Source organism: Ranitomeya imitator, chromosome 8, assembly GCF_032444005.1.
Source record: "Ranitomeya imitator isolate aRanImi1 chromosome 8, aRanImi1.pri, whole genome shotgun sequence".
Taxonomy (NCBI): domain Eukaryota; kingdom Metazoa; phylum Chordata; class Amphibia; order Anura; family Dendrobatidae; genus Ranitomeya; species Ranitomeya imitator.
This window is the reverse complement of record NC_091289.1, coordinates 100,551,593-100,623,681: the sequence shown is the minus strand read 5'-3', so window position 1 is coordinate 100,623,681 and position 72,089 is coordinate 100,551,593.

Genomic DNA, 72,089 nt, shown 5'->3' with positions numbered 1-72,089 from the left:
GCACATCAAGCTAAATTACTGACACAGACGTTACTTTCTAATATTTCAACAAGTATCTGAACATAATAACAGAATAACAAAAACATAGTCAGTAATAAATCACAATTGCTAGTTGCAACGTAAGACGATATTCAAAGGAATACGGCCATGTCTAATTTGTCGTTTAGGCCAAGCGGTCCTTGTGCGTTAGTTCTAATGATCCATTTCCCTTCCTCCCTCAGGAGGAGTTTATCATGGTTGCCCCCTTGGGGTGGGAATTTCACTATCTTTAAACCGGCAAACTGCAAGAGTTCAGGGTTACTTTTATGTTTCTCTTGCATGTGCGTTATGAGTCTCATGCAACCCTTTCCTGATGTCACCGAATTATAGTGCTCACGGAAACGCACGAATAAAGGCCGTATAGTTTTTCCAATGTAATAAAAATTACATGGACAGAACATAACGTACACAACAAACTTACTTTTGCATGTTATAAAATTGGTAACCTTTTGTGTTAACCCTCCGATTTTTAAAGGGTTATCCAATTTATGTAAATGGCAAAATTTACAGTTTTTGCATCTAAAATTTCCTTTAGGGGAATCTTTCGCTAACCAATTATTTTGCGTTGGTAACAATCTGTTATGCACTAATAAGTCACCAAGATTTTTAGTACGCTTATAGGCGAATTGTGGGTCTAAAGTTGTTAATTTTGATAGATCTCTATCAGTTTGCAATATATGCCAGTTTTTTCTTACCGCAGCATAGACAGCTTTATCAATTGGACTGTGGGAAAAAGTAAAGGTGAATTTTCGATTACTGGTCTCTGTATGTATTAAAGGTTTACTTTTTGACCTTTTTAACAATTCTATTTGAGTTAGTTTTTCAGCCCGCTTCTCCGCCTGTTCTAAAGTTTTTAATGGGTACCCTCTGTTTATAAAGCGGTTTTTTAATTCTGCCACTTGTTGTTTATAAATGTTATCATTATTATTTATTTTTCTTAATCTGACCATCTGACTGTAAGGTATGCTTTTTTTCGTATGAATGGGATGGGCACTATCATAATGCAGGAGGTTATTTGTTGCAGTAGGTTTTCTAAATACTGTAGTATTTATGACTCCCTCCGTTATATCGATCTTTACATCCAGAAACTCCAATGATTTTTTGCTAAAACATGAGGTAAAACACATATTTTCATCATTATGCATATTTAAAGCAGAAACAAAATTATTAAAGTCCTGTTCCGTGCCATCCCATATAATAAAAATATCATCCGCAAAATGTAAATACGTTCGGATGAATTTTAAGTAGGGATTGTCAATAGTCGTTATATATTTCTCCTCGAATGCTGCAAGAAAAAGGTTTGCGAATACACATGCGACTGGAGTGCCCATCGCAGTGCCGGTTCTTTGCGCATACCGTCTATCAATGAATTTAAATGCATTATGCGATAATACAAAGGTAAGGCTTTCAACGATGAATGAGATAAAATTTTGATCTTTGCCAGTATTCTGCAAGATCCTCTCAACTGCACTGATGCCTCGATCTTGTGGAATCCTTGTATACAAATTTACAACATCGATAGAGGCAAGAGAGAAATTCGTCTGCCAGGCTATATCTTTCAACACCCGTAGAAAATTCCCACTGTCCTTGACAAATGAAGGTATTTTTTTCAGTAAGGGTTTTAGCAACCAGTCAAGAAATTGAGACAATGGCTCTGTGATGGAATTTATGCCCGAGATTATTGGGCGGCCGGGAGGTTTCTTTGCACACTTGTGTATTTTCGGTATGCTATTCCAGTGAGGTATGTTGGGGAATTCTGGTATAAGCTTTTCCGCCCTATTTTTCCTTAGAATTCCTCTTTCTACATATTTGCTCAACAAGGCTCTCAACCTTTCTTTATATTTATTTGTGGGATTACAGTCCAAAGGTTGATACGTTTTTATGTCATTCAATTGCGATAACGCCTCACTGATATAATAATTTTTATCTAAGATGACTAAGTTCCCACCTTTATCGGATTTTCTTATTACGATGTCATCCCAGCTTTGCATTTCGCGTAACGCTCTTAATTCACCCTCTGTTAAATTTTTGGGGGATTTCGGATAGATTAATGCTTCTACATCCTTCAACCGTATCAACCTTTGGACTGGGGATTTTCTACGGGTGTTGAAAGATATAGACTGGCAGACGAATTTCTCTCTTGCCTCTATCGATGTTGTAAATTTGTATACAAGGATTCCACAAGATCGAGGCATCAGTGCAGTTGAGAGGATCTTGCAGAATACTGGCAAAGATCAAAATTTTATTTCATTCATCATTGAAAGCCTTTCCTTTGTATTATCGCATAATGCATTTAAATTCATTGATAGATGGTATGCGCAAAGAACCGGCACTGCGATGGGCACTCCAGTCGCATGTGTATTCGCAAACCTTTTTCTTGCAGCATTCGAGGAGAAATATATAACGACTATTGACAATCCCTACTTAAAATTCATCCGAACGTATTTACGTTTTGCGGATGATATTTTTATTATATGGGATGGCACGGAACAGGACTTTAATAATTTTGTTTCTGCTTTAAATATGCATAATGATGAAAATATGTGTTTTACCTCATGTTTTAGCAAAAAATCATTGGAGTTTCTGGATGTAAAGATCGATATAACGGAGGGAGTCATAAATACTACAGTATTTAGAAAACCTACTGCAACAAATAACCTCCTGCATTATGATAGTGCCCATCCCATTCATACGAAAAAAAGCATACCTTACAGTCAGATGGTCAGATTAAGAAAAATAAATAATAATGATAAAATTTATAAACAACAAGTGGCAGAATTAACCCCTTAGCGACCGCCGATACGCCTTTTAACGGCGGCCGCTAAGGGTACTTAAACCACAGCGCCGTTAATTAACGGCGCTGTGGAAAAAGTACATAGCGCCCCCCAGAGGCCGATTTTCTCCGGGGTCTCGGCTGCCGAGGGTAGCCGAGACCCCAGAGAACATGATTCGGGGTTTTTTTAACCCTCCCCGCATTTGCGATCGCCGGTAATTAACCGTTTACCGGCGATCGCAAAAAAACAAAAAAACAAAAAAAACGCGATCTCTTTTTAATTTCTCTGTCCTCCGATGTGATCGCACATCGGAGGACAGAGAAAAGGGGTCCCAGGTGGCCCCCCAATACTCACCTAGCTCCCCCGATGCTCCTCGTGTCTCCCGGTGGGCGCCGCCATCTTCAAAATGGCGGGCGCATGCGCAGTGCGCCTGCCGGCCGGCACCGGGAGATTCTTTGGGGTCTCGGCTGCCGGGGGTAGCCGAGACCCCAAAGAGCATGATCGGGGTCGGTATTACCGACCCCTGTTTTGCGATCGCCGGTAATTAACTGTTTACCGGCGACCGCAAAAAAAAAAAAAAAAAAAAGTAAAGTGTAATTCTCTGTCCTCTGATGTGATCGCACATCAGAGGACAGAGAAATCGGGGGATTCGGGGACCCTAGCATACTCACCTAGGTCCCTGGATCCTCTTGCTGCTCCTCCTGGCCGCCGGCAGAAGAAAATGGCGGGCGCATGCCCAGTGCGCCCGCCATCTGTCTCCATCTGCCGGCCGGCAGGGGAACAGCAGTTGGGGCTAAAATTAGGGTTAGGGGTAGGGGTAGGGTTAGGGGTAGGGTTAGGGGTAGGGTTAGGGTTAGGGGTAGGGTTAGGGGTAGGGTTAGGGTTAGGGTAGGGGTAGGGTTAGGGGTAGGGTTAGGGTAAGGGGTAGGGTTAGGGTTAGGGGTAGGGTTAGGGGTAGGGCTAGGGTTAGGGCTAGGGTTGGGGCTAAATTTAGGGTTAGGGTTGGGGCTAAATTTAGGGTTAGGGTTGGGGCTAAATTTAGGGTTAGGCTTCTTTCACACTTACGTCGGTACGGAGCCATCGCAATGCGTCGGCCCGACATACCGACGCACGTTGTGAAAATTGTGCACAACGTGGGCAGCAGCTGTAGTTTTTCAAAGCATCCGCTGCCCAATCTATGTCCTGGGGAGGAGGGGGCGGAGTTACGGCCACGCATGCGCGGTCAGAAATGGCGGATGCGACGTACAAAAAAACATTTCATTGAACGTTTATTTGTGCCGACGGTCCGCCAAAACACAACTGATCCAGTGCACGACGGACGCAACGTGTGGCCATCCGTCACGATCCGTCGGCAATACAAGTCTATGGGCAAAAAACGCATCCTGCGGGCACATTTGCAGGATCCGTTTCTTGTCCAAAACAACGGATTGCGACGGAATGCCAAACGACGCAAGTGTGAAAGTAGCCTTAGGGTTAGGGTTGGGGCTAAAGTTAGGGCTAGGGTTGGGGCTAAAGTTAGGGTTAGAGCTGGGATTAGGGTTAGGGTTTGGATTAGGGTTGGTATTAGGGTTAGGGTTGGCATTAGGGTTACGCTTGGGATTAGGGTTAGGTTTGGGATTAGGGTTAAGGTTAGGGTTGTGATTAGGGGTGCATTGGGATTAGGGTTAGGTTTGAGGTTAGGGTTGAGATTAGGATTAGGGGTGTATTGGATTTAGGGTTTTGATTAGGGTTATGGTTAGGGTTGACATTAGGGTTGTTTTGGGGTAAGGGTTGTGATTATGGTTAGGGTTAGTGATTAGGATTATGGATCAGGTTGGGATTAGGGTTAGGGGTGTGTTGGGGTTAGGGTTGGAGCTAGAATTGGGGGGTTTCCACTGTTTAGGTACATCAGGGGGTCTCCAAACACGACAGCCAATTTTGCGCTCAAAAAGTCAAATGGTGCTCCCTCCCTTCTGAGCTCCGCCGTGCGCCCAAACAGTGGGTTACCCCCATGTATGGGGCATCAGCGTACTCGGAATAAATTGGACAACAACTTCTGGGGTCCAATTTCTCTTGTTACCCTTGTGAAAATAAAAACTTGGGGGCTACAATATCTTTTTTGTGGAAAAAAAAATATTTTTTATTTTCACGACTCTGCATTCTAAACTTCTGTGAAGCACTTGGGCATTCAAAGTTCTCACCACACATCTAGATAAGTTCCTTGGGGGGTCTAGTTTCCAAAATGGGGTCACTTGTGGGGGGTTACTACAGTTTAGGTACATCAGGGGCTCTGCAATCGCAACATAATGCCCACAGACCATTCTATCAAAGTCTGCATTCCAAAAAGGCGCTCCTTCCCTTCCGAGCTCTGCCGTGCGCCCAAACAGTGGTTTACCCCCACATATGGCACATCAGCGTACTCGGGATAAATTGGACAATAACTATTGCAGTCGAATTTCTCCTGTTACCCTTGTGAAAATAAAAACTTGGGGGCTACAATATCTTTTTTGTGGAAAAAAAAATATTTTTTATTATCACGACTCTGCGTTCTAAACTTCTGTGAAGCACTTGGGCATTCAAAGTTCTCACCACACATCTAGATAAGTTCCTTGGGGGGTCTAGTTTCCAAAATGGGGTCACTTGTGGAGGGTTTCTACTGGTTAGGTACATCAGGGGCTCTGCAAACGCAACATAATACCCGCAGACCATTCTATCAAAGTCTGCATTCCAAAACGGCGCTCCTTCCTTCCGAGCTCTGCCGTGCGCCCAAACAGTGGTTTACCCCCACATATGGGGTACCAGCATACTCAGGACAAATTGGACAACAACTTTTGGGGTCCAATTTCTCTTGTTACCCTTGTGAAAATAAAAACTTGGGGGCTAAAAAATCTTTTTTGTGGAAAAAAAAATATTTTTTATTTTCACGGCTCTGCATTATAAACTTCTGTGAAGCACTTGGGCATTCAAGGTTCTCGCCACACATCTAGATAAGTTCCATGGGGGGTCTAGTTTCCAAAATGGGGTCACTTGTGGGGGATTTCTACTGTTTAGGCACATCAGGGGCTCTCCAAACGCGACATGGCGTCCGATCTCAATTCCAGCCAATTCTACATTGAAAAAGTAAAACGGCGCTCCTTCACTTCCAAGCTCTGCGGTGCGCCCAAACAGTGGTTTACCCTCACATATGGGGTATCGACGTATTCAGGAGAAATCGCACAACAACTTTTGTGGTCTAATTTCTCCTGTTACCCTTGTGAAAATAAGAATTTGTGGGCGAAAAGATCATTTTTGTGTAAACAAAAGCGATTTTTTATTTTCACGGCTCTACGTTATAAACTTCTGTGAAGCATTTGGGGGTTCAAAGTGCTCACCACACATCTAGATAAGTTCCTTAAGGGGTCTAGTTTCCAAAATGGTGTCACTTGTGGGGAGTTTCCACTGTTTAGGCACATCAGGGGCTCTCTAAATGTGACATGGCGTCCGATCTCAATTCCAGCCAATTCTGCATTGAAAAAGTCAAACGGCGCTCCTTCACTTCCAAGCTCTGCGGTGCGCCCAAAAAGTGGTTTACCCCCACATATGGGGTATTGGCGTATTCAGGAGAAATTGCATAACAAAATTTATGGTTACATTTCTGTTTTTACACTTGTGAAAATAAAAAAAATGGTTCTGAATTAAGATGTTTGCAAAAAAAAGTTAAATGTTCATTTTTTCCTTCCACATTGTTTCAGTTCCTGTGAAGCACGTAAAGGGTTATTAAACTTCTTGAATGTGGTTTTGAGAACCTTGAGGGGTGTAGTTTTTACAATGGTGTCACACTTCGTTATTTTCTATCATATAGACCCCTCAAAATGACTTCAAATGTGATGTGGTCCCTAAAAAAAAATGGTGTTGTAAAAATGAGAAATTGCTGGTCAACTTTTAATCCTTATAACTCCCTAACAAAAAAAAATTTTGTTTCCAAAATTGTGCTGATGTAAAGTAGACATATGGGAAATGTTATTTATTAACTATTTTTCGTGACATATCTCTCTGATTTAAGGGCATAAAAATACAAATTTTGAAAATTGCAAAATTTTAAAAATTTTCGCCATATTTCCGTTTTTTTCATAAATAATCGCAAGTAATATCGAAGAAATGTTACCACTAACATGAAGTACAATATGTCACGAAAAACCAATCTCAGAATCAGCGGGATCCGTTGAAGCGTTCCAGAGTTATAACCTCATAAAGTGACAGTGGTCAGAATTGCAAAAATTGGCCTGGTCATTAAGTACCAAATTGGCTCTGTCACTAAGGGGTTAAAAAACCGCTTTATAAACAGAGGGTACCCATTAAAAACTTTAGAACAGGCGGAGAAGCGGGCTGAAAAACTAACTCAAATAGAATTGTTAAAAAGGTCAAAAAGTAAACCTTTAATACATACAGAGACCAGTAATCGAAAATTCACCTTTACTTTTTCCAACAGTCCAATTGATAAAGCTGTCTATGCTGCGGTAAGAAAAAACTGGCATATATTGCAAACTGATAGAGATCTATCAAAATTAACAACTTTAGACCCACAATTCGCCTATAAGCGTACTAAAAATCTTGGTGATTTATTAGTGCATAACAGATTGTTACCAACGCAAAATAATTGGTTAGCGAAAGATTCCCCTAAAGGAAATTTTAGATGCAAAAACTGTAAATTTTGCCATTTACATAAATTGGATAACCCTTTAAAAATCAAAGGGTTAACACAAAAGGTTACCGATTTTATAACATGCAAAAGTAAGTTTGTTGTGTACGTTATGTTCTGTCCATGTAATTTTTATTACATTGGAAAAACTATACGGCCTTTATTCGTGCGTTTCCGTGAGCACTATAATTCGGTGACATCAGGAAAGGGTTGCATGAGACTCATAACGCACATGCAAGAGAAACATAAAAGTAACCCTGAACTCTTGCAGTTTGCCGGTTTAAAGATAGTGAAATTCCCACCCCAAGGGGGCAACCATGATAAACTCCTCCTGAGGGAGGAAGGGAAATGGATCATTAGAACTAACGCACAAGGACCGCTTGGCCTTAACGACAAATTAGACATGGCCGTATTCCTTTGAATATCGTCTTACGTTGCAACTAGCAATTGTGATTTATTACTGACTATGTTTTTGTTATTCTGTTATTATGTTCAGATACTTATTGAAATATAAGAAAGTAACGTCTGTGTCAGTAATTTAGCTTGATGTGCATACACCCTTTAAAAGGAAATGACATCATTTTAACCCTATGGACCCGTCGAAGTGCAGATCGCACGAAACGGCCGTCGTCCCCCTTCACTCCCCGCACCCTCGTAACTACCTGCAATGTATCTGTATTACCCGTACTATGGACTGAGGATACATTAAAGACACAATTTTGAGCAAACTGGTGAGTGCCGCTACTTTTTCATCTTTTGTATGTGAAGATCGTTATTACCTCTTAAGCTGAGCACCGTTACCCAGTGGCTCTCTGAACACCGCAAGTGGTATTAATCCATGTAATGAGTATAAGGAGCATAGAGCTGTAATAGATATCCTAGTGCCATTCCACTCTCCAAGCAAATTTGAACATCAGCAGATGACCGCATTGTGACTGAAAATACATCTATATAAAAACACTGATACTACTATATGAGGACCATATATTGGTAGATACCAGTTCTACAGACCATATAAGAGATCACAGCACAGTTATAGATAATAACTTACAGATGACGTTCTTTCTGATGGAATCGTTCACTTTTCTCATCTGTTCCATCTGGCCCAGCCCAACAAGACAACTTCTCCACCAGGACTCGTCTGCAGAAATTATGATGACACATCAGACTTCTCACATTTCCAGCCCCGTCCCCATCTATCCCCAACCTGCACAAACTCCTCATTCTGCTGATACCCAATACTGAGCCACTGCTGCCGTATGTGTCCCTATTACTGCCCCTGATACCCCAATACTGAGCCACTGTTGCCGTATGTGCCCCTATTATTACACCTGATACCCCAATACTGAGCCGCTGCTGCCGTATGTGTCCCTATTACTGCACCTGATACCCCAATGCTGAGCTGCTGCCGTGTGTTCCTATTACTGCACCTGATACCCCAATACTGAGCCGCTGCTGCCGTATGTGTCCCTATTACTGCCCCTGGTACCCCAATACTGAGCCGCTGCTGCCGTATGTGTCCCTATTACTGCCCCTGATACCCCAATACTGAGCCACTGTTGCCGTATGTGCCCCTATTACTACACCTGATACCCCAATACTGAGCCGCTGCTGCCGTATGTGTCCCTATTACTGCACCTGATACCCCAATACTGAGCTGCTGCTGCCGTATGTGTCCTTATTACTGCACCTGATACCCCAATACTGAGCCGCTGCTGCCGTATGTGTCCCTATTACTGCACCTGATACCCCAATACTGAGCCGCTGCTGCCCTATGTGCCCCTATTACTGCACCTGATACCCCAATACTGAGCCGCTGCTGCCGTATGTGTCCATATTAATGCCCCTGATACCCCAATACTGAGCCGCTGTTGCCGTATGTGTCCTTATTACTGCACCTGATACCCAAATACTGAGCCGCTGCTGCCGTATGTGTCCCTATTACTGCACCTGATACCCCAATACTGAGCCGCTGTTGCTGTATGTGTCCCTATTACTGCACCTGATACCCCAATACTGAGCCGCTGCTGCCGTATGTGTCCTTATTACTGCACCTGATACCCCAATACTGAGCTGCTGCTGCCATATGTGTCCCTATTACTGCACCTGATACCCCAATACTGAGCCGCTGTTGCCGTATGTGCCCCTATTACTACACCTGATACCCCAATACTGAGCCACAGCAGCCGTATGTGTCCCTATTACTGCCCCTGATACCCCAATACTGAGCCGCTGCTGCCGTATGTTTCCCCATTACTGCCCCTGATACCCCAATACTGAGCCGCTGCTGCCATATGTGTCCCTATTACTGCACCTGATACCCCAATACTGAGCCGCTGCTGCCGTATGTGTCCCCATTACTGCCCCTGATACCCCAATACTGAGCCGCTGCTGACGTATGTGACCCTATTACTGCACCTAATACCCCAATACTGAGCCGCTGCTGCCGTATCTGTCCCTATTACTGCACCTGATACCCCAGTATTGAGCCTCTGCTGCCGTATGTGTCCTTATTACTGCCCCTGATACTCCAATACTGAGCCGCTGCTGCCGTATGTGTCCCTATTACTGCACCTGATACCCAAATACTGAGCCGCTGTTGCCGTATGTGACCCTATTACTGCCCCTGATACCCCAATACTGAGCCGCTGCTGCCGTATGTGTCCCTATTACTGCACCTGATACCCAAATACTGAGCCGCTGTTGCCGTATGTGTCCTACAGCACCTGCTGTGTGGTACAATAATGGTGCCGCCCCACATAGCAATGCCACCACTGTGCCCCTTACATAGTAATAATGACTCTTTTGTGCTCTCTAGATAATAAAATTCACCCCTAGAAAACATTAATGCCCTGTGCTAGTGCCCTCCACATTTTGTCCCTAAAAAGTAAAAATACCACACATGAAGTTTTGATGGTCTCAGTACTGAGTGCCCATATAACAATAATGTTTAAGTTCCCACTTAACATTTAATAATGTCCCCTAAGTAGCCTCCATGTACAGCTTGACTATACACAGTATGGTGGGCCCACAGCTTTCCTATGCACAGTATAATGCCCCCACAGCTCCCCTATACACAATATTTTGAACCCACAGCCCCCCATACACAGTATGATGGGCCCACAGCTCCCGTACATACATTATGATGTCCATTAGAGTTCCCCTATACATAGAATGATGTCCTCAATGATCCCCCAAAACACAATATAATAGTTACCGTAATAGTGTTCTGACACTGTGTCTCCTGCACTGAGAGTCACACTGCCAGGAGGAAATTAGCTTTATTTCTCACTGCAGCCTCGGGGGTAACGCTGGCACGGTTTCAGTCACCGCTCTGAGTATAGAGCAGCAGCTGTAACTGCGCCTCTTAGGGTATGTGCACACATTGCGGATTCTCCACAGATTTACTGCGGATTTTGTTGGTTTTGTGTGGATTTCACCTGCGTTTTTACACCTGCGGATTCCTATTACAGAATAGGTGTAAAATGCTGCAGAGTCCTCACAAAGAATTGACATGCTGAGGAAAATAAACGGCAGCATTTCCACGTGGAATTTTCCGCAGCATGTGCACTGCGGATTTTGTTTTCCATAGGTTTACATGGTACTGTACAACACATGGAAATCTGCTGCAGATCCACAGCAAAATCCACAATGTGTGCACATACCCTTGATGCGCCATTCCAGCAGTCAAATAAAAAAAATGCTGGAGTGATGCTTAAGGGAATGTGCACACAACAGGATTTCTTGCAGAAATTTTCCTGACAAAAAACGGACATTTCTGCCAGAAATCCGCATTTTTTTCACGTTTTTTGACGCGTTTTTTGTGCGTTTTTTCCCAAATGCATAGAATTGCGGGAAAAACGCAGAAAATCCGCAAAAATAATGAACATGCTCATTTTTTTTACTGCGATGCGTTTTTTTCTCTGAAAAAACGCATCCATGTGCACAAAACATACAGAATGCATGTTAAATGATAGAATGCATAATGTATGCGTTTTTAATGAGTTTTTATAGCGTTTTAGTGCGAAAAAACCTGAACGTGTGCACATAGCCTAAATGTGATGTAGCTTATGGCTTACCCAGCTGGTTAGTATAATATGCCCCCTACCTCCCCATCCCAGAGAACAACTATTACATGTGATAGAGTGCGTATAGTCTGGTAACCATCTAATAATCAGCCCCCCAGTGCCTGTCGCCCCTCACCCCCATCCTCTAACATTTACCCCCCAGGGACTATGACATGCCTATCAATCTTATCCCCACTTACCAATGAAGATTGCAGCAGGACCAGGAAGTAGCTGAATAAAATGCAGGCGGGCACTAGGACCCAGCGTGCTGCCCTGAGCTAGTCTCAGCGTGCACAGGGAGGGAAGAAACCTGCAGCCTGGGAGAAGCTCCTGAGGTCAGCACAATCCAGTGCAGGAGGGAGACTTGTAACTGGTCACTGTCCGACCAGCATGCAGAATCTCCGTCAGGCAGGGGAGCAGGCATTTTGCTGCTCTCCTCCTGTGCTGTATTGTGCCTCAGCACAGAAGTGGCAGTGCCGGCTCACAGTGGGCCCCTTCATGTGACAGGGCCCGGGGCGATGGCCCCCTCTGCCCCCCCAGTAGCTACGCTACTGTCTACGAGAATCACATTTACGTATTTTCCAAACGAATGGCTGACGATGTCCATGGCATCTGGGTGTGTGAAAAATGGTCGACTTGCAAGTGACGTGTTTGGACCAATGAAGCATCTGGTGAAGTGGTGAAAGTAACCAATCCCCACAACCATGCAGCACAAGCACCAAGACATGAAGCAATCCAACTTGTCAATGAAGCGGTCACCAGGGCAAGGACAACACAGGAGACACCACAACAGATTCTCACAGAAGACATTCCAGGAGCCCATTCTAATGCTGTAGCACTTCTCCCAAAGAAAGCATCACTGAAGAGAACAATACAATTATCAAGGCAACTTGGCAATATTCTAAGGTTGCCCCAAACCCTTGATGTTATTCCCCAGGAGTTCCTGGGGATCAATATTGATGGCATCCAGCAGCAGTTCCTTCTGCATGACTCTGGTAAGCATTTAACATTTCCATTATGCAGAATTATTGCAAAGTTTATGTTGCACAAATGTGAAAAATTATATATTACAAAAAGCTGATATAGAATACTATGTGATTTTTTTGCCTTAAAGGGAAACTTTGAGGATAGTATAATGTAGGATGAGACCTACTAATTGTCACTATGCCTCACTTGTTTAGTTGCAGTTTAATTCTCTGCTCAGCTTCAAAGTAGAAGTCCTGCCTTTAAAGGGACTCTGTCACCTGAATTTGGCGGGCTCTGTTAGCGGTCCGATGGGCGGTGTTTTCTGTCATGCACCCCTTCCTTTCCCATTGGCCGCAATATTGTCTTGAATTTGACTAGGTTTCCTCTGTAATACATGTGTGCGCAATGCAATCTCGCCTTGCGCACGCGCAGTATACTTTGCTCAACTGCGGGCAAAGCCAAAAAGCATTAGTGTGCATGCGCCGGCGCACTGTGTCCTGGAAGTCTTTCACTGTTTTCTGGGACATAGTGCGCCGGCGCATGCGCACTAATGCTTTTCGGCTTTGCCCGCAGTTGGGCAAAGCATACTGCGCGTGCGCAAGGCAAGATTGCATTGCGCATGTGTGTATTATGGAGGAAACCTAATCAAATTCAAGACAATATTCCTTTTCAAGATTCCTAGCTAGGGATTCCCTTGGTCAAGAAGACTCTCCACACAGGTTGGGACCTCAGCAAAAGAGAGAGAAGTAATTTTTATTTTCTGATGAGCAAACTCCGAACATTGCCTGTTTGGGATTGGTGTGGTTGAACAAACCCTGAACTTTCCAGATCGGGTTTGCTCATCACTAGATACAGTATGATATGTAATGGATGACAAAAAGAAGCCATTAAATGTAACACCACTAGTACATGACAGGAAAATGATGGTCACTTGTCTTAGATCAGGGGTGTCAAACTCATATTCACCAAGGGCCACACCAATTTAATTTTGCTGAAAGACCGAATGCACACAACCGAGTTCCGTCACTGTCACATCTTCCCTGGATCTCACTGAAATCATGGAGAGCTATGGCTGCAGCTTCCAGTCACTTGTCATTGTCGTTGGTGCTGAAAGTTGCTGATAAACAGCTGGTTCAATGCAGAATACAACTGGACCCTATTCATGGCCTAATCTGAGGAATGGGTATCTATAGAAAATCGGATCCTGAAGTGAGAATACCACTTTTATCTGCTGGTCCATTCTTTTGTATACTGGCAGAGTGTTCTGTGAGGGCTAATCCCAAAACCCCCATCTGAAGACCTGATAAAGAGGTTCTGTAGTAGCTGCTTAACCACCACTTTAGTTCAGCAAAGCCAATATCTCAGTTCTGCAGAGATGGTTGGTGTGATTAACCCTGTAGTCAGTCAACAATCCCCCTGCTTCCATACATAGGGGTATTCTCATGCCGAAGAGCAAAATCAAAATAACGCAGCATGCTTCAGCAATCATGTTGCAGTAAGCATGCTGCCGATCTTTGCCTAATCTTCTCCTGGCTGTGTGGGCTGGCTATAGCCATGCTGGATCCAGAGGCCACCATGAGTCTTGGAGGGGATATCTGAGACATGGCTGGATGAAAGCCATGACTGGGCTGTTAACTTGCAGGGCTATAGTCTGTTCAGAAATGACTGAACAGATAAACAACGGGGAGGGGTGTGTCTATATTTAAAATCATCCTTAAAACCCAAAAAGTCCCTGTGGGTGGAGGTAAGGGGAGGGGGGGAAATAATAAATTACTGATAGGGGTTTGTTATGTCTCCAAAAATAATGGAAGCAATGGATAATATCCTCGTAAAGCAAATAGATGAAGCTGCGACTCAAGGAGAAGTCATTATTATGGGGGACTTCAACTACCCTGAAATATATTGGGGAACAGAAACCTGCAGTTCCAGCAAAGGTAATCGGTTTCTGACAACTATGAGAGACAATTACCTTTCACAACTGGTTCAGGACCCAAAAAGAGGGGGGCACTGCTAGACCTAATATTAACCAACAGGCCAGACCGCATATCAAATATAAGGGTTGGGGGTCACTTGGGGAATAGTGATCACAAAATAATAAGTTTTCATGTATCCTTTAATAAGATGTGTAGTAGAGGGGTTATAAGGACACTAAACTTCAGGAGGGCAAATTTCCAACGGATGAGAGATGATCTTGGTGCAATTAACTGGGATGATATCCTGAGACATAAAAATACACAAAGAAAATGGGACACATTTATTAGCATCCTGGATAGGACCTGTGCACAGTATATACCGTATGGGAATAAACATACTAGAAATAGGAGGAAACCAATATGGCTAAATAGAGCTGAAAGGGGCACAATAAGTGACAAAAAGAAAGCCTTTAGAGAATTAAAGGAAGTAGGTAGTGATGAGGCATTAAATAAATACAGAAAATTAAATAAATTCTGTAAAAAGCAAATTAAGGCAACAAAAATTGAGACAGAGAGACTCATTGCCAGAGAGAGTAAAAATAATCCCAAAATACTATTTAACTACGTAAATAGTAAGAAACTAAAAAATGATAGTGTTGGCCCCCTTAAAAATAGTCTGGGTGAAATGGTGGATGAGGATGAGGAAAAAGCCAATATGCTAAATGACTTATTTTCATCAGTATTTGCACAAGAAAATCCCATGGCAGACAATATGATCAAAGATAACAAAAAATCCCCATTAAATGTCACCTGCTTAACCCAGCAGGAAGTACGTCAGCGTCTAAAAATCACTAAAATTGACAAATCTCCGGGCCCGGATGGGATACACCCCCGACTACTGCAGGAATTAAGTACAGTCATTGATAGAAAATTATTTTTAATCTTTAAAGACTCCATAATAACAGGATCTGTACCACAGGACTGGCGAATAGCAAATGTGGTGCCAATATTCTAAAAGGGAACAAAAACTGAACTCGGAAATTATAGGCCAGTAAGCTTAACCTCTACTGTGGGTAAAATCCTGGAGGGTATCCTAAGGAATGCTATGCTGGAGTATCTGAAGAGGAATAACCTCATGACCCAATATCAACATGGGTTTACTAGGGACCGTTCTTGTCAGACTAAGGCTACTTTCACACTAGCGTCGGTACGGGCCCGTCGCAGTGCGTTGGGCCGACGTACCAACGCATGCTGTGAAGTAAAATCACAACGGGGGCAGCGGATGCAGTTTTACAACGCATCTGCTGCCCCATTGTAAGGTCCGAGGAGGATGGAGTGGAGTTCCGGCTGCGCATGCGCGGTCGGAAAAAGCGGACCCGTTGCAAGCAACGTTTTTTTGTCCCGACGGACTGCAAAAACACGTTACATCCATCGCACGATGGATGCAACGTGTGGCAATCCGACGCAATGCGTCGCTAATAGTGTTGAGCATTCCGATACCGCAAGTATCGGGTATCGGCCGATACTTGCGGTATCGGAATTCCGATACCGAGATCCGATACTTTTGTGGTATCGGTATCGGATACATAGAGATGTGTAAAATAAAGAATTAAAATAAAAAATATTGAAATTCTACTCTGTAAGCCCCAACAAGGTCATTAATAAATATGTTAAAAAGAAGAGGGCCCAATACTTACCCCTGTGGTACCCCACTGCTAACCGCGACCCAGTCCGAGTGTGCTCCATTAATAACCACACTTTGTTTCCTATCCCTGTGCCAGCTACCACGCGGCCACGCGGCCACGCCCAATCACAAGCCGCTACGTCTTTGAAAGTCATTAACGCGCTCATTTTTAAAAATGAGCGCGTTAATAGCTTGCGGTGACGTCGCGGCTTGTGATTGGTCGCGGCCACGCCCAATCACAAGCCGCTACGTCTTTGAAAGCCATTAACGCGCTCATTTTTAAAAATGAGCGCGTTAATAGCTTGCGGTGACGTCGCGGCTTGTGATTGGTCGCGTGGCCGCGACCAATCACAAGCCGCTACGTCTTTGAAAGTCATTAACGCGCTCATTTTTCAAAAATGAGCGCGCTAATAGCTTGCGGTGACGTCGCGGCTTGTGATTGGTCGCGTGGCGGTCACATGGGCGGCCCGCGACCAATCAGAAGCCGGGACGTGATTCTCAGGTCCTAAAAGCGCTGATTTTGAACAAAGAAGCCTGCCGGTTACCCGCGCTGAGTTCAGGGGCCGCCGGAGAGGTAAATATATCAATATTTTTTATTTTAATTCTTTATTTTACACATCCCTATGGATCCCAGGGCCTGAAGGAGAGTTTCCTCTCCTTCAGACCCTGGGAACCATGAGAATACCTTCCGATACTTGATGTCCCATTGACTTGTATTGGTATCGGATATCGGTATCGGCGATATCCGATATTTTTCGGGTATCGGCCGATACTATCCGATACCGATACTTTCAAGTATCGGACGGTATCGCTCAACACTAGTCGCTAATAAAAGTCTATGGAGAAAAAATGCATCCTGCAGGCAACTTTGCAGGATGCATTTTTTCTTCAAAACGACACATTGTGACGTACGCCTAACAACGCTAGTGTGAAAGTAGCCTAATCTGATCCATTTCTATGAAGAGGTAAGTTCCAGACTGGACCAAGGGAACCCAGTGGACGTAGTGTATATGGACTTTTCAAAAGCTTTTGATATGGTACCACACCAAAGATTTATACGTAAAATGAGAATAATGGGGATTGGGGAAAATATGTGTAAGTGGGTTAAGAGCTGGCACAGGGATAGGAAACAAAGTGTGGTTATTAATGGAGCACACTCGGACTGGGTCGCGGTTAGCAGTGGGGTACCACAGGGGTAAGTATTGGGCCCTCTTCTTTTTAACATATTTATTAATGACCTTGTTGGGGCTTACAGAGTAGAATTTCAATATTTGCAGATGACACTAAACCCTGCAGGGTAATCAATACAGAGGAGGACAATGTTATATTACAGGAGGATTTATGTAAACTAGAAGCTTTGGCTGATAAATGGCAAATGAGCTTTAATGGGGAAAAATGTAAGGTCATGCATTTGGGTAGAAGTAATAAGATGTATAACTATGTGCCTATTTCTAAAACTCTGGGCAAAACCGTCAATGAAAAAGACCTGGGTGTATGGGTGGATGACAAACTCACATTTAGTGGCCAGTGTCAGGCAGCTGCTACAAAGGCAAATAAAATAATGGGATGCATTAAAAGAGGCATTGATGCTCATGAGGAGAACATAATTTTACCTCTATACAAGTCACTAGTTCGACCACACTTAAATACTGTGTACAGTTCTGGTTTCCGGTGTATAAGAAAGAGATAGCTGAACTAGAGCGGGTGCAGAGCAGAGCGACCAAGGTTATTAGAGGGCTGGGGGGTCTGCAATACCAAGATAGGCTATTACACTTGGGGCTATTTAGTTTGGAAAAACGAAGGCTAGGGGGTGATCTTATTTTAATGTTTAACCCTGCTGTTTTGTTCGCATTTACTATACACTTGTAGTGTTCCGGGTCACTATGACCCGGCTTATTAAACCTTGATTTTAGACACTCTAACTCTAGACTGTTTGTGAACATGTTTGGTAGTAAAAAAAAAAAAGAAAAATGAACTGGAAATCTTTTGTTTTTGTTTTTATTCTGAAAAAACAGATCAATGAGCAAAACGAAAATAGAAAACTACACATATTTTGTAATAAAAAAACCTTTGTAAGTAAACAATAATAATAAAGTCTGAGAAAAAAAACAGCTTCAAAAACAATAAGAGCTTCTATACTACATCAAAGCATACCAGTGCTCAATTTCCAGCAATCTATCATGCTACGTGTAGAGCAGTGTATCACACAGTAATAACACTAATTACATGTACTAAAATAAAATAAAAGTATTCCTTTACAATATACAATCTATCAATAGAATTGATTAGTAAAATCATAACAAGCAACATACCTGTAGAAAACAAAGATACTGCCTGGAACAGAGATATCCTGGAACAGAGGTATGTACACAGCTGCTCTCCAAAGAAACTGAAAGGTAACATGTCTGGGCTAGCATATGTGTACTGATAAGAGCAGAGAAGATAAGAGCCCTTCTGAAAACAAGCAGATAAGCCAGGAAGACAGACTAGCTTTACAAAAAAAAGTCTTAGACAGCGCGTTCTGAGCAGTCCGTTCTGCGCATAATATACACGTATAGTGCACACCTAGTGATCTCTCCGGATGCACTCTACATTTTAGAATAGACTGCGCACCAAAAATAATCAATATAAAGCCATTTTTATGGTGCGCAGATCTCAATGCATACCCCCGGTAGAGCGCGTGTACGACCCCATTGAAATAATTTAGGAAATAAATCAATTGATATACAATAGTAGATGCAATAAATAGACCCAACTGAGGTTATAACTCCTTTATTTCACTGAAAATATGGCCTCACAGCTGTAAAAAACGATGTCGGGTCACTATGACCCGAACACAACAAGTGTAACTTTTTGCGTGTAGCAAAAAGTAAACGAAAAAAAAAAAAAATACTCATAGGTAGGTCCCCCAAAATGAGGAAAAGTCAATGAGTCTCAAGTTTTAGAGACTTACAGAAAAAAATCTACAGGGCCGCAAAAAGTCTGTTCGGGTCACTATGACCCGAACAGAACATCAGGGATAAATATATAAGGGGACAGTACAAAGACCTTTCTGATGATCTTTTTAATCATAGACCTGAGACAGGGACAAGGGGGCATCCTCTACATCTGGAGGAAAGAAGGTTTAAACATAATAACAGATGCAGATTCTTTACTGTAAGAGCAGTGAGACTATGGAACTCTCTGCCGTATGATGTTGTAATGAGTGATTCATTGCTTAAATTTAAGAGGGGACTGGATGCCTTTCTTGAAAAGTATAATGTTACAGGTTATATACACCAGATTCCTTGATAGGGCGTTGATCCAGGGAACTATTCTGATTGCTGTATGTGGAGTCGGGAAGGAATTTTTTTCCCCAATGTGGAGCTTACTCTTTGCCACATGTTTTTTTTTTGCCTTCCTCTGGATCAACATGTTAGGGCATGTTAGGTTAGGCTATGGGTTGAACTAGATGGACTTAAAGTCTTCCTTCAACCTTAATAACTATGTAACTATGTTACTATGTTACCAACTGATGATATGGAAAGGGGCCTCTTGTGTCGAGACATTGAGGGCACCCCTACCTGACATGATTATGGGATGCCTATGGGTTCTAATTGCAGCAGGGATCTAACAGATCCACAAAAGCTGACATCACCAGGTCCCTATAAAGTCATGTGTTGTTAAAGGGACAGAGCTTACAAAATAAAGGAGGCCCAGGAAGCCTTCAGAATTAAACTTGAAAAGAAACTGTCCCACAATAATACCAGAGAGGTTTGGGCAGGAATGAAATTACTGACTGGGCTTAAGCTGAGGCCTGAAAATGATCCAGGAACAATGGACAAGGCTAATGAGATGAATGAGTATTTCAATAGATTTAGCAGTACATGTGTAATGCAAACTGATAGTGGATGGGAACCGGGTGCAAATTCTGCAACATCGATATTGGAGGATGAGCAGACCTATTTTAGAGTATCCGAAAATGATGTGAGGAGGCAGTTTAAGTCACTTAACATTGGTAAAACTGCAGGACCTGATGGACTCAGCTCACGTGTCCTTAAAGTTTGTGCAGACCAGCTGTGTACTGTCTTTACGCGCCTATTTAATGGAAGTCTACAAACCCAGAGGGTACCAGTGTTATGGAAAACTTCCTGTCTGGTGCCGGTACCCAAGACGACTTCTCCTGCAACCCTAAATGACTATCGTCCTGTGGCCTTAACATCTCACGCTATGAAGGCCTTGGAAAGATTAGTGCTTGCTCACTTAAGACCAAGGGTCAATGCTTTTATCGATCCCCTTCAGTTTGCCTACCGACATAGATTGGGGGTGGATGATGCTATCCTTTCTATGTTACATAGGGTACATTCATTTCTGGAGACTGACGGAACCAGGGTGCGAGCGATGTTCTTCGATTTCTCGAGTGCATTTAACTCCCTGCAGCCACTTTTACTACACAAAAAGATGACTGATATGAAGGTTGAGGAGGGGATGAGAAATTGGATAACTGACTACCTATCAGATCGGCCACAGTTTGTACAGATGGGAGCAGTGGTGTCAAGCAGATTATTGAGCAGTGTAGGTGCCCCCCAGGGAACGGTGCTTGCGCCATTTCTATTCACACTGTATACTTCAGACTTTCAGTATAAATCTGAACTTTGCCACCTTCAAAAATTTTCGGATGATTCTGTGGTTGTGGGATGCATCAGGGGGATGAGGAATATAGAAGGGTGGTATCGAATTTCGTGGATTGGTGCAATGGTAACTATCTGCAACTAAATGTTAAGAAAACGAAGGAGTTGGTGGCCAACTATAGCAGGATTAAGATGGAATGCTTACCGATCACTATTGCTGGTCAGGAGGTAGAGCAGGTGGAGAGTTACAAATATTTGGGGGTCCATTTGGATAGCAAACTGGACTGGAGATGCCACTCAGAGTTTGTCTACAAGAAGGGGATGAGCAGGTTGTATTTCCTAAGGAAACTGAGGTCTTTTAATGTGTGTAGCAAAATGTTAGAAATGTTCTACCAATCTGTGGTGGCAAGTGCCATCTTTTTTGCAATCACGTGCTGGGGTAGTAGTGTGCGGGCCTCTGATGCTAATAAGCTGAATAAGATTATTAAGAAGGCAAGTTCTGCTGTGGGCTGCAAGCTGGACTCTTTTGGGGAGGTAGTGGAGAAGAACTCTGAAAAAGTGTATGACAATTATGAATAATAATGCACATCCACTATATGAGCTATTCATGAGACAGAAGAGCACCTTAAGTAACCGGCTTATACTCCTGAGGTGTAAGAAGGAAAAATATAGGAAATCGTTTGTGCCAACTGCCATGGGAATGTACAACAATAACATTAGGGTTAAACCACCAAGGTGAATGTCTACTTATTTCTCTACATTTCAGTTCACTCGCTGTGTATGTCCTATTCTAATGTATAATGTTCTTCTGTCAACAAACTGTCATGTCAACTATGTAATTCCTTTATGATTTTTATGTTTTAAGTCGTGCTGCTGTGATACCATAATTTCCCACGGGATCAATAAAGTGTATCGTATCGTATCGTATCGTACTTCCTAACAGTACTTCCTTAAACTCCACCTTTTTTTATCAAGATGTATAAAAAACAAATATAAAAAATCCTGGCCAGTAGTGCTTATATGTATATGGAGTGCCCCTTAGGGCTGTGGGATACGTGGTACCAGGCCAGACACAGTTTTTAAACGGGAAGGTGACGACAGCAGTGACCCGGTCCGTGGCCCCCCGGACGTCCAATAATAAAGCGTTTTTGTGGTAAGTGGAAAATGGGAAATGGGAATAAAGTTTATGGGGAAAAGGGGAAATATTCGTGACGCCACCCGTGGTGTTCGGCAACGAGATGGTGGCCGATCCTGCAGTTCAGATCCTCTGGGGCAGATGGTGATGCAGCAGAGTTGGTGCAGCTCTCCACGGGTAGAGCTAACCCCAGGGCAGATGTAGTGTTGAGACATAAGATGGTGGTGGTGGCTATACCGGGCAGGTGTGATTGGAATAACGCAAAAGACACATCAAGGTGCAGTTTCCAGATTTTTACTTACAGTTCTTTATGGCACCCAGCTGGGTGCTGTGTCCTCCGGGTCCATGATTCAGCAAACTCCCAGGTAGTTTGGGATGCACCCTTCCAGGACTCCTTTCATATGCTGTCCTCTAGACATCTTTCTACGCTGGCTTTCTTCTTCTCCTGCCCGAACCTCGTCGGGTGACGTTCTCTCAGTCGCCTGGATTCTCTATGGCTGCAGTTTTTGGCAAAGTATGGGTGATTGTGGCTGTGCTTCTTGCAAAAGCCACAGCCTCCGGTTTCTTAGCTAGACTTCTAGTTTCTTACTAAGTTGGGTCCGGTCCCCTTACTGCAACTTGGTCCCTCCACATCTGGATGTGGGCCCCACGGGTGACTTCTGCACTTCCCATGCCCCTAGGACCCCTCTTGTCTTTCTGGAGCTTCTTTCAGTCTCTATTTCACACTTCTTCTGTCTGTCCGTCAGGAGCTGCAGACCTGCACGTCTGCTCATCTCCCCTTCCTCCCTCCTACTCTTTACTTTCCTCTCCTAATTAGCTCCTCCCCTACTCTTCATACCTCACCCACTCCCACCACCCATTCCTATCCAGTTTGGGATGAGGCCTTCCTCCCTAAGGGTATGCCAAGGTGCCCCGACTAAACTGGTGTGTGTTGGATGTGAGTGTTAGAGTTCTGGGTAATGCTCCCTCCTTACCTGAGAGTGGCATTGGAGCACCCGCTAGGACCGTGGGGTACTCGGTACCGGGTCGCTCCTTAAAGGGCTGTGTCACAGTGGCAGTGACCCGGTCCGTGGCCCTGGGCGTCCAATAAAAAGGGGGAGAAGATATAATAAAAAATAAAGTCTAAAGCATAGTGTTCGTGACGCCACCTGTGGTACTCGGCCAACGATGGCCGATGCTGCTTAAAGGGGTCCTCTGGGGATGATGGTATTGCAGCGAGATGGTATAGTTCCCCACAGGTAGAACTTTAGTCCCCAGGGCTCCCGATGTAGTTGGTACAGATGAAAGATGGTGAAGTGCAGGAAAGAATTTAAGGACACAAGGTTCCAGTCTCTTTACCTTTTACTGGTGCAGTTCAGGTACTCAGATTACAGATGGTCTTTGGAATCCGGGCAACCCGGAAGCGATTCGGAATAGCCAGATGGGGTTGAAAGCCTTCCTTAATGCACTGTGTTTTAACTTCCTTGCTGCCTGAGACTTCACACAAGGTCCTCTCTTTCTCTCTCTGTCCCTTTTAGGTGGACGCTACCCGCATGGCAGGCATCTCAAGCCTTTTTACGGGTGTTTCATTTTGTGATGACTCCGGGCTCTATCTGCTGCTGTGCCTTTGGGTGTAATGGTGGCCAGGAGACGTGCAATCTCCTGCCTGCCAGTTTCTGCTGTGGGGCATACAGTTACCTCCACAACCTTGGAATTCCGGCCTCAGGTTTCTTGCGCTTGAACCTGGAGGGAGCCCAGTCTCAGCTCCAGTCCAGTTTCTCTCTCCTCCTTTGCTCCTTCTCCCTTCACAGTCTCCTACAGACTGCTCTATCAGGAGCTGCAGAACCAAACATCTGCTCAGCTCCAGCTTTCCTCTTGACTGACTAGCTAACTCCTCCTCCAGCCAGAATATATCTAGGGAAGCTACCCTGAAACTGGGTTCAAAGCTCCCCCTTCTGACCTGGAGTCAGAGCAGTGTTGTATGTACATGTTACCTGTTAAAGGGATCCTCCTCACTTCCAGGCATGGCATTACCCTCCCCATGAGGAAGGCAATACCACTGTAACAACCGACTTCCTGGGGTGTTACAGGATACCACCCCTCTGGGTGAGGTGCATTATCTCTGTGGCGACTGGACCCCAAGAGCGCAGCATACATAGTATCAAAATACTTATTTAATTAAATTAATTGTATGATGCGTTTCAGGGAGAAATCCTCCTCCTCAGATAAAATAGATAGAATATCTTATTTACATTTAAAGGGAGTCTGTCACTCCCACAATGGAATTTATACTGACTAATTATTTACATCAGGAATCTAGTCCCCATTTAAATAATATAAGGCAAATATAGCTTAACTTTATAGTTAATTAAAAATCGATTTTTATTTGATGTAGAAATGAGGACGCTTCAGTGCACCCGTGGAGTGGCATATTACTTGGTGCACCACCACGCACTTCTTTTTACATGATAAAGCCAGTACCTCACATTGATTGACTTGTGCTCCATCTCCTGTCTGCTGCTCACTAAGAGTGTAAGTGGGGACAACCTCTTTAAGTGCTTCACCCCAGAGCCTGTTTTCACCTTCATGACCGGGCCAAATTTTGCAATTCTGACCATTGTCAATTTATGTGGTAATAACTCTTCAACGGATCCTAGTGATTCTAAGAATGCTTTTTCCTGACATATTGTACTTCATGAAAGCGGTAAGATGTCATCGATATGACTTACGTTTATTTGTGAAAAAATGAGAAATTTGGTGAAAATTTGGAAAATGTTGCAATTTTCAAAATTTTAATTTTTATGGCCTTAACCCTTTCGTGCCCGGGCCTGTTTTTGCCTTCATGACCAGGCCAATTTTTACAATTCTCACCACTGTCACTTTATAAGTGGAATGCTTCAAGGGATCCCAGTGATTCTGAGACTGTTTTCTTGTGACATATTGTACTTCATGTTAGTGGTAAAATTTTTTCGATATGACTTGCATTTATTTGTGAAAAAAAAACATAAATTTGGTGAAAATCTTGAAAATTCACAATTTTCAAACTTTTAATTTTTATGCCCTTAAATAAGATAGTCATATTGCATAAAATAGTTAATAAATAACATTTCCCACATGTATACTTTACATCAGCACAATTTTGGAATCAACAATTTTTTTTTGTTAGGACGTTATAAGGGTTAACCCCTTCACGACATGCGCCGTACTAGTACAGCGCATGTCGTGTCTCCCCCTTTGATGTGAGCTCCGGCGCTGGGCCCACATCAAAGTCGCGACATGTCAGCTGTTTTGTACACCTGAGCAAATGTGGGGAATACTACTGTTTGGGCGCACCGCAGGGCTCAGAAGGGAAGGAGTGCCAATTAACTTTTGGAATGTAAAATTGGCTGGAATCGATAGCGGACACCATGTTGTGTATGGAGAGGCCGTGACGTGCCTAAACAGTGGAAACCCCCAACAAGTGACTCCATTTTGGAAACTAGACCACTCAAGGAATTTATCTAGAGGTCTGCTGAGCACCTTGAACCTCTAGGGGTTTCACAGAAATTCGTAATATTGAGCCATCAAAATAAAAAAAAAACATTTTTACCACAAAAATGCTATTTAGCCCCCAATTTTTTATTTTCACAAGGGTAGCAAGAAAAAATGGAACCCAAAGTTTGTTGTGCAATTTCTCCTGAGTATGCCCATACCCAGTATGTGGCAGAAAATTACTGTCTGAGAGCAAAGGAGGGCATGAAAGGGAAGGAGCGCCATATTACGGTGCAGGTTTTGATGCATTGGTTTTAGATGGGTTAGATCACATTGGCAGAGCCCCTGAGGTGCCAGAACAGCAGAAACCCCCGTTAGTGACCCCATTTTACAAACTACACCTCTCAATGAGATCATCTAGGGGTGCAGTGATCATATTGACACCAGAAATGTGTCACAGAATTTGATATCATTGGGCAGTGAAGAAAAAATAATTACATTTTTACCACAAAAAAATTGTTTTAGCTCCAGATTTTACATTTTAACACTGGTAAAAATGGTACCAAAATGTGTTACACAATTTCTTCTGAACTTGGCAATATCCAATATGTGGCTGTACAGTACGGCTTAGCCTAGCAGCAAGACTCTAGAGGGACAGAGCGCTATTTGACTCTTGGAGAACAAATTATTATAGGATAGTTTCCAGACTCTATATAAAGAGCCCCTAAATGCCAGAAAAGCAGAATCCCCCCTCAAGTGACCCCAGTTTCATATATACCCCTTTAGGATTTTATCTACAAGGGTAGTGATTATTTTGATTCCATGGGTTTTTTCCAGAAACAGGCAGCATTGGATGTTCCTGAGTGAAAAATGCAAACTGCCGTTGTAGTGACCAGTACGTTGCAGTCACCAGTATGTTATGCCCAGCTCATGCTTCTGGATACATGCACCAATAAATTAGGTGGGCTCCCATCATTACAGAAATGCCAAACATGTGAATGATATATGTGGTTTAGTTACACTGTGGGGCTCAAAAGGGAGGGGGGCATTTGAATTTGGGAGCATAGAATTTCTTTTAGGTGGGTGATTAGCCATAACGCTTCTCCAAAGCCTTTGTGATATGGAAGCCCCCTATATTTCCATTAACAGAGAACAGACCTGAGTGAGGACTTGCTTTTTATGAGAATTGAGTGGAAGCTTTTATTGGGAACATTTTACATAACGTTTGGGATCATAGTTATCCAGCGCTCTATGCTATGCACTTACTTTGGGGTTTCTATTTAAATCTCTGAGTGATGTGACAGATGAAACCCCTGATTCATTCACTATAATGAGGCAGCAGAGTTACGCTGGACTCCATCTGGCCTCTGTTCAGCGGTGTCCTTCTTTTCAGAGGTGCACAAAACAGGTTGACTGTGCTTTTATGTATGGCTAAAAAGGACACCACCGAATCACAGGTCTTATGGCATCCACAGTGTCTCCATCTGCCTCATTATAGGGAATCTTTAGCAAAAGGTTCCGTCTGAATCACCTTTTTCAGAGAATTACACAGAAACCCCGGTGTAAGTGCTCAGCGCAGTGAGCAGGATAAATGTGCGACGAACCTTATTGCGATCTTTGGGAGGTAGAATGAAAAAATCAACAGCAGGTGAAAAATTGGTTTTATTTATCTTTTATGCTGTTTGTCATGTGGTATAAGTGATTAGGCGACTTTATTCTTTATTTGGTGCAATTACAGCGATAACAGATGTATATCAGGTTTTTATGTTTGCCAGCTGTCACACACTAAGGCCAGTTTCACACATCCTGATATTTCTGGTACCGGAAAAACCGGTATCAGAGATTTCAGTGTCCGTGTGTCCGTGTGTGTACTTTGTGCGGCACACATGTGGCAACCGTGTGCCACATCAGTACCCCACGGACGGCCACCAGGGAAGCAGCGCTACAGTAAATGCTGTTCCCCTGCGTGTGGTGCTTAAGGCGGCTGTCATCCCTTCTCCCCTGATCGGCTGGCAAGAAGCGCGAGCAGGGGAGAATGAATGAATGATACACAGCGGGCACAGGCTCAGTAACTAGGGTTGACGTCACTGAGTCTGTGCTGGCTCGCCAGCATGAACTCGTGTGACCTCAGGACCGTGGGAGAATGCAAGTGACGACGTCACTGTGACAGAGCTTGAACTGCCGTGACCTCATCACTTGCATTCTCCCACAGTCCTGAGGTCACAGGAGTTCATGCCAGCGAGCGAGCACAGACTCAGTGACGTCACCGCTAGTTACCGAGCCTGCGCCCGCTGCGTATCATTCATTCCCCAGTAGTTTACAGCCGGGCCAGTCATATTAGCACCACTCCTGGTTGTAAATGAATCTAAGCGATTAGGGCGCACAGCCGTATAGACCAAATAAAGCAGGGGTCCCCAACTCCAGTCCTCAAGGCCCACCAACATGTCATGTTTTCAGGATTTCCTTTGTCTTGCCCAGGTAATAATTGCATCACCTGTGCAATGCAAAGGAAATCCTGAAAACATGACCTGTTGGTGGGCCTTGAGGACTGGAGTTGGGGACCCCTGAAATAAAGAATACTGAGGGTGCAAAACAACAGTAATAAAAACTGAACAAGTAAACCAAGAAGAAAAAGTATTACTGCACAGGAGCTGCACACCATCAAATAAGTAAATAACAAAAGATAAACATAGACTGATTTTATTCACGGATCAGGACATACAACATAAATAATAAAAACATAATTAAAAACATGAAAACAACATCATGAACACACAGGAAATGCATATAGTGACTCAGTATAATCAGCTAACCCAACAAGGACCGTTGGCTCATGGGGTGTTGCGCAAAAATCTATAGTGCCAGAAGGACAGTGCTGGAATAAAGCTCGTATGGCCGAAACCACAGACCAAAACGAGCAAAAAATAATAAATAATAAATAACAAACGCACAACAACGTCCAGAACAAAAGGCAGCAACCAGTCAAAAAAGGACATATACAGGGCAGCCTATACAAAATGGTACAACTGAGACACAACGTGTAAGCAGGAGAAACCTCCCAAATGTATACCACCTGGTGACGTGATGCCCCACGCGTATCGCCCGGCGAACCGGGCTTCGTCAGGGGATGCATGTTGGCCCGTGCACCAGCCTTAAATAGTGTCTGCTAGATAGCAGATAAAGTTCCGGTGTGCACCGGCCAGCGCCGTAAAACCGGAAATGAGCGCTAACCATAATTAGGTGCTGACACCTAAGAGCCCAGCGCTGACATGGGCAGAAGGCTCAGGGGGGCGGGAGACACCAGCGGACACAAACCAAAGTGGGAGGTCCGCGAAGTCCCGACAATACAGCACGATCATGCCGAGGGCCCAGCGCTGACATGCGCAGAAGGACCGGGACAGAAGAGACACCAGCGGACACAGACCAAAATGGGAGGTCCATGGAGTCCCGACAATGCAGCGCGATCATGCGCAGAGAGGAAGAGCAAAAGTGGACACAGCGCAAGCGCCGGTGAAAGCCAATGGAGAAAATGCAGACATGCGCAGATAAGGGGACAGAAAACATAGACAGCCCTGACACTAGAATAGGAGGCCCGTAGTGTCCTGATGGAACAACACATGCGTGCACAAAGAGGAAAGGCAGAAATAGATAATATATACATTGCATGTGCGCCCGCAGGGGCCATTAATAACAGGGCCAGGAAACATACACCGATACCGGTCCACTAGAGACCGAGAACAGGAATAACTACCCCTAAATACAATAAGATTAAGAAATAAAACACCGTAAATAGGAAACGGTGAAGATACATAAAGGGGAAAATACACCTGTAAGAGGACAAAGGTCACTCACACACATAACCCAGCTACAACGGACCAGGCATCCCCCGGGGGCAGTCAAGCATGCACACAAACTTACTACCTCACAGATCAAGATAGAATGGAAGTATTGAGGCGGTCACCATAGTACCCAAATGAAACTTTATTCGACAAGAATAACAGTGTAATAATGTAACACATACAGAGTTCTATAAAATATATATGATATGAACACAGCAATACACATAATATATCCAGCATGTTACACATCTATTGTAAAAAGAACATATAACAGGGCAAAATGGGACCAGTAAGGTCAAGTGTGCGCAGTGCTGAAAAACAGCACCCCCCATGAGCCCAAAAATACCAAGAGATGTTATTAAACTTGGCATCTGACCCACAAAGATGGAAAAGGAGGTCCATTATGGCCTCATACGCGTAATGCTAGATAATAGCACCCCCATGAGTCGAGGTCCAAACCAAGTCTAATTCCAGACCAATATGGTCAAGAGTGCGCAGTGCTGAAAAACGACACCCCCCACGAGCCCAAAAATATATAGAGATGTTATAAATTTGACATCTGAACCACAAAATGGAGGGGGAGGTCCATTATGGCCTCATACGCGCAGTGCTGGATAATAGCACCCCCATGAGTAAAGATCCAAACAAAGTCTAATTAGACTGGGCAGTGGTACCCCATAAAGCAATATAACCTAGATGTACAGAGGCACGTTTTATTGCAAAGGATGAATATATAAAAATCGGGACCCAAAATGAACTCAAGTAACCATAATGGATAGCGTCCATAGGAACAGTCGAGCCTGAGACACAGATCCCGCTGAGGAACACACACTAGGATCTGCAGAGTCCATGGTCCACGTAGGGAAGCGAAGGTAAATATACCGCATTTATGATATGAGATGGACAGAGGCAGTTTCCAAAATGGGCAAACACCTCCAAACCCAGGCTCATCCACAGTAGACCAACACATGAGGGAACGTTCATCCAAGGAATCCAGTAAATAGAAGCTCTTCATTAAGACCTACGGGAGTAATGGAACCAAGATTAAAAATCCACCTCGCCTCCATGCGCAGAAGTGGCTGTCCATATGCACCGCCCCTGTTGGTTGTACGCACTCTGTCCAGTCCAATAATTTTAGTGCCCAGGGTCCGGCCATCATGATGTGCCAAAAAATGAGATGCTACCGGAGTAAGTACTTTACCTTTCAAGGAGTCACTGCGTGCCAGATTAATGGTAGAGAAGTTGCTCTGTGCTACAAAGGGGTATAACTTTTTCCCCGGTCCATGAATTGGATAAGTTTACAGTGGTAAAGGATCTGTATTTATTCTGCAGACGTCTTCTTTTACAGGTGTTACACAGTAGACCACACATGACAGAGGGATTGGATCAGACGGACCAACAGGTCTTTCGTGACCTTCTACTACTCTTGCAGGAAAATAGCCTTGATGATGGTAAGGATTCTCGCCTTTTTAAAAACAAATCCAAAGTAGCTCCACCTTTTTCTTTAGTCCCTGCCATTCAAGTGTTTTTGAGCTCACCAAACGTGATATTGTAGCCCTACGACCCGGCAGATCCGTGCCGGGTAACCTTAGTGGTGACGAGAGGCGGGCCCTTAGAGATCTTAGGTCCAATACTAACTTCCTTATTAAAGAGGCTGATAAGGGGGGTAATGTGGTCCTGTGGCCACACTCCCTCTATCTAGAAGAGGCCCACCGACAACTTAGCAACAGTCGATTTTATAGGAAGTTGCCATCGGACCCTACGGCTGTGTTTGCAGGGAAGTTTAGACAGCTTTTGGAGAAGGCAAGGGATCTGGGCATCATTAGTCATCATGAGTTTGAGTTTATGTGGGTAGCGGTCCCTATTACAGCAACATTTTACATGCTACCTAAGATTCACAAAGATTCACAGAGACCTCCGGGCCGCCCTATCGTAGCTGGGATAGGGAGTCTCTGTGAAAAAGCTTGCATGTATGTGGACCATTTCTTGCAGCCCCTAACTAGAAATTTACCATCTTTTGTTTTGGATACATCACACTTTATCCGTATCTGTCGTGAAGTGTCTTTACCCTCTAACTTTTTATTGGTTACTTGCGACGTTGAGTCGCTCTATTCCAATATTAGTCATGAGGACGGAATCACTGCCACTTTGTATTTTTTGGACCAGTTGGGGCATTCAGATCGAATGCATGATTCTCTAATAGTTGACCTGCTTGAATTTATCATGAAGCACAATTTCTTCCTGTTTGATAGGTCCTACTATCTACAAGTTTCTGGAGTGGCCATGGGGGCGCGCTGTGCCCCGGCCATTGCCAATCTCTTTTTGGGTTGGTGGGAGGCCACCATGGTGTACCCCCTAGAGGAGTTTAAGCGGCATGTCTGCCATTGGAGTCGATATATCGACGATATTTTTTCATTTGGACGGGCAGCATTGATGAGTGTCACAATTTCGTCACTCTTCTTAATAGGAATCCTCATAATATTGTGCTTACGTATTCCTTCTCCTCTACCACAGTGACTTTTTTGGACCTACAAGTGATGGCCAGGGATGGCTCTCTTTTCACCAAACTATTCCGGAAACCGACTGCCACCAACAGTCTTCTTGACTTTAGAAGCTTCCATCCTATACATACCCGGAATGGTGTTCCTGTTGGGCAGTTCCTGAGAACACGGAGAAATTGTACCTCGGATGAGGACTTCCACCAAGAAGCTCTCAACTTGACCAGTTGGTTCCGTCAAAGACATTACCCACGGAGAAGCATCTCTGCAGCCTTTCAGCGGGCCAATGGGCACACTCAAGAGTCGCTGTTGGTGCCTCAGAACAAGGTATGGGACAATAGGCTCAGATTTGTCACCAGTTATAATAATAATTGGTCACAGATCAGAACTATTCTGCAGAGGCATTGGGATATCCTTACCACTGACCTGTCCACATCAAGAGTGGTGGGGGACCGACCACAACTTGCAGCCAGAAGAGCCCCTAATTTTAGAGATCTCCTGACAAATAGTCATTATAAAAGGCAAACCATTAGGCTTAATCGAGGCATTGATCTTCGTGGGTCATTTGCATGTGGAAATTGTAATATTTGTCCACATATGTGCCCCACTAGAAGTTATTTTGTGAACCCTATCAATCAGAGCAGACATACAGTGGGGCAAAAAAGTATTTAGTCAGTCAGCAATAGTGCAAGTTCCACCACTTAAAAAGATGAGAGGCGTCTGTAATTTACATCATAGGTAGACCTCAACTATGGGAGACAAACTGAGAAAAAAAAATCCAGAAAATCACATTGTCTGTTTTTTTTTAACATTTTTGCATATTATGGTGGAAAATAAGTATTTGGTCAGAAACAAAATTTCATCTCAATACTTTGTAATATATCCTTTGTTGGCAATGACAGAGGTCAAACGTTTTCTGTAAGTCTTCACAAGGTTGCCACACACTGTTGTTGGTATGTTGGCCCATTCCTCCATGCAGATCTCCTCTAGAGCAGTGATGTTTTTGGCTTTTCGCTTGGCAACACGGACTTTCAACTCCCTCCAAAGGTTTTCTATAGGGTTGAGATCTGGAGACTGGCTAGGCCACTCCAGGACCTTGAAATGCTTCTTACGAAGCCACTCCTTTGTTGCCCTGGCGGTGTGCTTTGGATCATTGTCATGTTGAAAGACCCAGCCACGTTTCATCTTCAATGCCCTTGCTGATGGAAGGAGGTTTGCACTCAAAATCTCACGATACATGGCCCCATTCATTCTTTCATGTACCCGGATCAGTCGTCCTGGCCCCTTTGCAGAGAAATGGCCCCAAAGCATGATGTTTCCACCACCATGCTTTACAGTAGGTATGGTGTTTGATGGATGCAACTCAGTATTCTTTTTCCTCCAAACACGACAAGTTGTGTTTCTACCAAACAGTTCCAGTTTGGTTTCATCAGACCATAGGACATTCTCCTAAAACTCCTCTGGATCAACCAAATGCTCTCTAGCAAACTTCAGATGGGCCCTGGACATGTACTGGCTTAAGCAGTGGGACACGTCTGGCACTGCAGGATCTGAGTCCATGGTGGCGTAGTGTGTTACTTATGGTAGGCCTTGTTACATTGGTCCCAGCTCTCTGCAGTTCATTCACTAGGTCCCCCCGCGTGGTTCTGGGATTTTTGCTCACCGTTCTTGTGATCATTCTGACCCCACGGGGTGGGATTTTGCGTGGAGCCCCAGATCGAGGGAGATTATCAGTGGTCTTGTATGTCTTCCATTTTCTAATTATTGCTCCCACTGTTGATTTTTTCACTCCAAGCTGGTTGGCTATTGCAGATTCAGTCTTCCCAGCCTGGTGCAGGGCTACAATTTTGTTTCTGGTGTCCTTTGACAGCTCTTTGGTCTTCACCATAGTGGAGTTTGGAGTCAGACGGTTTGACGGTGTGCACAGGTGTCTTTTTATACTGATAACAAGTTTAAACAGGTGCCATTACTACAGGTAATGAGTGGAGGAAAGAGGAGACTCTTAAAGAAGAAGTTACAGGTCTGTGAGAGCCTGAAATCTTGATTGTTTGTTTCTGACCAAATACTTATTTTCCACCATAATATGCAAATAAAATGTTAAAAAAACAGACAATGTGATTTTCTGGATTTTTTTTTCTCAGTTTGTCTCCCATAGTTGAGGTCTACCTATGATGTAAATTACAGACGCCTCTCATCTTTTTAAGTGGTGGAACTTGCACTATTGCTGACTGACTAAATACTTTTTTGCCCCACTGTAGGTTGTGCGCCTATATTAATTGCAAGACGACTTTTGTTATCTACGCTCTCATTTGCCCTTGTCGTAAGGTTTATGTTGGCCAGACCTCTCAGGAGTTACGGCGTAGAGTGCAAAAACACTTCTCTACCATTAATCTCCTTGAAAGGTAAAGTACTTACTCCGGTAGCATCTCATTTTTTGGCACATCATGATGGCCGGACCCTGGGCACTAAAATTATTGGACTGGACAGAGTGCGTACAACCAACAGGGGCGGTGCATATGGACAGCTACTTCTGCGCATGGAGGCGAGGTGGATTTTTAATCTTGGTTCCATTACTCCCGTAGGTCTTAATGAAGAGCTTCTATTTACTGGATTCCTTGGATGAACGTTCCCTCATGTGTTGGTCTACTGTGGATGAGCCTGGGTTTGGAGGTGTTTGCCCATTTTGGAAACTGCCTCTGTCCATCTCATATCATAAATGCGGTATATTTACCTTCGCTTCCCTACGTGGACCATGGACTCTGCAGATCCTAGTGTGTGTTCCTCAGCGGGATCTGTGTCTCAGGCTCGACTGTTCCTATGGACGCTATCCATTATGGTTACTTGAGTTCATTTTGGGTCCCGATTTTTATATATTCATCCTTTGCAATAAAACGTGCCTCTGTACATCTAGGTTTTATTGCTTTATGGGGTACCACTGCCCAGTCTAATTAGACTTTGTTTGGATCTGTACTCATGGGGGTGCTATTATCCAGCACTGCGCGTATGAGGCCATAATGGACCTCCCCCTCCATTTTGTGGTTCAGATGTCAAGTTTATAACATCTCTATATATTTTTGGGCTCGTGGGGGGTGTCGTTTTTCAGCACTGCGCACTCTTGACCATATTGGTCTGGAATTAGACTTGGTTTGGACCTCGACTCATGGGGGTGCTATTATCTAGCATTACGCGTATGAGGCCATAATGGACCTCCTTTTCCATCTTTGTGGGTCAGATGCCAAGTTTAATAACATCTCTTGGTATTTTTGGGCTCATGGGGGGTGCTGTTTTTCAGCACTGCGCACACTTGACCTTACTGGTCCCATTTTGCCCTGTTATATGTTCTTTTTACAATAGATGTGTAACATGCTGGATATATTATGTGTATTGCTGTGTTCATATCATATATATTTTATGGAACTCTGTATGTGTTACATTATTACACTGTTATTCTTGTTGAATAAAGTTTCATTTGGGTACTATGGTGACCGCCTCAATACTTCCATTCTATCTTGATCTGTGAGGTAGTAAGTTTGTGTGCGTGCTTGACTGCCCCCGGGGGATGCCTGGTCCGTTGTAGCTGGGTTATGTGTGTAAGTGACCTTTGTCCTCTTACAGGTGTATTTTCCCCTTTATGTATCTTCACCGTTTCCTATTTACGGTGTTTTATTTCTTAATCTTATTGTATTTAGGGGTAGTTATTCCTGTTCTCGGTCTCTAGTGGACCGGTATCGGTGTATGTTTCCTGGCCCTGTTATTAATGGCCCCTGCGGTCGCACATGCAATGTATATATTATCTATTTCTGCCTTTCCTCTTTGCGCACGCATGTGTTGTTCCATCAGGACACTACGGGCCTCCTATTCTAGTGTCAGGGCTGTCTATGTTTTCTGTCCCCTTATCTGCGCATGTCTGCATTTTCTCCATTGGCTTTCACCGGCGCTTGCGCTGTGTCCACTTTTGCTCTTCCTCTCTGCGCATGATCGCGCTGCATTGTCGGGACTCCATGGACCTCCCATTTTGGTCTGTGTCCGCTGGTGTCTCTTCTCTCCCGGTCCTTCTGCGCATGTCAGCGCTGGGCCCTCGGCATGATCGTGCTGTATTGTCGGGACTTCGCGGACCTCACACTTTGGTTTGTGTCCGCTGGTGTCTCCCGCCCCCCCGAGCCTTCTGCGCATGTCAGCGCTGGGCTCTTAGGTGTCAGCACCTAATTATGGTTAGCGCTCATTTCCGGTTTTACGGCGCTGGCCGGTGCACACCGGAACTTTATCTGCTATCTAGCAGACACTATTTAAGGCTGGTGCACGGGCCAACATGCATCCCCTGACGAAGCCCGGTTCGCCGGGCGATACGCGTGGGGCATCACGTCACCAGGTGGTATACATTTGGGAGGTTTCTCCTGCTTACACGTTGTGTCTCAGTTGTACCATTTTGTATAGGCTGCCCTGTATATGTCCTTTTTTGGCTGGTTGCTGCCTTTTGTTCTGGACGTTGTTGTGCGTTTGTTATTTATTATTTATTATTTTTTGCTCGTTTTGGTCTGTGGTTTCGGCCATACGAGCTTTATTCCAGCACTGTCCTTCTGGCACTATAGATTTTTGCGCAACACCCCATGAGCCAACGGTCCTTGTTGGGTTAGCTGATTATACTGAGTCACTATATGCATTTCCTGTGTGTTCATGATGTTGTTTTCATGTTTTTAATTATGTTTTTATTATTTATGTTGTATGTCCTGATCCGTGAATAAAATCAGTCTATGTTTATCTTTTGTTATTTACTTATTTGATGGTGTGCAGCTCCTGTGCAGTAATACTTTTTCTTCTTGGTTTACCACTCCTGGTTGTAAACTCTATTTACCCCAGATGTGGATTACAGCGTGGGACTGACTGAACGCCGGACAGGTATGGGTATATTGTTGGTTTGTTATTTTTATTTTTTTACAGGAGATCAAGGGCGTCGCTTGGATTACCAGTAAAATAAGGGTATGTGCACACATTGCGGATTCCATTGCGGATTTTTCTGCGCGGATTCTGCAGAAATGACCTGCGTTTTACCTGTGGATTCCCTGCGGGTTTTCTGCTGATTTTGTGCAGATTTTTTGCGGATTTCACCTGTGTTTTTACACCTGTGGATTCCAATAATAGAATAGGTGTAAAACACTGCGGATTCCCCTCAAAGAACTGACATGCTGCGGAAAATAATCCACTGCGTTTCTGCGCAGAATTTTCCACAGCACGTTTACAGCGGATTTGGTTTTCCTTAGGTTAACATGGTACTGTACACTGCATGGAAAACTGCTGCGGATCCGCAGGCCCAAATCCTCTGCGGATCCACAGCCAAATCCCCAATGTGTGCACTTACTCTAAAGATGGTAAAACTGTGTGGTGTCTGATTTCATTAAAATACTTTACTCTGCATGTGTGTGTTCATTTAACCCTTTACTAACTTTAGGATTAGTACTGGATAGGTGTCTTATTGACACCTCTCCATTACTAAGCCAGGCTTAATGTCACCTTACAATAGGAAGGTGACATTAACCTCTCATTATCCCACTTGCTACCACTACAGGGCAAGTGGGAAGAACTGGGCAAAGCTCCAGATTTGGAGCACCTAATAGATGCACCTTTTCTGGTCATCTGCGGGCTGCTGTTTTTAGGCTGTGTAGGCCCATATCCATGGCCACTTACTAGCCTGAGAATAGCAGCCCGCACCTGTAAGTTTTGCCAGGTTGGTTTAACAACATAGGGGGGGACCCCACGTCGAGTTTTCCACTCATTCATTCTCCCCTGCTTGCCGGCAGAGCAGGGGACAATGGATGAAATCAGCGTTCAGCACCACACGCAGGGGAACAGTGCTTACAGTAGCGCTATTTTACCAGCGGCCGTCCGTGCACACGGAGGACAATGTGCACTGTTCTCCTTGTCAAAACAAACAGAAAAAGGAGCCACTAGAACATATTCGCACACCACCAATAATGCATATAAAAAAGGAACAACTTTATTGGAAGTACAATTAAAAACAGTTAAAATCGATACAAACAACAACTGCCTCCTCCCACACATAAGGCCTGTACAATGCTGCATATACTGCAGATATGGCACCAGAGTAATAGAAAATGCTATACAAAATATACATATACTGGGACACACTGCACAAAATCAAAGCCTATTGCTAGACAAGGGTACATCCACAAATAAGGAACATCAAGATTTAGTAGAAATAAATAAATGGTCCTTTATATCCCTATTTGATGCAAAATATAAGCCCAAAAGTAGGCGCACCATTAACCCCTTTACCCCCAAGGGTGGTTTGCACGTTATGGACCGTGCCAATTTTTACAATTCTGACCACTGTCCCTTTATGAGGTTATAACTCTGGAACGCTTCAACGGATCCTGGTGATTCTGACATTGTTTTCTCGTGACATATTGTACTTCATGATAGTGGTAAAATTTCTTTGATATTACCTGCGTTTATTTGTGAAAAAAATGGAAATATGGCGAAAATTTTTAAAATTTCGCAATTTTCCAACTTTGAATTTTTATGCAATTAAATCACAGAGATATGTCACACAAAATACTTAATAAGTAACATTTCCCACATGTCTACTTTACATCAGCACAATTTTGGAACCAAAATTTTTTTCTGTTAGGGAGTTATAAGGGTTAAAAGTTGACCAGCAATTTCTCATTTTTACAACAAAATTTAGAAAACCATTTTTTTAGGGACCACCTCACATTTGAAGTCATTTTGAGGGGTCTATATGGCAGAAAATACCCAAAAGTGACACCATTCTAAAAACTGCACCCCTCAAGGTGCGCAAAACCATATTCAAGAAGTTGATTAACCCTTCAGGTGTTTCACAGCAGCAGAAGCAACATGGAAGGAAAAAATTAACATTTTACTTTTTAGTCACAAAAATGATCTTTCAGCAATAATTCTTTTAATTTCCCAAGGGTAAAAAGATGAAATGGACCTCAAAAGTTGTTGTCCAATTTGTCCTGAGTACGCTGATACCCCACATGTGAGGGGGAACCACTTTTTGGGCGCACAGCAGGGCTCAGAAGGAAAGGAGCGCCGTTTGACATTTTCAATCTAAAATCGGCTGGAATTGAGATCGGACGCCATGTCGCGTTTGGCGAGCCCCTGATGTGCCTAAACAGTGGAAAACCACCACAAGTGACCCCATTTTGGAAACTAGACCCCCTAAGGAACTTATCTAGATGTGTCGTGAGCACTTTTATCCCCCAAGTATTCACGAAAGTTTATAATGCCCGGGCGTGAAAATAAAAAATCCAATTTTTTCCACAAACATGATCGTTCAGTCCCCAATTTTTTATTTTCTCAAGGGTAAAAGGAGAAATTGGACCCCAAAAGTTGTTGTCCACTTTGTCCTGAGTACGCTGATACCCCATATGTAGGGGGGAACCACTGTTTGGGCGCATGGCAGGGCTCAGAAGGAAAGGAGCGCCGTTTGACATTTTCAAGCTAAAATTGGCTGGAATTGAGATCGGACGCCATGTCGCGTTTCGCAAGCCCCTGATGTGCTTAAACAGTGGAAAACCCCCACAAGTGACCACATTTTGGAAACTAGACCCCCTAAGGAACTTATCTAGATGTGTCGTGAGCACTTTTATCCCCCAAGTGCTTCACGAAAGTTTATAATGGCCGGGCGTGAAAATAAAAAATCCTATTTTTTCCACAAACATGATCGTTTAGTCCCCAATTTTTTTATTTTCTCAAGGGTAAAAGGAGAAATTGGACCTCAAAAGTTGTTGTCCAATTTGTCATGAGTACGCTGATACCCCATATGTGGGGGGGAACCACTGCTTGGGCACATGGCAGGGCTCAGAAGGAAAGGAGCGCCGTTTGACATTTTCAAGCTAAAATTGGCTGGAATTGAGATCGGACGCCATGTCGCATTTGGCAAGCCCCTGATGTGCCTAAACAGTGGAAAACCCCGACAAGTGACCCCATTTTGGAAACTAGACCCCCTAAGGAACTTATCTAGATGTGTCCTGAGCACTTTTATCCCCCAAGTGCTTCACGAAAGTTTATAACGCCTGGGCGTGAAAATAAAAAATCCTATTTTTTCCACAAACATAATCGTTTAGTCCCCAATTTTTTATTTTCTCAAGGGTAAGAGGAGAAATTGGACCGCAAAAGTTGTTGTCCAATTTGTCCTGAGTACGCTGATACCCCATATGTAGGGGGGAACCACTGTTTGGGCGCATGGCAGGGCTCAGAAGGAAAGGAGCGCCGTTTGACATTTTCAAGCTAAAATTGGCTGGAATTGAGATCGGACGCCATGTCGCGTTTGGCAAGCCCCTGATGTGCCTAAACAGTGGAAACCCCCCACAAGTGACCTCATTTTGGAAACTAGACCCCCTAAGGAACTTATCTAGGTGTGTCGTGAGCACTTTTATCCCCCAAGTGCTTCACGCAAGTTTATAATGTCCGGGCGTGAAAATAAAAAATCCTATTTTTTCCACAAACATGAGCGTTTAGTTCCCAATTTTTTTATTTTCTCAAGGGTAAAAGGAGAAATTGGACCCCAAAAGTTGTTGTCCAATTTGTCCTGAGTACGCTGATACCCCATATGTGGGGGGGAACCACTGCTTGGGCACATGGCAGGGCTCAGAAGGAAAGGAGCGCCGTTTGACATTTTCAAGCTAAAATTGGCTGGAATTGAGATCGGACGCCATGTTGCGTTTGGCAAGCCCTTGATGTGCCTAAACAGTGGAAAAACCCCACAAGTGACCCCATTTTGGAAACTAGACCCCCTAAGGAACTTATCTAGATGTGTCGTGAGCACTTTTGTCCCCCAAGTGCTTCACGAAAGTTTATAATGCCCGGGTGTGAAAAAAAAACCCTATTTTTTCCCACAAAAATGATCATTTAGTCCCCAATTTTTAATTTTCCCAAGTGTAACAGGAGAAATAGGACCCCAAAAGTTGTTGTCCAATTTGTCCTGAGTACGCTGATACCCCACATGTGGGAGAAAACTACTGTTTGGGTACACTTCGGGGCTCGGAAGGGAAGTAGTGACGTTTTGAAAAGCAGACTTTGATGGAATGGTCTGCAGGCGTCATGTTCCGTTTGCAGAGCCCCTGATGTGCCTGAACAGTAGAAATCCCCCACAAGTGACCCCATTTTGGAAACTAGACCTAATTTGGAACTTATCTAGGTGTGTGGTGACAATTTTGAACCCCCAAGTGTTTCACTTAAATTTATAACGCCCGGGCGTGAAAATAAAATATCCTATTTTTTCCTACAAAAATGATCATTTAGTCCCCAATTTTTAATTTTCCCAAGTGTAACAGGAGAAATTGGACCCCAAAAGTTGTTGTCCAATTTGTCCTGAATACGGTGATACCCCACATGTGGGAAAAAAAACTGTTTGGGCACACGTCGGGGCTCGGAAGGGATGTGGTGACGTTTTGGAAAGCAGACTTTGATGGAATGGTCTGCAGGCGTCATGTTCCGTTTGCAGAGCCCCTGATGTGCCCAAACAGTAAAAAAAAACACACAAGTGACATTTTGTAAACTAGACCCCCAATGAACTTACATAGATGTGCCCCCTTTTTGGAACTAATCTACTGTTTCCTGTAAAGTAAATTAGTAGTGCATGGAGGTGTGGTACACTCTGAAGCAATCCTTCATACACAGGCCAGGTTTTTCGGGGCAGGTGTCGCATTGATAAATGGTGTCCTTGCGTATTCCCCTTTTGTAACACATTCGGCACCTTTTTTGCGACTTACCTCTTTTTGCAGTTTGCGGGACCTCCCCCGGGAAATGCTGACCTGGTACGATACGAGCACCTTCAGTTCCGGAAGTACTGGGGCCAGCTCCTTCCCTCGTGCCAAATAACAGGGCCTTAACCACTACCTCCTGGAACTGAAGGTACGACGTATCGCTGTGGCGTGCACATCGTGACAGCAGGAAAGCGTTGAGCATTGCCATTTGTACGATGTGCACGGACAGCTTTTTGTACCACACCTTGGCCTTCCTCAAAGCACTGTATGGTTGGAGGAGTTGATCGGAGAGATCAACGCCCCCCATGTTTTTGTTGTACCCCAGTACATAGTCCGGTTTGCAGACCTGTGTAGAGGTACCCCGTACAGTGCTGAGGGCACTGCCATCACCGTGTATGGTGGTCAAGAGAAGGACATCCCTCTTGTCCTTGTACTTGACCACCAGCAGGTGGTCGCTACATTGGGCTCTGCTCTCACCTTTTCTGAGCATCTGCCCAAGTAGCGTCTTTGGGAGGCCTCTCTGATTTTTGCGGACAGTACCGCAGGCTGCGGTACCTCGCGCAGAGAGGGATTTGTAGAGTGGGATGCTGGAATAAAAGTTATCAGTGTAGAGGTGATAACCTTTATCCAACAGTGGGTGCACCAAATCCCACACTATTTTCCCACTCACTCCCAGGACAGGGGGACACTCAGGCGGTTCAATCCTGCTGTCCTTTCCCTCGTAGACTCTAAAGCTGTAGGTGTACCCTGAGGTACTCTCACACAGCTTGTAGAGTTTGATTCCGTACCTGGCCCTCTTGCTGGGCAGGTATTGACGGAATCCGAGCCGCCCCTTAAAATGAACCAAGGACTCATCCACGCAGATGTCCCTTTTGGGCACGTACACTTCACCGAACTTTTTGTTGAAGTGTTCGATGACAGACCGAACTTTGAACAGACGGTCAAAATTGGGGTCATCTCGTGCGGGACACTGTGCATTATCGGAGTAATGCAGGTACTTGTGGATGGCCTCAAAACGCGTTCGGACCATGACCATTCGGAACACTGGAGTGTTGAATAAAATATCAACACTCCAATATTGCCGAACTTCTGGCTTCTTCAGGAGCCCCATATGAAGCATCAGGCCCCAAAACTGCATCATCTCAACTGCGTCTACAGGAGACCAGTTGGAATATGATGAACCGGTGTTTTGCTCCAAAAATTGACGAGCGTACAAATTAGTTTGCTCCACCATGAGGTTAACAAAATCCTCAGAGAAAAAGACTTTGAAAAAGTCTGTTTCTGTGAGGCCGGTGGTGTCAAACCTGATTCCTGATTCTGCCACAAAATCAGGAATCAGTGGCTCGTAATTTTCGGGTGGCGAGGTCCATACGGAGTCCGAAGAGGGGCGCGCTGGTTTCATCTTCAGGAGTGGGCCCTGCCTCATCTTCATCTTCATGAATGATGGGCACTACTTCTGTCCTGCGGCGTCTGCGTGGCGGTTCCGCAGGGCCGGAGGAGGAAGATGAGGAGGGGGAAGAGGATGAGGAAGAGGATGAGGAAGAATCAGAAAAATAAAGAAAAGTGGGATCCTCTCCCTCACTATCAGTGTCGGAGGCAAGAAAAGCATATGCCTCCTCCGCTGAATAGCGCTGTTGGGATGAACGGGACGAACGGGACATTTTTTTGCCAGTATGGTGCTTTTGTGTACTTTATTGGGAACTATGTGTACGTGTGGGGGGATAGTGTTTGGTGCAAACTATTCTAAAAAGAAAAAGCTAAAGGAAAAAAAAGCAAAGGGGGGAAAAAAATACCTGTGAAAGGAAAAGTCTAAAACAGCAGGCCCTAGCTCTGATAAGTGAACCGCGTCACTTATCAAATTTCGGCGCCTGCTGGGTGTACGAACGGGGATGTGGAAAAAACGCCAGGCACGAGAGCTCTGATAAGTGACACGGTTCACTTATCAGAGATCGGCGGCTGCTGGGTGTGCGAACGGGGATGTGAAAAGGGAAGGCACATATTAGATGCGGCGGCAGGGGGAGCGCAAGGGGATGGGGGGAAAAAAAAAAGGAAAGACACGGATTAGACGCAGCGGCTGGGGGAGCGCACGGGGATGGGGAAAAAAAAAAAAGAAAAGGGAAGGCACAAATTAAACGTGGCGGCTGGGGGAGCGCAAGGGGATGGGGGGAAAAAAAAAAAAAGGAAAGACACGGATTAGACGCAGCGGCTGGGGGAGCGCACGGGGATGGGGAAAAAAAAAAGAAAAGAAAAGGGAAGGCACAAATTAAATGCGGCGGCTGGGGGAGCGCAAGGGGATGGGGAGAAAAAAAAAAAAAGGAAAGACACGGATTAGACGCAGCAGCTGGGGGAGCGCACGGGGATGGGGAAAAAAAAAAGAAAGAAAAGGAAGGCACAGATTACACGCGGCGGCTGGGGGAGCGCAAGGGGATGGGGGAAAAAAAGAAAAGGCACGGATTAGACGCAGCAGCTGGGGGAGCGCACGGAGATGGGAAAAAAAGAAAAGAAAAGGGAAGGCACAAATTAAACGCGGCGGCTGGGGGAGCGCAAGGGGATGGGGGAAAAAAAGAAAAGGCACGGATTAGACGCAGCAGCTGGGGGAGCGCACGGAGATGGGAAAAAAAAAATGAAAAGGGAAGGCACGGATTAGACGCAGCGGCTGGGGGAGCGCACGGGGATGGGGAAAAAAAAAAGAAAGAAAAGGAAGGCACAGATTACACGCGGCGGCTGGGGGAGCGCAAGGGGATGGGGGAAAAAAAGAAAAGGCACGGATTAGACGCAGCAGCTGGGGGAGCGCACGGAGATGGGAAAAAAAGAAAAGAAAAGGGAAGGCACAAATTAAACGCGGCGGCTGGGGGAGCGCAAGGGGATGGGGGAAAAAAAGAAAAGGCACGGATTAGACGCAGCAGCTGGGGGAGCGCACGGAGATGGGAAAAAAAAAATGAAAAGGGAAGGCACGGATTAGACGCAGCGGCTGGGGGAGCGCACGGGGATGGGGAAAAAAAAAAGAAAGAAAAGGAAGGCACAGATTACACGCGGCGGCTGGGGGAGCGCAAGGGGATGGGGGAAAAAAAGAAAAGGCACGGATTAGACGCAGCAGCTGGGGGAGCGCACGGAGATGGGAAAAAAAGAAAAGAAAAGGGAAGGCACAAATTAAACGCGGCGGCTGGGGGAGCGCAAGGGGATGGGGGAAAAAAAGAAAAGGCACGGATTAGACGCAGCAGCTGGGGGAGCGCACGGAGATGGGAAAAAAAAAATGAAAAGGGAAGGCACGGATTAGACGCAGCGGCTGGGGGAGCGCACGGGGATGGGGAAAAAAAAAATGAAAAGGGAAGGCACAGAATTCACACGGCGGCTGGGGGAGCGCAAGGGGATGGGGGAAAAAAAGAAAAGGCACGGATTAGACGCGGCGGCTGGGGGAGCGCACGGGGATGGGGAAAAAAAGTGAGCACGAGTGTTGATAGGTGAACTGCGTCACCAATCAACGCTCGGCGGCTGCTAAATTTGGGCACGGATACGGCGCAAGGAGGGGGATGGGAGAAGGGGGGATGGGAGAAGGGGGGATGGGAGAAGGGGGGATGAATAGAGATCGGGCCGGGATCGGGGTATCAACACTTACGGTTTGTAGTCTCTCTTCTTTCTTCTTTCTTTTTTCTTTAGCTAGAATTGTGGTGTCACAGGCTACTGTGGCACCACAAGTCTCAGCACAGGAGGGGATCTCGCAGCGTGACCGCTCTTAAGGAATCCTCACCAGCAGGTGACAGGCAGGTGACCGGCAGGTCACCAGCAGGTCACCATCAGGGCACAGCGCGGTCACACCGCTGCTGTGCCCTGTGATTGGCGCGATCGACGATCACATCGATCGCGCCAATCAGACTAGAGGGATGCCGATACAGAGGCAGGGAACACGGGGCTGCAGAGCGAGCAGGTAGGCAGGAAACAGCGGCGGTAACAGCGGCGGTAACACCACCGCTGTGTCCTGCGATTGGCGCGATCGATGTGATCGTCGATCGCGCCAATCAGCGTTGAATGCTCCGGAGCCATGACAGGGGATCCGGAGCCATGGCCCGGGGCTGCAGAGCGCGCAGGGACAGGCAGGGCACAGAGCGGTAACACCGCCGCTGTGCCCTGCGATTGGCGCGATCGATCGATCTCGATCGCGCCAATCCTGGGGGGAATTGGGCCTATGCCTGGCATTGCCAGGCACTGGCCTAGGATCGAGTACATCGGTACTCGATCCTAGGCTGGGACCTCACTGTTTCAGCCAAATTGATTGGCTGAAACAATGAGAAAGGCTGCGATTGGCTGCTCAGAATTGAGCAGCCAATCACAGCGATCGGGAGGCCGGGGGGGCGGCGACAGGCCCTAGGATGCCGACACCATCTTCCTGCAGGTAAGATGGCGTCGGAATTTTAATGCGATCACTGCGACTTAAGTCGCAGTGTCGCATTAAAGGGCATGACGTACTATTCCGTCCTTGGGAAGTAAAGCCCACCCCACATGGACGGAATAGTACGTCTGATGGCAGAAAGGGGTTAAAGGGACACTGTCACCTGGATTTGGAGGGAACAATCTTCAGCCATGGAGGCGGGGTTTTGGGGTTTTTGATTCACCCTTTCCTTACCTGCTGGCTGCATGCTGGCTGCAATATTGGATTGAAGTTCATTCTCTGTCCTCCGTAGTACATGCCTGCACAAGGTAATCTTGCCTTGCGCAGACGTGTACTATGGAGGACAGAGAATGAACTTCAATCCAATATTGCAGCCAGCATGCAGCCAGCAGGTAAGGAAAGGGTGAATTAAAAACCCCAAAACCCCGCCTCCATGGCTGAAGATTGTTCCCTCCAAATCCAGGTGACAGTGTCCCTTTAAAGATCAAAACATGATGAAAATGATGCAGCCCATGCCACCTCCTAATAGAGGCAAAGACCAGAGTACTTCCATGAGGAAAAATACCCCAGACAGGGCAGTGTGCAGCCCAATCACCCAATAGTCACCTGAAGTAGGGAGGGTGAAAACGGCAGCCAAAAAATGTCACAGGCCCGGGAGGCAGATGAGCCCTGTTCTCCTTGTGCACGTGTGTGGCATATTTTGCGGCCCGTGTGTCTGGGTAAAAACGGACATGTCTGCATGTTTTGCACACGGACACACGGTCCGTGAAAATACGCTGACATGTGCATAGACCCATTCATTTGAATGGGTCTATGTGTGTCAGTGTCTCGGGTGCGTGAGAAAACTTTCACCACACGTACAAGAGACAGTGATGTGTGAAACCGGCCTAAAAGACGCTTTTGATTGCAAAAACAAGTTTTTTGCATCATCATATTTTGAGAGCTATATTTTTTTCATATTTCGGCAGACAAAGTCATATGTGGGCTTGTTTTTTGCCACCATTTTCAGGCATATGACATTTTTTGATCGCTTTCTATTCTGAATTTTGGGAGACAGAATGATCAAACACCAGGAATTCAGGAATTGGTTTTGTTTTTTTAATGACGTTCTGTGTATAGTAAAATTAATAATTCTTAAAATTAAAATTAATAATTTATTCTCTGCGTCAGTACGATTACAGCGATACCACATTTATATGTTTTTTTTTACGTTTTGCCGCTTTTTCACAATAAAAACTATTTTATAGGAAAAATAATTGTTTTTGCATCGCTTTATTCTGAAAAGGGATAACTTTTTTATTTTTCTACTGTTGGACCTGTATGGAGGCTTGTTTTTTGCGGGACAATATGATGTTTTCAGCGGTACCATTTTTATTTTGATATGACATTTTGATCTTGCTTTATTCTACTTTTTGTTTGGCGGCATGATGAAAAAGTAAAGGTTTGTTCTCCATTTTTGTTTTGCTTTTTTTACTGTGTGCACTGAAGGAGTGAACAAGTGTATAGGTTGGTTCGTTCTGGATGCGGCAATACCAAATATGTGTATTTTTTTGTTTCTATATATATGTATATATGTATTTATTGGTTTAATATTTTTTCTTTATTTATTTTGTATTTTTTTAATAGTTTTAAAACATTTTTTGTTACTTTTTTTAAAACTTTTTTACTTAGTTCCTGTATGGGACATCAATTTTTATTTGTCTGATCACAGGTCTCTTACAATGCAATACACATGTATTGCATTGCAAGAGACCTGTGAGTTTTACACAGGCAGATCGCTTGTTAGACTCAGCTGCAGGCTGAGCCTAACAAGCCACCATAGCTGGAGGTCATCACGTGACCTTCTGCTGCAGGGGCAATGCGGATCAGATCTCATCGGGAAGGGTGTCGGAGAGGTGAGTATAGCAGGGGTCTCCCTCTACTATCTTCTAAATGCCGCAATTGCGGCATCTAGAAGATAGCATAGGGTTAACATCATTGGGACCTGATCTAATCAGGTCCTGATTATGTCACCTGTCAAAGCAATGGCTCTGCACAGGAATAGCAGTGCTTGCTGGAGCCTGGGGGCCCTGAGCACTGCGAGACCACCCACCGTTCATAAACTTCGGCACTGCACAAGTCCCTGCAAGCACTGACATTTATGTACAGTGGGCAGTCATGAAGCGGTTAAATCAGAGAGTTATATGACACAAAATAGCTAAAAAATAACATTTCCAACGTGTCTACTTTTCATCAGCACAATTGACACATTATTTTTTTTTGTTAGGCAGTTATAAGAGTTAGGCCGGGGTCACACACAATGTATAAAAATCTGTCCGATTTTGTCTGCTGAGAATCGCACAAATGTTCTCCGTATGGTGATCCATATCTCATCCGTGTGCAATGCCAGGATGCGTTTTTTTCTCAAAAAAGTATCCGTGTGTCATCCGTGTGGTGAGATTTTCTCACATACTTGCAAAATGAGCAAATAATGTCTGAGGCTTTCCTGTCACCTGCCCAATGCACACTGATGGTCCGTGTGCTGTGCAATTTTTTCTCACACCCATAGACTTGCATGGGTGTTTCTCAGCTGAGATATGGGGACAATCGCAGCATGCTGCGATTCACTCGCAAGTGTAATACGGACGAGAAAAAAACGGATGATGTGAGCTGCCCCATAGATTAACATTGGTCCGAGAGCTATGCGATTTTTTATCGCTTAAGACTCATCCGTATTGCGCTGTAGTGTGACCCCGGCCTTAAAAGTTGAGCAGCAATTTCTAATTTTTCCAACAAAATGTACAAAACCATTTATTTATGGATCACATCACATTTGAAGTGACTTTGAGGGGCCTATATGACAGAAAATACTCAAACACGACACGAGTCTAAAAACTGCACCCCTCAAGGTGCTCAAAACCACATTCAAGGCGTTTATTAACCCTTCAGTTGCTTCATAGGTTTTTTTTTGGAATGTGGAAGGAAAAAATGAACTTAACTTTTTGTCACGGGATCCAAGAAGTAACGTTTCTCCTTGTGGAGAATAACATGTTAAGCATGACTTAAAGCTGCAATGCTCCTCTGGTAAATATGCAAATTGTCTCTTCAGAGAAGAAGAGAAAGAGAACAATTTGCATATTTACCAGAGGAGCATGAGAGGGGAGTATTGGCTTGCACTCTATCTTAATACGTGGTGCCAGTGTAATGGATCCTGTGGACCCCAAGCATAAAAATCAAATATTCACTGCACACTCTGTCTGGTATGTAATGCCACAAAATGTTAATCCAAAAAGTGATAACAGCAAAAAGTACATGTGGCACAGAGAATTTTGGGAGCAACAGAAAAGTGACGTTTTGGCCTACCAATGGCCTTAATCAGTACGTTGCTGTGAAGAGAAACATAAATCAGTTTTGTATTCACATAAATAAGCAGATAACCAAGTTCAAAATAAAAATAATGCCCCCCAAAAATTATATCTACAATGCATAACATAGATAAAAACATGTGGCTAATAGGCACATTTAGTAGCAGTAAAGTGCATGCTTTACAAGGATATAAGAACATCACAAAGTCACCGAGTATCAACATCAAAATAGAAATAAAAGAGAAAGTGTAACACCCAAATAAACAAGTTGTTACAGTGGCATTGCCTTCCTTTTGGGGAGGGTGATACCATGCCTGGAAGCAAGGAGGATCCCTTTAACAGGTGGTACTTACATGCAACATAATCTGATTCCAGTGTCAAAGTGAACATAAGGCAATGATCACAATAAAGTATAAAAATATAATTTTATTACAAAAAATATAACAAAAAAATAAAGTACAAAAAAGAAAACAACCAGTAATACTACAGCATATAAAGGATATAACGAATGAGGAGACCAGATCCATATAATAAAAAATATATATACTAGAAAAATAATATATAACCCTCCAAGGTGCAAAAGATGGATGACAAAAGAAATGGACAATCCATCTCAATAAAGTGCATATGCTTTCATGATAAATAGTCTAATCAAGACAAAAAGTGCATAAAACCTCTGGAGCAATACTAGTACCAGTGTGAAGATGATCTGTGACCCTCAAGGACTCCGACTCCAACGTACGTTTCGCCTAAGTGGCTTTTTCAAGGAGTCTTTGAAAAAGCCACTTAGGCGAAACGTACGTTGGAGTCGGATAAAGCATATGCACTGGTTGTTTTCTTTTTTGTACTTTATTTTTTTGTTTGTTATATTTTTTGTAATAAAATTATATTTTTATACTTTATTGTGATCATTGCCTTATGTTCACTTTGACATTGGTTTTATATTTGATGGTGGACATTAAAACACTAGAACTACTGATGGAGTCATTTTGACTCCTTTCGTTTTTTATTTCTCTTCTGTGACTACATTTTTCAGACTTCCGGCTTGAAACTCGGTGACTTTTCCTCAAATATGATGTGAAAAAAGATTTTGTGAGAATAAATAATTTTGGTAAAAAATGTGCGCGTTTTTTTCAAAATTGACCAAGAACTACTGAAGGGAGTCATTTTGACTCCCTACTATATTTTGAGGTCCTTTTGTCACTAAATGTTGCTATAAAGTTTTGTGCATAATTTTTTCACTCTGTCTTATTTACCCTGATGTTCATATAGATGTAGTTCAATTTACATGTCAACTTTTCACATTTTCCTTGTGTTTTACCTGCTTGTATTATTGTGTAATGCTGAACAAAATAGCTTGTTTACTCTAGGCTCTTATCTTATGCTAATGAAGGGTGGTGTTTTTCTAAGGTCCTAGCAGGAGACAGTATTCTGGATAGTAACTTTACTTTCAGTTCAGCTGAAGAGACAAAGAGAACAGACGCAGACATACGAGCTCTGAAGACTCATACAGGTATGAATTGTTATGAAATAGTTTAGCTGTCTGTCAACTGATTCAGCCCACTTACTTTTGAAGGTGGCAGAACAGTTATTATTTCTTTTAGTTTTCATTTCATTTCTATTTTTCAGCAGGGAACTATATAGAATTATGGAATTTGTGAGGAATATGGAGAGAAGACGTTTGATAAAGCCTCAGGATATTCTGGCTACTTTGCAATCCATACCGGAGGATGAATCGGAATCCGAATTGCAGGAACATGTATTTGATTCTGACAGTGATGAAGATTTCATTCCTCACAACATATCAAGTGAATCTGAAGACTCAGAAGGAACAAATCCAGAAGGTAAGTAGTTATGTGTATTTATTTGTTCTTCCACACACTGAGTTAGGGCCTGTGCACACTAGCAGAATTCTGGCTGAACAGCCATCTGGATATTCTTGCCGCAATACAGGCCGTACCTGCCCGCTCATGCCTGAAGCTCCGCTCCGAACCCCGGGCTGGAGCCGCTGTCAGGGACAGAGCAGCGCTTGCTTACGCGCGAGCACGGCTCCGTCCCAGACAGCGGCTCCAGCCCGGGGTTCGGAGCGGAGCTTCAGGTATGAAACTCCGCTCTGTACCTGAGCGGGCAGGTACGGGCCGGATTGTGGTGAGAATATCCGGTCGGATATTCCGCCGCTAATCCAGCCAGTGTGCACGGACCCTTACAAAACAAAAATTCTAAATATTCATCAACTTTTTTCCAGATATTCCAAGCACATCAACTGGGGATCGGGCTCATGCAGTTATGTTGCCTCGTGACCATCCTCCTGGTCGTGGACAGAAAAAATCAGCAAAACGTCCCAGAAATGAAAGAACAACAGATAACGATGGCGGCGAAGGTAATGCAACAACAAACACCAGAGAAGGCGAATCTGAAGGAATACTAGTTTCAGCGGATGGTATTCAATGGAAACCTGTTGAAATTGGACAACACTTGCCTGGTAGGCGTGACAGCCAAAATATTCTTCGAGAAGCACCTGGCCCTACAGGATACGCCAGAAGAAATATCATTATCGATAGTCCTTTGAGCGCATGGTGTTTATTTTTTGATTCATGTACAGTGGGGCAAAAAAGTATTTAGTCAGTCAGCAATAGTGCAAGTTCCACCACTTAAAAAGATGAGAGGCGTCTGTAATTTACATCATAGGTAGACCTCAACTATGGGAGACAAACTGAGAAAAAAAAATCCAGAAAATCACATTGTCTGTTTTTTTAACATTTTATTTGCATATTATGGTGGAAAATAAGTATTTGGTCAGAAACAAACAATCAAGATTTCTGGCTCTCACAGACCTGTAACTTCTTCTTTAAGAGTCTCCTCTTTCCTCCACTCATTACCTGTAGTAATGGCACCTGTTTAAACTTGTTATCAGTATAAAAAGACACCTGTGCACACCGTCAAACCGTCTGACTCCAAACTCCACTATGGTGAAGACCAAAGAGCTGTCAAAGGACACCAGAAACAAAATTGTAGCCCTGCACCAGGCTGGGAAGACTGAATCTGCAATAGCCAACCAGCTTGGAGTGAAAAAATCAACAGTGGGAGCAATAATTAGAAAATGGAAGACATACAAGACCACTGATAATCTCCCTCGATCTGGGGCTCCACGCAAAATCCCACCCCGTGGGGTCAGAATGATCACAAGAACGGTGAGCAAAAATCCCAGAACCACGCGGGGGGACCTAGTGAATGAACTGCAGAGAGCTGGGACCAATGTAACAAGGCCTACCATAAGTAACACACTACGCCACCATGGACTCAGATCCTGCAGTGCCAGACGTGTCCCACTGCTTAAGCCAGTACATGTCCAGGGCCCGTCTGAAGTTTGCTAGAGAGCATTTGGTTGATCCAGAGGAGTTTTAGGAGAATGTCCTATGGTCTGATGAAACCAAACTGGAACTGTTTGGTAGAAACACAACTTGTCGTGTTTGGAGGAAAAAGAATACTGAGTTGCATCCATCAAACACCATACCTACTGTAAAGCATGGTGGTGGAAACATCATGCTTTGGGGCCATTTCTCTGCAAAGGGGCCAGGACGACTGATCCGGGTACATGAAAGAATGAATGGGGCCATGTATCGTGAGATTTTGAGTGCAAACCTCCTTCCATCAGCAAGGGCATTGAAGATGAAACGTGGCTGGGTCTTTCAACATGACAATGATCCAAAGCACACCGCCAGGGCAACGAAGGAGTGGCTTCGTAAGAAGCATTTCAAGGTCCTGGAGTGGCCTAGCCAGTCTCCAGATCTCAACCCTATAGAAAACCTTTGGAGGGAGTTGAAAGTCCGTGTTGCCAAGCGAAAAGCCAAAAACATCACTGCTCTAGAGGAGATCTGCATGGAGGAATGGGCCAACATACCAACAACAGTGTGTGGCAACCTTGTGAAGACTTACAGAAAAGGTTTGACCTCTGTCATTGCCAACAAAGGATATATTACAAAGTATTGAGATTAAATTTTGTTTCTGACCAAATACTTATTTTCCACCATAATATGCAAAAATGTTAAAAAAAAAACAGACAATGTGATTTTCTGGATTTTTTTTTCTCAGTTTGTCTCCCATAGTTGAGGTCTACCTATGATGTAAATTACAGACGCCTCTCATCTTTTTAAGTGGTGGAACTTGCACTATTGCTGACTGACTAAATACTTTTTTGCCCCACTGTATATTGACACATATAAAGAACTGTACGCTTGCAGAAGCATGCAGGAACAATAATTTACAGTTTACTCTATCTGATGAGGAGCTAGATGCATTCATTGCGATATTCTATGCTCGTGGAATATCTGGCACGAACCGTCACTCGATTAGCAGTATTTGGTGTAATGACTGGGGAATACCGTTTTGCAAAGCGACAATGTCTAGGGACCGCTTTGTTGAAATTATGAGGTTTCTCAGATTTGATGAGAAATCTACTCGATCGGAGAGACTGCAAACGGACAAGTTTGCTCTATTTTCTACTGTGTGGGACAGGTTTATTGAAAATTGTATTGCGTGTTACAAACCTGGCCCATACATAACGGTGGATGAGCAACTTTTCCCAAGCAAAACTAGGTGTCCATTCACGCAGTACATGCCTTCCAAACCAGATAAATATGGCCACAAATATTGGCTAGCTGTTGATAAGGAGAGCAAATATCTGGCAAGTGGCTTCCCTTATCTAGGCAAAGATGACACACGCCGTGCTGAGGACCGTTTAGCTGACCATGTGGTAATGAAGTTATTGGACCCGTTTTTGAAAAAAGGTCGCAATGTTACAACCGATAATTATTTTACTTCATTAAAATTAGCTAAACAGCTAAAAAGCAAAGGAACAACCATCGTGGGAACACTGAATAAGATAAGGCGAGAAGTGCCTAAAGAAATAAAATCCATGAAAGAGGAATTGTACAACACTAAAGTGTTTAGAAATGAAGACAATTTTACACTTACAGTATATCAAGGAAAGCCGAACAAAAATGTTGTCATTTTGAGTTCCGTCCATCCAGATGTTGTTGTTGCGTCTGATTCCGCTAAAAAAACTCCAGAAACGGTAAAGTTTTACAATGAAACAAAATATGGAGTAGATGTAGTGGATCAGATGGCACGAAAATATACCACACGAACATCCACGAGGAGATGGCCTGTTCATGCATTTGAAAATGCCTTAGACTTTGCGGGTATAAATGCATGTATAATATTCAAGGAGATTACCCACCAAAAAATGTCACGCAAGGCATTTTTGCAAACGCTTGTGAGAGAGATGAGTGGTCCTTATGTCACAGATAGGGAAAAGGGTTCCACGTCCCAAGTTTCTACATGTTCAGAAGTGATGGTTCAAACAAAATTTTGCCAGATCAAAGAAAAGTGCAAGAAAAATAGATCTGTCGGCAATTGTAAGACTTGTGGTAAGTCTTTGTGTGGGCAATGTACTGCCATAAATCAAAGGCAATGCCTAAAATGCGAAACACCAAATGTTTAGAAGGTGAATTCTGCGCCATATTTTCATTTTTATGCTCCTCCACCTACATTTTCTCTGCTTTTTGTTCTTCAGTTGTTTATATGTGTGCACTTGAATAAGAAAAAATGTTTGAAAAACGTCTATTATAATTATTGTTATTTTCTGTAGAAAAATAAGAAAAGCAGAAAAAAAACAATCAAAAGCATTACTGTTGGATCTCACAATAATAATACATTACAAAAAATATAATTATTAATAAATAACCACAAATGAAACTCTAAAAGTAAATGAAAACAAGCAAGGAGTCAAAATGACTCCTTTCAGTAGTTCTAGGCGGGGTCACGAGTCCAGTAGTCCTAGTGTTAATTCACTTGGGTGAATTTTGTTGTTTATTATAATCTGATTCCAGGCCAGAAGGAGGAGCTCTAGACCCGGTTTCAGGGGAGCTTCCCCAGATATATATTCTGGCTTGGAGATGTAATTAGTTGTGTTTTGGAGGGAGTTTGTAGCAGACAATCAGAGAGGACAGTCTGGGAGAGGAGAGTGAGCAGGAAAGCCAGAGCCGTGCAGCTATGTGTGCTGCAGCTCCAAGCCAGAGAAGAGAAGCAGACAGCGTTGCATTTGTAGAATGTGCCAAAGGGAAGAAGCTCAGGAGTATTAAGGAGCTGGAAGGGAGCTGTGACTGAGCTCCTTCTATGTTGGAGCGTAGGAACCAGGCACCGGGAGCCCGAGGCTGTGTGTTATGTTTGCTAATGACAGGTGTTATGAAGGCAATCCAGAAACACAGTGTGCTTAGCGATCAGAGCGCATACAGTGATCTGACAAATACCCAAAAATACAAGAACGAGCTCTGAGACGTGGAAACTCTGTAGACTGCACACCTGATCCTATCCTAAACACAACTAAAAGCGGCTGTGGATTGCGCCTAACAACTACCTAGGCAACTCGGCACAGCCTAAGAAACTAGCTAGCCTGAAGATAGAAAAATAGGCCTGACTTGCCCCAGAGAAATTCCCCAAAGAAAAAGGCAGCCCCCCACATATAATGACTGTGAGTAAGATGAAAAGACAAAACGTAGGGATGAAATAGATTCAGCAAAGTGGGGCCCGATATTCTAGGACAGAGCGAGGACAGTAAAGCGAACTTTGCAGTCTACAAAAAACCCTAAAGCAAAACCACGCAAAGGGGGCAAAAAAAACCACCGTGCCGAACTAACGGCACGGCGGTACACCCTTTGCGTCTCAGAGCTTCCAGCAAAACAAAAGACAAGCTGGACAGAAAAAAAGCAACAAAAAAGCAAAAAGCACTTAGCTATACAGAGCAGCAGGTCACAGGAACAATCAGGAGAAGCTCAGATCCAACACTGAAACATTGACAAGGAGCAAGGATAGCAGCATCAGGCGGAGTTAAGTAATGAAGCAGTTAACGAGCTCACCAGAACACCTGAGGGAGGAAGCTCAGAAGCTGCAGTACCACTTGTGACCACAGGAGTGAATTCAGCCACAGAATTCACAACAGTACCCCCCCCTTGAGGAGGGGTCACCGAACCCTCACCAGAGCCCCCAGGCCCACCAGGATGAGCCGCATGAAAGGCACGAACAAGATCGGAAGCATGAACATCAGAGGCAAAAACCCAGGAATTATCTTCCTGAGCATAAACCTTCCATTTAACCAGATACTGGAGTTTCCGTCTAGAAACACGAGAATCCAAAATCTTCTCCACAATATACTCCAATTCCCCCTCCACCAAAACCGGGGCAGGAGGCTCAACAGATGGAACCATAGGTGCCACGTATCTCCGCAACAACGACCTATGGAATACATTATGTATGGAAAAGGAGTCTGGGAGGGTCAAACGAAAAGACACAGGATTGAGAACCTCAGAAATCCTATACGGACCAATAAAACGAGGTTTAAATTTAGGAGAGGAAACCTTCATAGGAATATGACGAGAAGATAACCAAACCAGATCCCCAACACGAAGTCGGGGACCCACACGGCGTCTGCGATTAGCGAAAAGTTGAGCTTTCTCCTGGGACAAGATCAAATTGTCCACTACCTGAGTCCAGATCTGCTGCAACCTATCCACCACAGAATCCACACCAGGACAGTCCGAAGACTCAACCTGTCCTGAAGAGAAACGAGGATGGAACCCAGAATTGCAAAAAAATGGAGAAACCAAGGTAGCCGAGCTGGCCCGATTATTAAGGGCGAACTCAGCCAACGGCAAAAAGGACACCCAATCATCCTGGTCTGCAGAAACAAAACATCTCAGATATGTTTCCAAGGTCTGATTGGTTCGTTCGGTCTGGCCATTAGTCTGAGGATGGAAAGCCGAGGAAAAGGATAGGTCAATGCCCATCCTACCACAAAAGGCTCGCCAAAACCTTGAAACAAACTGGGAACCTCTGTCAGAAACAATATTCTCAGGAATGCCATGCAACCGAACCACATGCTGAAAGAACAAAGGTACCAAATCAGAGGAGGAAGGCAATTTAGCCAAGGGCACCAGATGGACCATTTTAGAAAAGCGATCACAGACCACCCAAATGACTGACATCTTTTGAGAAACGGGAAGTTCAGAAATGAAATCCATCGAAATATGTGTCCAAGGCCTCTTTGGGACCGGCAAGGGCAAAAGCAACCCACTGGCACGAGAACAGCAGGGCTTAGCCCTAGCACAAATCCCACAGGACTGCACAAAAGTACGTACATCCCGTGACAGAGATGGCCACCAGAAGGATCTAGCCACTAACTCTCTGGTACCAAAGATTCCAGGATGACCAGCCAACACCGAACAATGAAGTTCAGAGATAAGTTTATTAGTCCACCTATCAGGGACGAACAGTTTCTCTGCTGGACAACGATCAGGTTTATTCGCCTGAAATTTTTGCAGCACCCGCCGCAAATCAGGGGAGATGGCAGACACAATGACTCCTTCCTTGAGGATACCCGCTGGCTCAGATAAACCCGGAGAGTCGGGCACAAAACTCCTAGACAGAGCATCCGCCTTCACATTTTTAGAGCCCGGAAGGTACGAAATCACAAAGTCGAAGCGGGCAAAAAATAACGACCAACGGGCCTGTCTAGGATTCAAGCGCTTGGCAGACTCGAGATAAGTCAAGTTCTTATGATCAGTCAATACCACCACGCGATGCTTAGCTCCTTCAAGCCAATGACGCCACTCCTCGAATGCCCACTTCATGGCCAGCAACTCTCGATTGCCCACATCATAATTACGCTCAGCGGGCGAAAACTTCCTGGAAAAGAAAGCACATGGTTTCATCACTGAGCAATCAGAACCTCTCTGTGACAAAACCGCCCCTGCTCCAATCTCAGAAGCATCAACCTCGACCTGGAACGGAAGAGAAACATCTGGCTGACACAACACAGGGGCAGAACAAAAACGACGCTTCAACTCCTGAAAAGCTTCCACAGCAGCAGAAGACCAATTAACCAAATCAGCACCCTTCTTGCTCAAATCGGTCAATGGTTTGGCAATGCTAGAAAAATTACAGATGAAGCGACGATAAAAATTAGCAAAGCCCAGGAACTTTTGCAGACTTTTCAGAGATGTCGGCTGAATCCAATCCTGGATGGCTTGGACCTTAACTGGATCCATCTCGATAGTAGAAGGGGTAAAGATGAACCCCAAAAATGAAACTTTCTGCACACCGAAGAGACACTTTGATCCCTTCACAAACAAAGAGTTAGCACGCAGGACCTGAAAAACCATTCTGACCTGCTTCACATGAGACTCCCAATCATCTGAGAAGATCAAAATGTCATCCAAGTAAACAATCAGGAATTTATCCAGATACTCACGGAAGATGTCATGCATAAAAGACTGAAACACAGATGGAGCATTGGCAAGTCCGAACGGCATCACTAGATACTCAAAATGACCCTCGGGCGTATTGAATGCAGTTTTCCATTCATCTCCTTGCCTGATTCTCACCAGATTATACGCACCACGAAGATCTATCTTAGTGAACCAACTAGCCCCCTTAATCCGAGCAAACAAGTCAGATAACAATGGCAAGGGATACTGAAATTTAACAGTGATCTTATTAAGAAGGCGGTAATCAATACACGGTCTCAGCGAACCATCCTTCTTGGCTACAAAGAAGAACCCTGCTCCCAGTGGTGATGACGATGGGCGAATATGTCCCTTCTCCAGGGATTCCTTCACATAACTGCGCATAGCGGCGTGTTCGGGCACGGATAAATTAAATAATCGACCTTTAGGGAATTTACTACCAGGAATCAAATTGATAGCACAATCACAATCCCTATGCGGAGGTAGAGCATCGGACTTGGGCTCTTCAAATACATCCTGATAATCAGACAAGAACTCTGGGACCTCAGAAGGGGTGGATGACGAAATCGACAAAAATGGAACATCACCATGTACCCCCTGACAACCCCAGCTGGATACCGACATGGAATTCCAATCCAATACTGGATTATGGGTTTGTAGCCATGGCAACCCCAACACGACCACATCATGCAGATTATGCAACACCAGAAAGCGAATAACTTCCTGATGTGCAGGAGCCATGCACATGGTCAGCTGGGCCCAGTATTGAGGTTTATTCTTGGCCAAAGGTGTAGCATCAATTCCTCTCAATGGAATAGGACACCGCAAAGGCTCCAAGAAAAACCCACAACGTTTAGCATAATCCAAATCCATCAGATTCAGGGCAGCGCCCGAATCCACAAACGCCATGACAGAAAACGACGACAAAGAGCATATCAAGGTAATGGACAGAAGGAATTTGGACTGTACAGTACCAATGACGGCAGACCTAGCGGACCGCTTAGTGCGCTTAGGACAATCAGAAATAGCATGAGTGGAATCACCACAGAAGAAACACAGACCATTCAGACGTCTGTATTCCTGCCGTTCAACTCTAGTCATAGTCCTATCGCACTGCATAGGCTCAGGTTTAACCTCAGGCAGTACCGCCAAATGGTGCACAGATTTACGCTCGCGCAAGCGTCGACCGATCTGAATGGCCAAAGACAAAGACTCATTCAAACCAGCAGGCATAGGAAATCCCACCATGACATCCTTAAGAGCCTCAGAGAGACCCTTTCTGAACAAAGCTGCCAGCGCAGATTCATTCCACTGAGTGAGTACTGACCATTTCCTAAATTTCTGACAATATACTTCTATATCATCCTGACCCTGGCACAAAGCCAGCAAATTTTTCTCAGCCTGATCCACTGAATTAGGCTCATCGTACAGCAATCCGAGCGCCAGGAAAAACGCATCGACACTACTCAATGCAGGGTCTCCTGGCGCAAGAGAAAATGCTCAGTCTTGAGGGTCGCCGCGCAAAAAAGAAATAATAATCAAAACCTGTTGAATAGGATTACCAGAAGAATGAGGTTTCAAGGCCAGAAATAGCTTACAATTATTTTTGAAACTTAGAAACTTAGTTCTATCTCCAAAAAACAAATCAGGAATAGGAATTCTTGGTTCTAACATAGATTTCTGATCAATAATATCTTGAATTTTTTGTACATTTATAACGAGATTATCTATTGAAGAGCACAGACCCTGAATATCCATGTCCACACCTGTGTCCAGAATCACCCAAATGTCTAGGGGGAAAAAAAAAAGTGAACACAGAGCAGAAAAAAAAAAATGATGTCAGAACTTTTTCTTTCCCTCTATTGAGAATCATTAGTGAGGCTCCTTGTACTGTTATGTTTGCTAATGACAGGTGTTATGAAGGCAATCCAGAAACACAGTGTGCTTAGCGATCAGAGCGCACACAGTGATCTGACAAATACCCAAAAATACAAGAACGAGCTCTGAGACGTGGAAACTCTGTAGACTGCACACCTGATCCTATCCTAAACACAACTAAAAGCGGCTGTGGATTGCGCCTAACAACTACCTAGGCAACTCGGCACAGCCTAAGAAACTAGCTAGCCTGAAGATAGAAAAATAGGCCTGACTTGCCCCAGAGAAATTCCCCAAAGAAAAAGGCAGCCCCCCACATATAATGACTGTGAGTAAGATGAAAAGACAAAACGTAGGGATGAAATAGATTCAGCAAAGTGGGGCCCGATATTCTAGGACAGAGCGAGGACAGTAAAGCGAACTTTGCAGTCTACAAAAAACCCTAAAGCAAAACCACGCAAAGGGGGCAAAAAAAACCACCGTGCCGAACTAACGGCACGGCGGTACACCCTTTGCGTCTCAGAGCTTCCAGCAAAACAAAAGACAAGCTGGACAGAAAAAAAGCAACAAAAAAGCAAAAAGCACTTAGCTATACAGAGCAGCAGGTCACAGGAACAATCAGGAGAAGCTCAGATCCAACACTGAAACATTGACAAGGAGCAAGGATAGCAGCATCAGGCGGAGTTAAGTAATGAAGCAGTTAACGAGCTCACCAGAACACCTGAGGGAGGAAGCTCAGAAGCTGCAGTACCACTTGTGACCACAGGAGTGAATTCAGCCACAGAATTCACAACAGCTGTGTGGAACTTTATGTCCCACAGCAGAAACAGAGGGCAGAAGATTTTAGGTGATCTGTTTGCACCCACACCCGAAGGTACAGCAACATACAGAGCCCGGAGTCATCTGAGAGACTCCTGTAAAAAGGCTTGCGTTGCCTACCATAGGGTACTGTCTTAGGACAGGAAAAGAGAGTACCTTGTGTGAGGCCTAAGACAGTAAGGGACTCGCCTTACAGAGCAAGAAGGAAGGCTTACAACCTCAACTGGAAGGGGGATCCATAATTGCTTCCAGGCCAACTGGACCTCACCTACACCTGTTACCGATACCCAGGACTATGGCCGTGAATCACCAGTAAACAGGTAAAGAGACTGCAACTTAGTGTCCTCTGGTTATTTCTGGCACCACACCATCTTTGCCAAATACACCGGGAGCCCTAGAGACCCAGCTTCTCCTGTGGGAAGCCATACCATCCCTGCTGCCACATCACCCCAGTGGACCCCTTTAAGCAGCGTCGGTCATCCATGACTGAATACCACAGGTGGCATCACGAACATTCTTATTTCTAATCACCCCTTTAAAGACCTTTCCCATTTAACTTGGACACCCAGGGCCATGGACCGGGTTGCTGCCACCGTGACCTCCCCTTTAATGACAACCGGACCCGGTACCAAGTAACCCCTAGGCCCTGATGGGCGCTCCAACTGCCTTTACTGTAAAGTGGTTTGACTTAATGGAACACCCAATAAATATGTGTGTAGAGAAGCCCCAAAATAATAGAAGGACCAAGCTGCAAAAAAAGAATGTGGAAAGATCGGAGTTATGTATCTGTATAGTGTTCTGTGGCGCCAGACGCTGAATAAAAAATCCTGCCCACCTCCACTACCCCGACATAACAGCATCAGAGGGGCTGAGCAAGGGAGCGCTGTCAATCCATCATTGAGGTACCGAAGGGCATTCTATTAGCCTCTGTATTTATCGCCGTTAACCCCTTCATTTTCCGCCCTTAACCCGGTCTCATATCTACTCCCAGAGCACACTACAGCATATGGTTTCCTGAGGACCACAAGTATCTATACATCAGCCTGCAGCCTTCCTGAGGCACACTATACAGATACATAAATCCCATCTTTCCACATTCTATTTTTGCAGCCTGGTTATTCTATTATTTTGGGGCTTCTCTACAAACACATTTATTGTGTGTTCCATTAAGTCAAACCACTTTACAGCAAGGGATTTCTCTTTTATTTCTATTTTGATGTTGATACTCGGTGACTTTGTGATGTACTTATATCCTTGTAAAGCATGCACTTTACTGCTACTAAATGTGCCTATTAGCCACATGTTTTTATCTATGTTATGTATTGTATATATGATATTTTTGGGGCATTATTTTTATTTTGAACTTTGTAATCTGTTTACTTATGTGAATATGAGTCGCCCGTCAGGGAAATGGGGCACTCGGTACTGGGTCCGGTCGCAATTAAAGGGGTAGTCACGGTGGCAGCGACCCGATCCGTGGCCCTGGGCGCCCAAGTGAAAGGGACGGTCTTTAAAGGGATTGTGGTAATAAGGAAAGTTTGTGACGCCACCCGTGGTTTTCGGTCAGAGGTGACAGACGCTGCTTAAAGGGGTCCTCTTGGGGCGATGGCACTGCAGCAAAAATGGTGTCACTTCCCACATGTGAAGAGGTGTCCCCAGGGCTCCCGGTGTATTTGGCAGGGATGGTGAATGCCGCAAATAATTGGAGGACACAGGGTTGTAGTCTTTACCTGGTTTACTGGTGTTAAGCAACCTCAGTCTAGGGCACCGGCAACAGGTGTAGATGTAGTCCAGGCAGCCCGAAGACAGGTGGAAATCCCCTTCACAGGTCAGTTAGGGAGCCATCCACTATGCGCTGGTCTGTAGTCCCTTGCTACCTGTAGTTGTCTAATAAAGTTCTCTTTCTTCCCCTGTCCAGGGACAGTACCTGCACAGTAGGCAACTTGAGCCGTTTCTTTGGGGTCTCTTTCCACAGTCACTCCATGTGCTTTACAGAAGTTTATAGCATTGACCCATGAAAATTAACCCCTTAATCCCATATGACGTACTATCCCGTCCAGGTGCCCTGGGACTTAATTCCCTGTGACGGGATAGTACGTCATATGCGATCGGCCGCGCTGTTGTGAATTTGCTTTTTGGCTCCCTCTAGTGGTTACTAGTTTTTTGACTCTGGTTTTTCTGTCTTTCCTTTTATCCGCACCTGGGTCGTTAGTTAGGGGCGTTGCTTTATTAGCTCCCTGGACACTCAGTTCTAGGCCTGGCAACGTAGTTATCAGAGCTAATCTGCTGTGCTCTTGTCTACTGATCCTGGTCCGGTTATTCAGCTAAGTCATTTACTTTGCTTTTTGCTATTTGTTTTTGGTTTTGTATTTTTGTCCAGCTTGTTCCTAATCTGTATCCTGACTTTTGCTGGAAGCTCTAGGGCGCTGGTGTTCTCCCCCCGGACCGTTAGACGGTTCGGGGGTTCTTGAATTTCCAGTGTGGATTTTTGATAGGGTTTTTTGTTGACCATATAAGTTACCTTTCTATATTCTGCTATTAGTTAGCGGGCCTCTCTGTGCTTAACCTGGTTCATTTCTGTGTTTGTCATTTCCTCTTACCTCACCGTTATTATTTGTGGGGGGCTTCTATCCTGCTTTGGGGTCCCTTTCTCTGGAGGCAAGAGAGGTCTTTGTTTTCCTCTACTAGGGGTATTTAGATTCTCCGGCTGGCGCGAGTCATCTAGGATCAACGTAGGTATGACCCCCGGCTACTTCTAGTGTTGGCGTTAGGAGTAGATATATGGTCAACCCAGTTACCACTGCCCTATGAGCTGGATTTTTGTATCTTGCAGACTTCCACGTTCCTCTGAGACCCTCGCCATTGGGGTCATAACAGTTTGCCAGGCCTATATTAAATGTTTAATGCATTGCAAAAGAGGGATTATAAGAAAGAAGATTCTGAGTTTTTTTTTTTTCTCCTCTCTCATTTTTTTTTTTTTTTTTTTTTTTCTTCATCCCCTTTACCTCAGAGTGGCTTATGCTTGCTGCAGACATGAATGTCCAGACCTTGATTACAAGTGTGGACCAGCTGGCTACTCGTGTGCAGGGCTTACAAGATTATGTTATCAGAAGTCCTGGGTCAGAACCTAAGATACCGATTCCTGAACTGTTTTCCGGAGACAGGTTTAAGTTTAGGAATTTCAAGAATAATTGTAAATTGTTTTTGTCCCTGAGACCCTGTTCATCTGGAGACTCCGCTCAGCAAGTAAAAATTGTTATTTCGTTCTTACGGGGTGACCCTCAAGATTGGGCTTTTTCGCTGGCGCCAGGAGATCCGGCATTGGCTGATATTGATGCGTTTTTTCTGGCGCTCGGTTTACTTTATGAGGAACCCAATCTTGAGATTCAGGCAGAAAAGGCCCTGCTGGCTATGTCTCAGGGGCAGGACGAGGCTGAAGTGTATTGCCAAAAATTTCGGAAATGGTCCGTGCTGACACATTGGAACGACTGTGCACTGGCCGCTAATTTTAGAAATGGTCTTTCTGATGCCATTAAAGATGTTATGGTGGGTTTTCCCATTCCCACAGGTCTGAATGATGCTATGGCACTGGCTATTCAAATTGACCGGCGATTGCGGGAGCGCAAGACCGCAAATTCCCTCATGGTGTTGTCTGAACAGACACCTAATTCGGTGCAATGTGATAGAAAAACCGCAAATTCCCTCATGGTGTTGTCTGAACAGACACCTGATTTAATGCAATGTGATAGAATCCTGACCAGAAATGAGCGGAAAATTCATAGACGCCGGAATGGCTTGTGCTACTACTGTGGTGATTCTACACATGTTATCTCAGCATGCTCTAAACGTATAGCTAAGGTTGTTGGTCCGGTCACCGCTGGAAATTTGCAACCTAAATTTATTCTGTCTGTAACTTTGATTTGCTCACTGTCGTCTTATCCTGTCATGGCGTTTGTAGATTCAGGTGCTGCCCTGAGTCTTATGGATCTGTCATTTGCTAAGCGCTGTGGTTTTACTCTTGAACCATTAGAAAATCCTATTCCTCTTAGGGGTATTGATGCTACGCCATTGGCAGCAAATAAACCGCAGTATTGGACACAGGTTACCATGTGCATGACTCCTGAACACCGCGAGGTGATACGTTTTCTTGTTTTACATAAAATGCATGATTTGGTTGTTTTAGGGCTGCCATGGTTACAGACCCATAATCCCGTCCTGGACTGGAAGGCTATGTCAGTTTCTAGTTGGGGCTGTCGTGGTATTCATGGGGATATCCTGCCTGTGTCTATTGCTTCTTCTACGCCTTCGGAAGTTCCGGAGTATTTGTCTGATTATCAGGATGTCTTTAGCGAGTCCAGGTCCAGTGCATTGCCTCCTCATAGGGACTGTGACTGTGCTATAGATTTGATTCCAGGCAGTAAATTTCCTAAGGGAAGACTCTTTAATCTGTCGGTACCTGAACATACCGCTATGCGTTCGTATATCAAGGAGTCTTTGGAGAAAGGACATATTCGTCCGTCTTCTTCCCCTCTTGGTGCAGGATTCTTTTTTGTGGCTAAAAAGGACGGATCTTTGAGGCCTTGTATTGATTATCGGCTTTTAAATAAGATCACTGTCAAATTTCAGTATCCTCTGCCGCTGTTGTCTGACTTGTTTGCCCGAATTAAAGGTGCCAAGTGGTTCACCAAGATAGACCTTCGTGGTGCGTACAACCTTGTGCGCATTAAGCAAGGTGATGAATGGAAAACCGCATTCAATACGCCCGAAGGTCATTTTGAGTACTTGGTGATGCCTTTTGGGCTCTCCAATGCGCCTTCAGTTTTTCAGTCCTTTATGCATGACATTTTCCGGAAGTATCTGGATAAATTTTTGATCGTTTATCTGGATGATATTTTGGTTTTTTCTGATGATTGGGACTCGCATGTGGAGCAGGTCAGGTTGGTCTTTAAAATTTTGCGTGAAAATTCTTTGTTTGTCAAAGGCTCAAAGTGTCTCTTTGGTGTACAGAAGGTTCCCTTTTTGGGGTTTATTTTTTCCCCTTCTGCTGTGGAGATGGACCCGGTCAAGGTCCGAGCTATTCTTGATTGGACTCAGCCCTCGTCAGTTAAGAGTCTTCAGAAGTTCTTGGGTTTCGCTAACTTCTACCGTCGTTTTATCGCTAATTTTTCTAGCGTTGTGAAACCTTTGACGGATATGACCAAGAAGGGCTCCGATGTAGCTAACTGGGCTCCTGCTGCCGTGGAGGCTTTCCAGGAGTTGAAACGCCGGTTTACTTCGGCGCCTGTTTTGTGCCAGCCCGATGTCTCACTTCCCTTTCAGGTTGAGGTGGATGCTTCGGAGATTGGAGCAGGGGCCGTTTTGTCGCAGAGAGGCCCTGGTTGCTCTGTTATGAAACCTTGTGCCTTTTTCTCTAGGAAGTTTTCGCCTGCCGAGCGAAATTATGATGTGGGCAATCGGGAGTTGTTGGCCATGAAGTGGGCATTTGAGGAGTGGCGTCATTGGCTCGAGGGTGCTAAGCATCGTGTGGTGGTCTTGACTGATCACAAAAATCTGATGTATCTCGAGTCTGCTAAACGCCTTAATCCGAGACAGGCCCGCTGGTCATTGTTTTTCTCCCGCTTTGATTTTGTTGTCTCGTATTTACCAGGTTCAAAGAATGTGAAGGCCGATGCTCTTTCTAGGAGCTTTGTGCCTGATGCTCCTGGAGTCGCTGATCCTGTTGGTATTCTTAAGGATGGAGTTATCTTATCAGCTATTTCTCCGGATCTGCGACGTGTGTTGCAGAGATTTCAAGCTGATAGGCCTGAGTCTTGTCCACCTGACAGACTGTTTGTTCCGGATAAGTGGACCAGCAGAGTCATTTCCGAGGTTCATTCCTCGGTGTTGGCAGGTCACCCGGGAATTTTTGGCACCAGAGATCTGGTGGCCAGGTCCTTTTGGTGGCCTTCTTTGTCAAGGGATGTGCGGTCATTTGTGCAGTCCTGTGGGACTTGTGCTAGAGCTAAGCCTTGCTGTTCTCGTGCCAGCGGGTTGCTCTTGCCCTTGCCTGTCCCGAAGAGACCTTGGACACATATCTCCATGGATTTCATTTCTGATCTTCCGCTATCTCAGGGCATGTCTGTTATCTGGGTGATATGTGATCGCTTCTCCAAGATGGTCCATTTGGTTCCTTTGCCTAAGCTGCCTTCCTCTTCCGATCTGGTTCCTGTGTTTTTCCAGAACGTGGTTCGTTTGCACGGCATCCCTGAGAATATTGTGTCAGATAGAGGATCCCAGTTCGTTTCCAGGTTCTGGCGATCCTTTTGTAGTAGGATGGGCATTGATTTGTCGTTTTCCTCTGCTTTCCATCCTCAGACTAATGGACAGACGGAGCGAACCAATCAGACTTTGGAGGCTTATTTGAGGTGTTTTGTCTCTGCTGATCAGGACGATTGGGTGACATTCTTGCCGTTGGCTGAGTTTGCCCTTAATAATCGGGCTAGTTCCGCCACCTTGGTTTCGCCTTTTTTCTGCAACACTGGTTTCCATCCTCGCTTTTCTTCAGGTCATGTGGAGTCTTCTGACTGTCCTGGGGTGGATTCTGTGGTGGATAGGTTGCAGCGGATCTGGAATCATGTGGTGGACAACTTGAAGTTGTCACAGGAGAGGGCTCAGCGCTTTGCCAACCGCCGCCGCGGTGTGGGTCCCCGACTACGCGTTGGGGATTTGGTATGGCTTTCTTCCCGCTTTGTTCCTATGAAGGTCTCCTCTCCCAAATTTAAACCTCGTTTTATTGGTCCTTACAAGATATTGGAAATCCTTAATCCTGTATCTTTTCGTCTGGATCTTCCTGTGTCGTTTGCTATTCACAATGTATTTCATAGGTCCTTGTTGCGGCGGTACGTTGTGCCTGTAGTTCCTTCTGCTGAGCCTCCTGCTCCGGTGTTGGTTGAGGGCGAGTTGGAGTACGTGGTGGAGAAGATCTTGGATTCTCGCCTCTCCAGGCGAAGACTTCAGTACCTGGTCAAGTGGAAGGGCTATGGTCAGGAGGATAATTCCTGGGTGGTCGCCTCTGATGTTCATGCGGCCGATTTAGTTCGTGCCTTTCATGCCGCTCATCCTGATCGCCCTGGTGGTCGTGGTGAGGGTTCGGTGACCCCTCACTAAGGGGGGGGTACTGTTGTGAATTTGCTTTTTGGCTCCCTCTAGTGGTTACTAGTTTTTTGACTCTGGTTTTTCTGTCTTTCCTTTTATCCGCACCTGGGTCGTTAGTTAGGGGCGTTGCTTTATTAGCTCCCTGGACACTCAGTTCTAGGCCTGGCAACGTAGTTATCAGAGCTAATCTGCTGTGCTCTTGTCTACTGATCCTGGTCCGGTTATTCAGCTAAGTCATTTACTTTGCTTTTTGCTATTTGTTTTTGGTTTTGTATTTTTGTCCAGCTTGTTCCTAATCTGTATCCTGACTTTTGCTGGAAGCTCTAGGGCGCTGGTGTTCTCCCCCCGGACCGTTAGACGGTTCGGGGGTTCTTGAATTTCCAGTGTGGATTTTTGATAGGGTTTTTTGTTGACCATATAAGTTACCTTTCTATATTCTGCTATTAGTTAGCGGGCCTCTCTGTGCTTAACCTGGTTCATTTCTGTGTTTGTCATTTCCTCTTACCTCACCGTTATTATTTGTGGGGGGCTTCTATCCTGCTTTGGGGTCCCTTTCTCTGGAGGCAAGAGAGGTCTTTGTTTTCCTCTACTAGGGGTATTTAGATTCTCCGGCTGGCGCGAGTCATCTAGGATCAACGTAGGTATGACCCCCGGCTACTTCTAGTGTTGGCGTTAGGAGTAGATATATGGTCAACCCAGTTACCACTGCCCTATGAGCTGGATTTTTGTATCTTGCAGACTTCCACGTTCCTCTGAGACCCTCGCCATTGGGGTCATAACACGCGCTCACGGGGGGAGCGCGGCCGATCACGGCCGGGTGTCAGCTGCCTATCGCAGCTGACATCCGGCACTATGTGCCAGGAGCGGTCACGGACCGCTCCCAGCACATTAACCCCCGGCACACCGCGATCAAAGATGATCGCTGTGTGCCGGCGGTGCAGGGAAGCATTGCGCAGGGAGGGGGCTCCCTGCGGGCTTCCCTGATACGATCGGTACACGGTGATGTACTCACCGTGTACTGAGCGTCTTCTCCCTGCAGTCCCCGGATCCAAAATGGCCGCGGGGCTGCATCCGGGTCCTGCAGGGAGCACTTCCGGGTCAGGATCAGGCTGCAGCTGCAGCTCTAATCCTGCCCGGCTGTATGTCAGATCACCGATCTGACAGAGTGCTGTGCACACTGTCAGATTGGTGATCTGTGATGTCCCCCCCTGGGACAAAGTGAAAAAGTAAAAAAAAAAATTTCCACACGTGTAAAAAAAAAATAAAAAAAAAAAATTCCTAAATAAAGAAGAAAAAAAAAATATTATTCCCATAAATACATTTCTTTATCTAAAAAAACAAAACAATAAAAGTACACATATTTAGTATCGCCGCGTCCGTAACGACCCGACCTATAAAACTGGCCCACTAGTTAACCCCTTCAGTGAACACCGTAAGAAAAAAAAAAAAAAACGAGCCAAAAAACAACGCTTTATTATCATAATGCTGAACGAAAAGTGGAATAACATGCGATCAAAAACACGGATATAAATAACCTTGGTACCTCTGAAAACGTCATCTTGTCCCGCAAAAAACGAGCCACCATATAGCATTATAACCAAAAAATAAAAAAGTTATAGTCCTCAGAATAAAGCGATGCCAAAATAATTATTTTTTCTATAAAATAGCTTTTATCGTATAAAAGCGCCAAAACATAAAAAAATGATATAAATGAGGTATCGCTGTAATCGTACTGACCCGAAGAATAAAACTGCTTCATCAATTTTACCAAACGCGGAACGGTATAAACGCCTCCCCCAAAAGAAATTCATGAATAGCTGGTTTTTGGTCATTCTGCCTCACAAAAAATCGGAATAAAAAGCGATCAAAAACTGTCACGTGTCCGAAAATGTTACCAATAAAAACGTCAACTCGTCCCGCAAAAAACAAGACCTCACATGACTGTGTGGACCAAAATATGGAAAAATTATAGGTCTCAAAATGTGGAGACGCAAAAACTTTTTTGCTATAAAAAGCGTCTTTTAGTGTGTGACGGCTGCCAATCATAAAAATCCGATATAAAAAATGCTATAAAAGTAAATCAAACCCCCCTTCATCACCCCCTTAGTTAGGCTTGGTTCACATTGCGTTAATGGGTTAACGCTAACGGACAGCGTTGCACGGCGAAAATGTCACAACGCCGTGCAACGGGTCCATTAGCACACCCATTGACAGCAATGTGATTTTCGGGTGTAGCGCATCGCTAGAGCGTGCCATTTTCGGCTTGCGCTAGCAAGGTGTCGTTCTTTTGTGGCGCGCCTCGGACGCTGCTTGCAGCGTCCGCGGCGCGCCCGAGGTCCGATCCCCGATCTTCCAGAGCGGGGACGTTAACGCGACCACTAAACACGACACCTAAAAAGACATTGCGTTAGCGCAATCCGCTAGCGCTAAACGGATTTCCCTAACGCAATGTGAACCTAGCCTTAGGGAAAAATAATAAAATTAAAAAAAATGTATTTATTTCCATTTTCCCGTTAGGGCTAGGGTTAGGGCTAGGGTTAGGGCTAGGGTTAGGGTTTGGATTACATTTACGGTTGGGATTAGGGTTGGGATTAGAATTAGGGGTGTGTCAGGGTTAGGTGTGTGGTTAGGGTTACAGTTGGGATTAGGGTTAGGGGTGCGTTTGGATTAGGGTTTCATTTATAATTGGGGGTTTCCACTGTTTAGGCACATCAGGGGCTCTCCAAACGCGACATGGCGTCCGATCTCAATTCCAGCCAATTCTGCATTGAAAAAGTAAAACAGTGCTCCTTCACTTCCGAGCTCTCCCGTGCGCCCAAACAGGGGTTTACCCCAACATATGGGGTATCATCGTACTCGAGACAAATTGGACAACAACTTTTTGGGTCCAAGTTCTCTTGCTATCCTTGGGAAAATAAAAATTTGGGGGGCTAAAAATCATTTTTGTGGGAAAAAAAAAGGATTTTTTATTTTCACGGCTCTGCGTTGTAAACTGTAGTAAAACACTTGGGGGTTCAAAGTTTTCACAACACATCTAGATAAGTTCCGTGGGAGGTCTAGTTTCCAATATGAGGTCACTTTTGGGGGGTTTGTACTGTTTGGGTACATCAGGGGCTCTGCAAATGCAACGTGACGCCTGCAGACCAATCCATCTAAGTCTGCATTCCAAATGGCGCTCCTTCCCTTCCGAGCTCTGCCATGCGCCCAAACAGTAGTTCCCCCCCACATATGGGGTATTGGCGTACTCAGGACAAATTGGACAACAACTTTTGGGGTCCAATTTATTCTGTTACCCTTGTAAAAATACAAAGCTGGGGGCTAAAAAATCATTTTTGTGAAAAAAAAAAAGAATTTTTATTTTCACGGCTCTGCGTTATAAACTGTAGTGAAACACTTAGGGGTTCAAAGTTCTCACAACACATCTAGATAAGTTCCTTAGGGGGTCTAGTTTCCAAAATGGTGTCACTTGTGGGGGGTTTTAATGTTTAGGCACATCAGGGGCTCTCCTAACCCAACCTGGCGTCCCATCTCAATTCCAGTCAATTTTGCATTGAAAAGTAAAATGGCGCTCCTTCCCTTCCGAGCTCTGCCATACGCCCAAACAATGGTTTACACCCATATATGGGGTATCAGCGTACTCAGGACAAATTGGACAACAATTTTTGAGGTCCAATTTCTTCTTTTACTCTTGGAAAAATAAAAAATTGGGGGCGAAAAGATCATTTTTGTGAAAAAATATGATTTTTTATTTTTACGGCTCTGCATTATAAACTTCTGTGAAGCACTTGTTGGGTCAAAGTGCTCACCACACCTCTAGATAAGTTCCTTAAGGGGTCTACTTTCCAAA